The 67,280-nt window shown below is 38.6% G+C and overlaps 3 protein-coding genes across 7 annotated transcripts in view; 1 reads left to right on the top strand and 2 right to left on the bottom strand.

Annotated features, from left to right (window-relative positions):
* Positions 1-1,622, top strand: part of mrps5 (mitochondrial ribosomal protein S5) — a 135,829-nt gene extending 134,207 nt beyond the window's left edge. For all 4 annotated transcript variants that reach the window (XM_061966037.1, XM_061966021.1, XM_061966029.1 and 1 more), the window contains one exon: positions 1,247-1,622. In XM_061966037.1, the coding sequence (XP_061822021.1) occupies positions 1,247-1,471 (225 nt within the window). In that variant the 3' untranslated portion in view covers positions 1,472-1,622. The remainder of the gene's footprint in view (positions 1-1,246) is intronic.
* Positions 1,611-21,598, bottom strand: LOC133610006 (myelin and lymphocyte protein-like). Of its 2 annotated transcripts, XM_061966065.1 has the most exons (5): positions 21,501-21,598; positions 21,286-21,436; positions 14,270-14,437; positions 7,767-7,889; positions 1,611-2,115 (listed from the first exon to the last, which is right to left on the bottom strand). In XM_061966065.1, exons 2-5 carry the CDS (start codon positions 21,376-21,378, stop codon positions 2,041-2,043), a joined length of 459 nt encoding a protein of 152 aa, XP_061822049.1. In that variant the 5' UTR covers positions 21,379-21,436; positions 21,501-21,598; the 3' UTR covers positions 1,611-2,040. The 2 variants fall into 2 exon arrangements, with proteins under 2 accessions (XP_061822049.1, XP_061822057.1); XM_061966073.1 differs by having other exon boundaries at positions 21,328-21,580.
* Positions 21,599-29,358: 7,760 nt separating this feature from the next.
* Positions 29,359-58,413, bottom strand: LOC133609996 (myelin and lymphocyte protein-like). Its single transcript, XM_061966053.1, has 4 exons — positions 58,262-58,413; positions 33,947-34,111; positions 33,572-33,745; positions 29,359-30,432 (listed from the first exon to the last, which is right to left on the bottom strand). The coding sequence occupies exons 1-4, from the start codon at positions 58,346-58,348 to the stop codon at positions 30,358-30,360; spliced, it is 501 nt and encodes a 166-aa protein (XP_061822037.1). The 5' UTR covers positions 58,349-58,413; the 3' UTR covers positions 29,359-30,357.
* Positions 58,414-67,280: the final 8,867 nt, after the last annotated feature.

A 67,280-nucleotide genomic window follows, 5' to 3' on the forward strand; every position in this document is an offset into this window, starting at 1 on the left:
AGCCAGAAGGCAAAGCTCTCAATTTACCGGTCGATCTACGTTCCCATCCTCACCTATGGTCATGAGCTTTGGGTTATGACCGAAAGGACAAGATCACGGGTACAAGCGGCCGAAATGAGTTTCCTCCGCCGGGTGGCAGGGCTCTCCCTTAGAGATAGGGTGAGAAGCTCTGTCATCCGGGGGGAGCTCAAAGTAAAGCCGCTGCTCCTCCACATCGAGAGGAGCCAGATGAGGTGGTTCGGGCATCTGGTTAGGATGCCACCCGATCGCCTCCCTCGGGAGGTGTTTAGGGCACGTCCGACCGGTAGGAGGCCACGGGGAAGACCCAGGACACGTTGGGAAGACTATGTCTCCCGGCTGGCCTGGGAACGCCTCGGGATCCCCCGGGAGGGGCTGGACGAAGTGGCTGGGGAGAGGGAAGTCTGGGCTTCCCTTCTTAGGCTGCTGCCCCCGCGACCCGACCTCGGATAAGCGGAAGAAGATGGATGGATGGATGGATTTTTTTTTTTTTTTTTTATTGAATCAACATAGAAAAAAACACACGATACACTTTCAACTAGTGCATCAACCCAAAAAAAAAAAAACTCCCTCCCCCATTCACACTCATACACACCCACTCACACAAAAGGGATTGTTTCTTTCTGCTACCAATATTCTGGTTCCCACAACATGGACAACACTTCTGCAAGGGACACAGTCCCTGAAGCACACTTGATTGTTTGTGCTGCTGGTCCACTAACATTTTCATTTAATTACTTTTTTTTAATTTTTTTTATGTAATTATTTTTATATTGTTTTACTTTCTTTTTTATCCAAGAAAAGATTTATGTATCTTATCTAAAAAAAAAAGAAGAAAAAAAAGGGACCTTATCTTCACCAGACCTGGTTGTAAATGAAATTAGCTTCGTTTATAGGGTTTTTTTAAAACCAGGTCCAGTCCAGATAATGTCCAAGTCGGGTTCAGCAACACACACCTTCATTCATGTACACTGGAAAAAAATAATAAAATAAAATATAAACATTTAATTATATTTTTTAATGCAGCAAACTAATTTAAAAACATGATTTTTAGCTTTTGGGATGTTGTAGCAATATAAATGTTCTACACATTTCTCATAACTGGTCGTCATCTGTAATGGGAATGATTTGGAAGTAGTTTAACTCCTACAGGATGCAAGAAGGACACCAGCGTAATATTCAATAGACAACAACACAAATTTTTACAACGTCCCGCCCCCCCTTGCAGGAAACCCACCAGAAGCTGGCGGACAAGAAGCAGCTCCACGTGGTGGAGTTCCGCCAGGAGCGCGGCCCGCTGCCTGTAGTGGTGGCCAGCCCCAAATTCGGCGCAAAAACTGAGCCGGAACCCGAGGACGAGATCCTCAACACTCGTCTGAACTGGGACGACGTCCGAGCCTCGCAGGTGTCCAAACGCTCCGTCTGGGCGGGCGTCAAACGCACTATTTGGTAGCGCGATGACAGAGAATGACTTACTTACTGTGGAGAACTTAGAATTTAGTAATTACATTCTGGTCACGTGTTTTGGCGCTGAAATACAATTATGTACATCATGTCCTTTTGCATGTACTCACATGGCTCATTAAATCAAATAATTCATCTTACAGTGAATTTAATGTCTTTACTGATCTTTCACACGCCACTTCATTCATAATTGTCAAAACACTAGTTTTTAAGATTTCTACTTCAGAGAAAACAAAAAATTGACATTTTCAGAGTGACATGGAAGAAGAAAAAAACATTTGCAGTAAATGTCTGGAAAGGTTGAAAAAATATAGATAAAATGCAATGTTGATTGTTATATAATAATTACAATTTTTACTGCACAAAAAAATGGAAAATATGAAATAAGATCTTTTTTTTACTTCAAGGCAAAAATCATAATTTTACTTAACTTTTGAATGATTTTGTTCTCATTGGGCCTAGAAACAAAAACATTCGAATTTGTTTTGAAGATCATAGAAAAGAGTTTAAAATGGCTGACATACAATTGCATATTAAATATGTAACACCAAATGTTTTTCAGAAGTGTTTCCATCTGAGAGAGGACAAGATGGCGTGAATGAAGTACAGGAGTGTGGCCGTGAATGCAAACACCTGAAACACATACAGAGTGACAACATTATACGGCACATATTTACTACTGCACATACTACAGTAATGTACATACCATGTACTACTTACTATACATACTATTATGTACTGCTGATAATACTATGTATTACTTCACATACTTGTTATTGCACATACTACAGTCATGTACTACTTACTGTACATATTTACTGCTAATAATACTATGTACTACTTCACATACTTGTTATTGCACATACTATGTACTACTGCACATACTACAGTCATGTACATGCTACCATGTACTACTTACTGTACATATGTACTGCTGATAATACTATGTACTACTTCACATACTTGTTATTGCACATATTATGTACTACTGCACATACTACAGTCATGTACATACTACTATGTACTACTTACTGTACATATATACTGCTGATAATACTATGTAATACTTCACATACTTGTTATTGTACATACTATGTATACTGCACATACTACAGTCATGTACATAATACCATGTACTACTTACTGTACATACTATTTTGTACTGCTGATAATACTATGTACTACTTCACATACTGCACATACTATGTACTACTGCACATACTACAGTCATGTACTACTTACTGTACATATGTACTGCTGATAATACTATGTACTACTTCACATACTGCACATACTATGTACTACTGCACATACTACAGTCATGTACTACTTACTGTACATATGTACTGCTGATAATACTATGTACTACTTCACATACTTGTTATTGCACATACTATGTACTACTGCACATACTACAGTCATGTACATACTACTATGTACTACTTACTGTACATATGTACTGCTGATAATACTATGTACTACTGCACATACTACAGTCATGTACTACTTACTGTACATATGTACTGCTGATAATACTATGTACTACTTCACATACTTGTTATTGCACATACTATGTACTACTGCACATTCTACAGTCATGTACATGCTACCATGTACTACTTACTGTACATATGTACTGCTGATAATACTATGTACTACTTCACATACTTGTTATTGCACATACTATGTACTACTGCACATACTACAGTCATGTACTACTTACTGTACATATGTACTGCTGATAATACTATGTACTACTTCACATACTTGTTATTGCACATACTATGTACTACTGCATATACTACAGTCATGTACATACTACCATGTACTACTTACTGTACATACTATTTTGTACTGCTGATAATACTATGTACTACTTCACATACTTGTTATTGCACATACTATGTACTACTGCACATACTACTATGTATTACTGCACATACTACAGTCATGTGCATACTACTATGTACTACTGTACATACTATCATGTACTGCAGATAACATGTACTACTCCACATAATAGTTATTGCACATACTACGTACTACAGCACATACTATTTACTACTGCACATACTACAATCATGTACATACTACCATGTACTACTTACTGTACATACTATTTTGTACTGCTGATAATACTATGTACTACTTCACATACTTGTTATTGCACATACTATGTACTACTGCATTTACTACTATGTATTACTGCACATACTACAGTCATGTGCATACTACTATGTACTATACTGTACATCGTATTATGTACTACTTTAATAATAGTTATTGCACATATTATGTACTACAGCACATACTAGTCTGCACATACTATGAACACATTCATAATATACTATGTATACCCAGTGATGGGCAAGCTACGGTACTTGGAAAATGTAGTAAGCTTAGCTTCAAGTGACTTTAGATTAAATGTAGTTAAGCTACAGTACCTGTAGTACCTGTCATTAAAGACCAGGCTGGTAAGGTAGGGAGTATGGACAATTATCGACCCCTAGCCAGCATACTATCTAAAGTGCGATAATATACAGAGTTGAGGATCTTATTCGCATCGCAGACAACCAATTTGGCTTTAAGAACAAACACAGCACTGACTTGTGTATTTATGCTTCAGAAGAAGCAGTATAAAAATACAGAGGGCAGGGCTTTACAATGTTGGGAGGAATTATTGATGCATCTAAAGCAAAACAACCATCACAAAGTCTTCACCAAGCTGAAGCATATGGGTGGTCCGGGTAGCATCATACATATCCTGGCATATTGGTACGACAGGCAGACTATGCAGGTGAAATGGGGGATTAGTTTATCCTCTCCCTTTAGAGTTGGCAATGGGGTACAGCAGGGTGGGCTTCTATCACCTGGCCGGGATATATATTTAATATTTAGGCCACATCATCAATGATAAAATGGAGGTTGATGCTGACATGCTAACTGCAACCCTCTGGGTGAGGTTTAAAGGCCTACTGAAATGCGATTTTCTTATTTAAACGGGGATAGCAGGTCCATTCTATGTGTCATACTTGATCATTTCGCGATATTGCCATATTTTTGCTGAAAGGATTTAGTAGAGAGCATCGACGATAAAGTTCGCAACTTTTGGTCGCTGATAAAAAAAGCCTTGCCTGTACCGGAAGTAGCAGACGAGTAGCGTGACGTCACAGGTTGTGGAGCTCCTCACATCCGCACATTGTTTACAATCATGGCCACCAGCAGCGAGAGCGATTCGGACCGAGAAAGCGACGATTTCCCCATTAATTTGAGCGAGGATGAAAGATTTGTGGATGAGGAAAGTGAGAGTGAAGGACTAGAGGGCAGTGGGAGCGATTCAGATAGGGAAGATGCTGTGAGAGGCGGGTGGGACCTGATATTCACCTGGGAATGACTAAAACAGTAAATAAACACAAGACATATATATACTCTATTAGCCACAACACAACCAGGCTTATATTTAATATGCCACAAATTAATTCCGCATAACAAACACCTCCCTCCTCCCGTCCATATAACCCGCCAATACAACTAAAACACCTGCACAACACACTCAATCCCACAGCCCAAAGTACCGTTCACCTCCCCAAAGTTCATACAGCACATATATTTCCCCAAAGTCCCCAAAGTTACGTACGTGACATGCACATAGCGGCACGCACGTACGGGCAAGCGATCAAATGTTTGGAAGCCGCAGCTGCATGCGTACTCACGGTACCGTGTCTGCGCATCCAACTCAAAGTCCTCCTGGTAAGAGTTTCTGTTGTCCTAGTTCTCCACAGGCCAATGGTAAAGCTTGACTGTCATCTTCCGGGAATGTAAACAATGAAACACCGGCTGTGTTTGTGTTGTTGCTGCAGTCGGCCGCAATACACCGCTTCCCACCTACAGCTTTCTTTGCTGTCTCCATTGTTCATTGAACAAATTGCAAAAGATTCACCAACACAGATGTCCAGAATACTGTGGAATTTTGCGATGAAAACAGATGACTTAATAGCTGGCCACCATGCTGTCCCAAAATGTCCTCCACAATCCGTGACGTCACGCGCTGACGTCATCATACCGAGACGTTTTCAGCAGGATATTTTGCGCGAAATTTCAAAATTGCACTTTAGTAAGCTAACCCGGCCGTATTGGCATGTGTTGCAATGTTAAGATTTCATCATTGATATATAAACTATCAGACTGCGTGGTCGGTAGTAGTGGGTTTCAGTAGGCCTTTAAGAAAGAGAGATTTTGCAAACTCCAGGTTGCCTATAATGACTGTCACAGAATCCTGCTCAGAAAGCCCAGGGGTAGTAGTGTAGAGCTTTTTTGTGGTTTCAGGATAAACACCTTCCACGTCCCGCTGAGGAAACGGATGTTTAAGTCTATATGTAGACTGCAGGGGTCCGAGAATGATCTTATTATACAGATAGCCAATCATAGGTGTGGTTCTGTTAGGTACCAATCCTACATATGAGAACACTGGTATTTGGTTATAGGATGTATAGAAGCATTTTTTTAAATATATTTGTTTTACTGCTTTTATTTATTAGATGCCTTTTACTTCATGTTTTAATATGATGTGATATAATGCCTTTTATACTGTACACTTTGTTTTATGTACTGTATGTGATTGTATGTCTACTTGGACGTTGTCATCTGCAAAGAAGCTTGATTGATATTACCAGAGAACTGTAGCAAGCTACACGGCAAAAGTAGCTTGCTACATCAAAGCTTTTATATATAACCCCCAGTATAACAGGCATTACGCTACAGACCCCCATTTAACAGCATTTCTCAGTATGGGCCCAAATGTACAATATACGTAAATGTTAGTGTAACAGAGTGTACAAATGGACCCATTACTATTAACTATCTGTTATTTAGCCGAGGACACCCTACAACTACTTCTAGAGGTCGCCGCACTTCACTGTATGTGTTTATTTTAGTTTGCCTTTTCTTTGGCCCACCCCTATAATGTTATTCATTCTCTCTACATTTAGTAAAAAAAAAAAAAACGCATCTATCTACCTTATTTTTCGGACTATAAGTCGCAGTTTTTTTCATAGATTGGCCAGGGGTGCGACTTATACTCAGGAGCGACTTATGTGTGAAATTATTAACACATTACCGTAAAATATCAAATTATATTATTTATCTCATTCACGTAAGAGACTAGACGTATAAGATTTCATTGGATTTAGCGATTAGGAGTGACAGATTGTTTGGTAAACGTAAAGCATGTTCTATATGTTATAGTTATTTGAATGACTCTTACCATAACATGTTACGTTAACATACCAGGCACGTTCTCAGTTGGTTATTTATGCCTCATATAACGTACACTTATTCAGCCTGTTGTTCACTATTCGTTATTTATTTTATTTTGCCTGTCAAAATGTCTATTCTTGGTGTTGGGTTTTATCAAATAAATTTCCCAAAAAATGCGACTTATCCTCCAGTGCGACTTATATATGTTTTTTTCCTTCTTTATTATGCATTTTCGGCAGGTGCGACTTATACTCCGAAAAATACGGTATACCAAAAAAAACAATGACTTGTGTGTTTGGGAACAGTTGCTAAAGGTTATGTGCAGTACAACTTTTCATGATCTCAACTCACCTCAATGTGTTTACTGAGTAAACCACTAAAAACTAAGGTTTTGGACGGTGTTTTTTCCAAACTTGGCCGTATTTCTGTCTAAATATGGCCAAGGACGCGCATAATTGTGGGTTTCTTGCACGTCCTCTTCATCACTAAGGAAAAATCTAATCTGCGGGAGAGAATCTCTCGGCCATTGTCAAGTATGTTTCTTTTTTTTTTTTTTTGAATGGTCAGCTTGAAGCGTCCCTCTGTCTCGGACTCGTCGTCATGTGACATGACGTTATGATTTTGCTCCCTGGTTTCGATAACATGCCTTATCTGGCCAGTCCGTAATGTTTCAACCTAACCTTAGCCATCATACGAACACCAACCGATCATCATGGATCTTCTCTGTATGTATGTAAGTTCTCATTTATTCAGGTCAATGTATTTTCTCTGTATTTTTGGCTGATTTTGCAGTTCATTTTCCGTTTTTCTAGCTTGTAGCTTCGATGTAAGCTACCTCGTTACGTGGGTTTAGAAATAGCTAAACTACAGGAAAAGCTACTCGTTCAAAAAGTAGCCAAGCTACTGGAAAATATAGTTAAGCTACTTAGCTTAGCTACATGTAGCGTGTTACTGCCCATCACTGTCTATACTTGTACATATTACTATCTATTACTGTCCAAAGTACTGATATGAATGTGTTTTTTTACCACAGCAGCGATGTCAATCTTGTAGATCCTGAAGGATGCTAACTTCATCAAGAAGGTGATGTAGGCCAGAGACACTGCAGCACTCAGGTAGAACAAGGTGGCCACAGCGTGGTAGACAAAGTCCTCGACACACAATATGACACACGTTAGAATATGACAAACATTACACACAACGATATGCGGTAAACACAATAAGACATATACCACACACAATTAAAATTACAGTATGACAAAACGTTACACGCAAATGACGTACATTACAATATGACACCTACACCCTGACATACACAACATGACAAACATGACACAAAATAAGGTACATTACAATATGACACGTACACAATGACATACATAACTAGACAAACATGACACAAAATAAGGTACATTACAATATGACACGTACACAATGACATACATAACTTGACAATAGGACAAACATGACACAATATAAGGTACGTTATGTTATGACATACATGACTTGATAATGGTAAATGGGTTGTACTTGTATAGCGCTTTTCTACCTTCAAGGTACTCAAAGCGCTTTGACACTACTTCCACATTTACCCATTCACACGCACATTCACACACTGATGGAGGGAGCTGCCATGCAAGGCGCTAACCAGCACCCATCAGGAGCAAGGGTGAAGTGTCTTGCTCAGGACACAACGGACATGACGAGGTTGGTACTAGGTGGGGATTGAACCAGGGACCCTCGGGTCGCGCACGGCCATTCTTCCACTGCGCCACGCCGTAATATGACAAACACGACACAAAATAAGGTACATTACAATATGACACGTACACAATGACATATTTTACACAACTTGACTATGACAAACATGACATAAAAAAATAAGGTACATTACAATATGACACGTACACAATGACACAAAATAAGGTACATTAGTGTTGGGAAAGTAACACGTTACTGTAACGCCGTTATTTTCGGCAGTAACTAGTAGTCTAACGCGTTATTTTTTATATTCAGTAACTCAGTTACCGTTACTACATGATACGTTACTGCGTTATTTTACGTTATTTTTAATGTAGTATCATCTAGAAACAGAAGATCTGAGTGTGTTTTATTGGAGCGCTGCGGTGTCGTCCTTCTGTGTCACAAAGAAAAGAAGAGGCATGCTTTGTGTGGGTGGGGGCAGGGGGAGGGGGCTCCCAGACCGTAGTTGAGGAGCGCAGGGGAGACGTTCCTCCAGGGCCTATGTACTTCGAGGGTAACACCCTTCACTTTACCTGGCAGTGGGTCTTTACAGCTCCGGACTCGAGGGTGAATGACGAGGCCGGCAGTTTGTTGCAACTTTGTGACTTTATTGGTGTCTTGCGTGCAGCCATCCACCAAGTTACTCACTGTTGCCGCTCCCTCACTTCTCTCGCCCACTCACTCACTGACGTCACTCACCTCACATGCTGTCATATCTTAAAGGGCAACACACACACACACACATACGCTACTCTCATAACAACTAACAAGACATCATGGCGGAGCCAGAAGTCGAGTTTCTTAACATGGAGATATTCTCACTACTTTTCGAGCACAAAGGAAAGAACATTTTAGTTAAATGTAAGTTGTGTCTTGGATCAAAGATCCCATCTACTTAAAGTTAAAGTGCCAATGATTGTCACACACACACTAGGTGTGGCGAAATTATTCTCTGCATTTGACCCATCACCCTTGATCACCCCCTGGTAGTTGAGGGGAGCAGTAAGCAGCAGCGGTGACCGTGTCCAGGAATACTGCCCAAAACAGCAGTTCAAATCTGCTGAAACAGCTACAAAAGCAACATGCTTCGACGAAGCTAGTAAAGACAGACACAGACTCAGATGCCACTTCAGCTCCACATAAGGATTTTAACGGAGGGACTCTTTGCCAGGACAACATTGATAGAGCCATTGCAGCGTATGTGCTAGAAGACATGCAGGCTATTTCTACAGTGGAGTCACCCGCTTTCAGGCAGCTAATTAGCATGATACCGGCGTCAAACAGCAAATGGCACGGAAAACATGTTCCAAGTACCTGGACAGTGAGTACAAAAACATGGAAAGCGAGCTAAAGAAAACACTCCGAACTCTGCCTCTGCTCATCATTCATCACTGAAGGTACACACTCTGTCAATTCTTTTATTACTCTTTCATTCTAGACTTCTAGAGTGTTTGATTATCACATCACTCTAAATGTATAGACTATAAAGTTCACAAACATAAAGAGGGATCTAGTGGGCCAGGCCAATCTTTCCTTATCTCTAAACTAAAACTGGGGAAATGTGTAGTGTTCTGGGCTTCAGTACAGTGTTGATCTCCTGAATACATGATTTTATTTCAGAATTCTTTGAGCGAGAAAAAATGCTTGGTTAGGCTTTGTGTATGTCATGTGTGCCTTCCTTGGGTGAAGCCAGGATTACAGCTATGTTGTTATTATGCCGTTTGTTACTTACGTATGTTACGTTGCAGCTATTTAAAATAGTTTTGTCAATTTATTCTGGCCTGAAATAAATTGGCCCTTTGAAACATGTCTTTGTCTTTGTGTGTTGTATGTGTCAGGTTTGTCACTGACAGTTTAGTTATGTTTTGAGTTTTTCCTCTGTCTGTCTTTATTTCCTGTAAGCGCTCTTATTTTGTCTTTATTTCCTGCTTGTATCCCTGAGTGCTTTTTCCCCTCAGCTGTGGCTGATTGGCACCTGGCCACACCTTTTGTTTGTACCCTTTTGTTTGTTTTTGGTTATAGTGTTAAATTAAATCATGTTTTCCTGCTCAATGCCTGCCGCCATCTCTGCATCTTGGGGTTTGTCACCTACACACTCTGACAGTATGTAGACCACATGGCTTAGCAAAGTTCAGTGATGCAAATGCATGTCAAGTTGATCAACAGATTGTATTATTCTCCAGTGCAACAACAGTACTGAAATGAAGGCTAAAAGGGCATTAATGGGAGCCTTAAAAAAAAAAAAGAAGTAACTAAATAGTTAATTTTCACAGTAACGCATTACAATTTGGTGTAATTAACTGAGTTAGTAACTGAGTTACTTTTGAAATAGAGTAATTGTAACTAGTTACTGGTTTTCAGTAACTAACCCAACACTGATTACAATATGACACTGACATACACAACTTGACAATATGACACGTACACAACTTGACAATGTGACAAACATGACACACTAAGGTACATTTCAATATGACACGTACACAATGACATCTTTTACCCAACCTGACAAAATAAGAACTCATTTTCAACAAAGTTCAAAGTGTTCATCATAATTCTTCTTCTTTGTACTTTGTAAACACTTAGTTTGATCAGCCTCTTAAACTGGATCTTATCAGTACATTCTTTGCTATACCCATTCCATAGTTAAATTCCACATACTGACATGCTAAAGGTTTTAAGTGTTGTACGTGCATAAAAATATAAAAGTTAGATTTTCCTCCAAGGTTACATTTCTCCTCTTTTGTTGAGAATTGTTGTACGAATGTAGCAGGTTATAGTTTGCTTTATACATAATTTTAGCTGTTTGCAAATTCACTAGGTCGTTGAATTTCAATATTTTTGATTTAATGAATAAAGCGTTTAAACCAGGGGTGTCAAACTCATTTTAGATCGGGGGCCACATGGAGAAAAATCACGGCACGATAACTTAAAAATAAAGACAACTTAGGATTGTCTTTTTTGTTTGTTTAAAAATAGAACAAGCCCGAATGTACAAATCATAATGTTAGCTTTTTTTTTTACACTTATATATTGCGCTTAAGCATTTATTTGTCATTTTTTATATTTTCTGAATAAATTGTGATAATGTTCATCAGTCAACTCATTGGTGTCTATCAAGATTTTTAAAAAAATCTCAAAATCAAATCACAGGTTATTACCAAAATACACAATTTGTATGTGTAAACATACAAAATTAGCTAAGAAGCTAGCATAAACATTAGCGTGTTGATGTTAGCATGCTAATATAAGAGGCCTTAGTATACTTCCAAGATGACGCGAGTACCAAAAAACATGATTTTTAGGTTAAAACATGCACAATCAGCTAAGAAGCTAGCACAAAACATTGGCATGTTAACGTTAGCATGCTAATATAAGAGACGTCAGTATACTTCCAAGATGACGCCAAGTATCAAAAAACGAATGGCGTACAAAGTGCGGTGACCATTTTCCGCCAGTTATTATGTGACCGGATAAGAAGAAATACCAAAATACACAATTTGTGGATGTAAACATACAAAATTAGCTAAAAAGCTAGTATAAAATATTAGCATTTTAACGTTAGCATGCTGTAGCATGTAGTTTGATCATTTTCCTCGACTGATGTACTAACGTGGTTTATTTTGTACATATGTACAAAGATACAAAGAATTGCTATTGCGACATCCAGTGGACACATTTAGAACAGCGTTTTTTGTTTTTTTTTCATTCAAAAATTTCAGGTACATTTTATACTTGGCAAACTCGTCCCGCGGGCTGGATAAAACCTGTTCGCGGGCCTGATCCGGCCCTCGGGCCGTACGTTTGACACCCCTGCTTTAAACGTTCTCTCCGTGTCCCTTTCACTCTCATCGGTTCTCGTTTCACGTCTCATTCTTGTACAAACCCCGTTACCATATGAGTTGGGAAATTGTGTTAGATGTAAATATAAACGGAATACAATGATTTGCAAATAATTTTCAGCCCATATTCAGTTGAATATGCTACAAAGACAACATATTTGATGTTCAAACTGATAAACTTTTTTTTTTTTTTGCAAATAATCATTAACTTTAGAATTTGATGCCAGCAACACGTGACAAAGAAGTTGGGAAAGGTGGCAATAAATACTGATAAAGTTGAGGAATGCTCATCAAACACTTATTTGGAACATCCCACAGGTGAACAGGCAAATTGGGAACAGGTGGGTGCCATGATTGGGTATAAAAGTAGATTCCATGAAATGCTCAGTCATTCACAAACAAGGATGGGGCGAGGGTCACCACTTTGTCAATTCGTGAGCAAATTGTTGAACAGTTTAAGAAAAACCTTTCTCAACCAGCTATTGCAAGGAATTTAGGGATTTCACCATCTACGGTCCGTAATATCATCAAAGGGTTCAGAGAATCTGGAGAAATCACTGCATGTAAGCAGCTAAGCCCGTGACCATCGATCCCTCAGGCTGTACTGCATCAACAGGCGACATCAGTGTGTAAAGGATATCACCACATGGGCTCAGGAACACTTCAGAAACCCACTGTCAGTAACTACAGTTGGTCGCTACATCTGTAAGTGCAAGTTAAAACTCTCCTATGCAAGGCGAAAACCGTTAATCAACAACACCCAGAAACGCCGTCGGCTTCGCTGGGCCTGAGCTCATCTAAGATGGACTGATACAAAGTGGAAAAGTGTTCTGTGGTCTGACGAGTCCACATTTCAAATTGTTTTTGGAAACTGTGGACGTCGTGTCTTCCGGACCAAAGAGGAAAAGAACCATCCGGATTGTTATAGGCGCAAAGTTGAAAAGCCAGCATCTGTGATGGTATGGGGGTGTATTAGTGCCCAAGACATGGGTAACTTACAAATCTGTGAAGGCACCATTAATGCTGAAAGGTACATACAGGTTTTGGAGCAACATATGTTGCCATCCAAGCAACGTTACCATGGACGCCCCTGCTTATTTCAGCAAGACAATGCCAAGCCAAGTGTTACATCAACGTGGCTTCATAGTAAAAGAGTGCAGGTACTAAACTGGCCTGCCTGTAGTCCAGACCTGTCTCCCATTGAAAATGTGTGGCGCATTATGAAGCCTAAAATACCACAACGGAGACCCCCGGACTGTTGAACAACTTAAGCTGTACATCAAGCAAGAATGGGAAAGAATTCCACCTGAGAAGCTTAAAAAATGTGTCTCCTCAGTTCCCAATCGTTTACTGAGTGTTGTTAAAAGGAAAGGCCATGTAACACAGTGATGAACATGCCCTTTCCCAACTACTTTGTCACGTGTTGCAGCCATGAAATTCTAAGTTAATTATTATTTGCAAAAAAAAAATTAAGTTTATGAGTTTGAACATCAAATATCTTGTCTTTGTAGTGCATTCAATTGAATATGGGTTGAAAAGAATTTGCATATCATTGTATTCCGTTTATATTTACATCTAACACAATTTCCCAACTCATATGGAAACGGGGTTTGTACTTCACTCGCATTCAATTCTCAACTCATAACCCATTTGGTTCATACCAATATCTTTCTCATCACGTCTAATGTTCTTGAGGTTGCGTGGCGTGGCATTGACGATGAGCATTCAGAGAATTCACTACATTTTCCCACTTATGCCCCATTCTCATCCAAAATCGTGTTTTGTCATCTATTCTCATCTCATGCTCGTCCAATTCTCATCTCATGCTAAAAGCTTCCAATATAATTTTCCTCACAGAGCGTCCTCATCCAAATCTCCTCCCATTCGACCGCTATTCTCATGGTGTTTCTTTATCGTCCCATTCTCATCTCCTGTGTGCGTCTTACAGCGGCGGCCCAGCTGGAGCTGCTGTGGTGGCAGCCGGCGATGAAGAGGATCATCCAGAGGAGGGTGGTGGAGAAGCAGAAGAGGGAGACAAACATCACCCAGCCCAGAGGATTGGGAGGCTCCACGCGGGTGGAGGCCACCAGGATCCACACCAGCCCGCCGGTCACCTGCGCCCATGAGAAGTCATGAGGTAACTTGTGTCAGGTTCAAACACTGATGACATCTATTTAACAAACAAGAAGCAAGGAATCATGCAGAGACAGAGTTAAATTTTGCTCAATTGAGGAGAGACGTTTATTTGGGCTGTACTCTAGTTACAGATCCAAACTACACTCTTAAGTTCAGCCCACGTGCTTCCTCTATTTATTTGGGAGGTCCCTGGTTACATCACTGAAGCTGTCGCTGAGGGAAGGGGGTAATCTCGACAGCTCCAATTAGACACAATATATGACTATTAATGAAATGCAAATGTGTTGATACTCGTGATATCGCCCTGTCTCTGCTCTGTCTGCGTCACAGCACTCGATGTTCGGCCTTGGCAGTCAGCAGGCCGATTTTGGAAACAAACACTGATACGAGACTGGCTTTGCACAGATAGAAAAAGTACTACTTCAGCACAATTGATAATAACTATAGCAACGGCCCTTAAGCATAAAAGTTGTGTGATAATATATACCTAATTATTCTAACAACTTTTGAGACCGATCATAACTCGGTACCAGTATTTTGTTGCGTAAACATAACTGGGATGGAGGCTGTATTAGACGTGTCCAACTCAAGGCTGGGGGCCCAGATCTGGCCCGCCACATAATTGAATTTGGCCCTGGAAAAAATGTAAATGAAGTTCTTCATCTTTCTTACTAAATGTATTTGTTCTTTTCATTTTCACAGAATCACCTTTTTTTATCTTTTTTTTTACTTAAATATCTGCTTATGAAACAAATTTATGATGATACATTCATACCATTTTTTTTAGTTAAGATAGAAATAAACATGTTTTATTTGCTTTACTTATGATTTCAATTCAAGTTATCCATCAAATTGTACCCTGTAAAAATGACTATATTTTAGGGTAAAATTGTGACATTTACTGGGGGTTTTAACAGCTTTTTTTGGTCAACTGAGGTCTGTTTTACCATTTACAGTAATACACCGTAATAGCTACAGTTTTTAAAGGTAAAAAACTGGCAGCTCAATTGCCAGAATTTTACCGTATTAAAGCATTTTTCTATTTACAGTGAAAACAATTTTTTTACGTAAATTTTACAGTAAAATTCTGGCAACTGAGCTTGGCCAGATACCAGTATACTTCCAAGATTGCGCCAAGTATTAAAAAACTCACGGTGTACAAAGTGCGGCGACCATTTTCCGCCCGTTATTATGTGACTGGATAAGAGGGAATACCAAAATACACAATTTGTGTGCGTAAACATACAACATTAGCTAAGAAGCTAGCATAAAACATTAGCGTGTTGATGTTAGCATGCTAATATAAGAGGCCTTAGTATACTTCCAAGATGACGCTAGTACCAAAAAACATGATTTTTAGGTTAAAACATGCACAATTAGCTAAGAAGCTAGCACAAAACGTTGGCACGTTAACGTTAGCATGCTAATATAAGAGACGTTATTATATTTCCAAGATGATGCCAAGTATTAAACTCATGGTGTACAAAGTGCGGCGACCATTTTCCGTCCGTTATTATGTGACTGGATAAAAAGGAATACCAAAATACACAATTTGTATGTGTAAACATACAAAATTAGCTAAGAAGCTAGCATAAAACATTAGCGTGTTGATGTTAGCATGCTAATATAAGAGGCCTTAGTATACTTCCAAGATGACGCTAGTACCAAAGAAACATGATTTTTAAGTTAAAACATGCACAATTAGCTAAGAAGCTAGCGCAAAACGTTGGCATGTTAACGTTAGCATGCTAATATAAGAGACGTCATTATATTTCCAAGGTAATGCCAAGTTTTAAAAAAACCAAGGGTGTACAAAGTGTGGCGGCCATTTTACACCCGATATGTGACCAGATATGAAGAAATACACAATTTGTAGATGTAAACATACAAAATTAGCTAAAAAGCTAGTATAAAACAATAGAATTTTAAAGTTAGCATGCTAATATAAGAAACGTTAATATACTTCCAAGATGACACGTTAGCATGTTAGCATTGCTAGTTTTTTACCATAAAAAAAACTGCAGTACTGTGTTCCCATTTGCAGTAATATGCTGTAAATAAATAAATACATTTTACGGTAAAATCATTGCGATTGTGATGACGGTTTTTTTTAGATTATTAGGTTAAAACATACAAAATTAGCTAAGAAGCTAGCACAAACCGTTGGCATGTTAACGTTAGCGTGCTAACATAAGAGACATTAGTATACTTCCAAGATGACGCCAAGTATCAAAAAACCAAGGGTGTACAAAGTGTGGCGGCCATTTTCCACCCGATATTATGTGACCAGATAAGAAGAATTACCAAACTACACAATTTGTAGATGCAAACATACAAAATTAGCTAAAAAGCTAGTATAAAATATTAGCATTTTAACGTTAGCATGCTAATATAAGAGACGTTAATATACTTCCAAGATGACCATTTTCAATTATTTCTTATATACAGTATATATATATATATATATATATATATATATATATATATATATATTTTATATATATATATATATATATATATAAAAATAATCCGTTCATGAATGAGTATATTCGTTCAGCCACCGTGTTCAATGGAGAAGTCTGATCTCCAAAATGTGCAGGCAGCATACCCCTTCCCCTTCGAGCTGTCCTGGATGAACTGAAATTATTTTTCCAATCATTTTGGAACTTGCAAGCGTACTTCTTCTTCTTACTCGTCGTCGCCATGTCTCTTCTTCGTTCTTCTGCTTCGTCTCTGTTATGTTTTTGGACATTACTACTTGCCGTAGTTTTGAAGCAATGCATGATGGGAATCCGGATGTTGTGTGTCAGTGTATTAACGTGCCGTCTGGAATAAACACACGCTGAGAAATAGCTCCGTGCCTGCCTACTTTATGGGTTATAGATAAACCTATGGATAACGGAGACATATATAATAGTCAATGTTCCCTCTTAATTGTTCATGTGTGTGAGCAAATGCAAAAACTCCCTGAGCATTCAGTGGAGCACATGTGAGCAACATCAGACGTGCACACTGTGGCTACACCAGCAGCACACATGTCCCAAACCTGACTAAATAACAAGTTCAATCTCCATCCATCCATCCATTTTCTACCGCTTGTCCCTTTCGGGGTCGCTGAAGCCTATCTCAGCTGCATTCGGGCGGAAGGCGGGGTACACCCTGGACAAGTCGCCACCTCATCGCAGGGCCAACACAGATAGACAGACAACATTCTCTTGTTATTATAATCAAATGACAGCAGTCATTTCCATAAGATCATTTTCTAATATAAGTGTTTAGGCCCACTTACAATGACAATAACAAAAAATATTGTTTTTCATGAACTGTGTACTTGTATTGTTTGTCTGGGTGGAGGTCCTGCTTTGTAAATAATTTGTACCCCTTTCAGACATTGCATTTAGTTCCCATTAAAACATTCACATGTTGCACAATGAGATGTAAGCAGGGGATCATGTGTACATACCTGCAACTTCCTGTTTGTAAAAAAAAATATTTTTATTAGTATTTATTTAATATACTAACAGCATTTCATGATTAATATTTATAAATCAAGATTCCTAATAAATGACACGAGAATAAGCACACATTTGATTGGTAAATCATAGTGTAACGACCTGGAATGACACTTTATGTGTGGTGTTGGAGTTGTCCGACTTTTTGTGTGGCTGTAAACGCATCACTGGCTAAGTGCCATATGTGCATGTGTTGGCGCAAGTGAGAAAGAGCAAGCAGCTGCTGTTGATATAACAAAGTTCCTTTTGGTCTGGTTTGTACTGCAGAAAATGACCACTTTTGCTAGATATCATTTTTGTTACTAATGTTTTGGTGATGTGTTTATGGCCGACAATAAAGAGTTTTGCTCAGTAAAGTGATCGATGGAATTCATGTCCTCAAAGCGTCTCGACAGACGTTACAATATTTGAACAATGATGACGAAAACTGTCCGTGTGTCGAAAATTGTTATGCGCTTATTTTTTTATTTGATTTTGTGCGTGGCATAGATTTGCCGTGCGCAGAGGACGCTTGAGCAGTGCGCAATTGCAGAGGCGCGCACCTTAGAGGGAACGTTGATAATAGTCTCCTTTTCAGGTGAGAGAGGACGCTAAAGGCAGTGCCTTTAAGGCACGCCCCCAATATCGTTGTCCAGGTGGAAATCGGGAGAATGGTTCAGTAGTCTCCCGGGAAAATCGGGAGGGTTGGCAAGTATGGGTATCATTCGTCAGGTAACAAAAAATTTGAGGCTGAGGTGTACACCTGCAAAATTAGCAAGAAAGCTAGCATGCTGATACTAGAATGGTAACAATTGGGCCGTTAGAAAAATTAGCTACTGGGCGCACTCTAGCCATTTTTTCTGGTCCTATTGGAGACTTTTGGAAACTTTAACATGAAAGTACTCCTGGCGAGCGGCGCCGTCTTTCTCGTGACACAAACATTTTGTTTCATTCACAAACACTGCTGGTGTCGATGTAAAGATATTTTTCAGCAGATGAAGACTGATTGATTGATTGAAACTTGTATTAGTAGATTGCACAGTACAGTACATATTCCGTACAATTGACCACTAAATGGTAACACCCGAATACGTTTTTCAACTTCTTTAAGTCGGGGTTCACGTTAATCAATTCATGGTACAAATACAAACCCCGTTTCCATATGAGTTGGGAAATTGTGTTCGATGTAAATATAAACGGAATACAATGATTTGCAAATCCTTTTCAACCCATATTCAATTGAATGCACTACAAAGACAAGATATTTGATGTTCAAACTCATACATTTTTTTTTGCAAATAATAATTAACTTAGAATTTCTTGGCTGCAACATGTGCCAAAGTAGTTGGGAAAGGGCATGTTCACCACTGTGTTACATGGCCTTTCCTTTTAACAACACTCAGTAAACGTTTGGGAACTGAGGAGACACATTTTGTAAGCTTCTCAGGTGGAATTCTTTCCCATTCTTGCTTGATGTACAGCTTAAGTTGTTCAACAGTCCGGGGGTCTCCATTGTGGTATTTTAGGCTTCATAATGCGCCACACATTTTCAATGGGAGACAGGTCTGGACTACAGGCAGGCCAGTCTAGTACCCGCACTCTTTTACTATGAAGCCACGTTGATGTAACACGTGGCTTGGCTTGCTGAAATAAGCAGGGGCGTCCATGGTAACGTTGCTTGGATGGCAACATATGTTGCTCCAAAACCTGTATGTACCTTTCAGCATTAATGGTGCCTTCACAGATTTGTAAGTTGCCCATGTCTTGGGCACTAATACACCTCCTTACCATCACAGATGCTGGCTTTTCAACTTTGCGCCTATAACAATCCGGATGGTTCTTTTCCTCTTTGGTCCGGAGGACACGACGTCCACAGTTTCCAAAAACAATTTGAAATGTGGACTCGTCAAACCACAGAACACTTTTCCACTTTGTATCAGTCCATCTTAGATGAGCTCAGGCCCAGCGAAGCCGACGGCGTTTCTGGGTGTTGTTGATAAACGGTTTTCGCCTTGCATAGGAGAGTTCTAAATTGCACTTACAGATGTAGCGACCAACTGTAGTTACTGACAGTGGGTTTCTGAAGTGTTCCTGAGCCCATGTGGTGATATCCTTTACACACCGATGTCGCTTGTTGATGCAGGACAGCCTGAGGGATCGAAGGTCACAGGCTTAGCTGCTTACGTGCAGTGATTTCTCCAGATTCTCTGAACCCTTTGATGATATTACAGACCGTAGATGGTGAAATCCCTGAATTCCTTGCAATAGCTGGTTGAGAAAGGTTTTTCTTAAACTGTTCAACAATTTGCTCACGCATTTGTTGACAAAGTGGTGACCCTCGCCCCATCCTTGTTTGTGAATGACTGAGCATCTACTTTTATACCCAATCATGGCACCCACCTGTTCCCAATTTGCCTGTTCACCTGTGGGATGTTCCAAATAAGTGTTTGATGAGCATTCCTCAACTTTATCAGTATTTATTGCCACCTTTCCCAACTTCTTTGTCACGTGCTGCTGGCATCAAATTCTAAAGTTAATGATTATTTGCAACAACAAAAAAAATGTTTATCAGTTTGAACATCAAATATGTTGTCTTTGTAGCATATTCAACTGAATATGGGTTGAAAAGGATTTGCAAATCATTGTATTCCGTTTATATTTACATCTAACACAATTTCCCAACTCATATTGAAACGGGGTTTGTATATACTATCAGCATCATACAGTCATCACACAAGTTAATCATCAGAGTATATACATTGAATTATTGACATTGTGCTTGTGTGGTCGTAGGTTCCAACCCCAGGCTTTTTTTTTTTTTTGATTGAGACTTTTATTAGTAGATTGCACAGTACAGTACATATTCCGTACAATTCACCACTAAATGGTAACACCCGAATACGTTTTTCAACTTGTTTAAGTTGGGGTTGACACCAAAAACCACAAGCAATTTGGTCCACAGTAGCGAGCGCGTAATGTCGGGGATGAGGTTGAGTCAAACAATGTGCTGGAAAGGTGAGACGCAGGAACGTGATGCACCCTCCCATATGACGGGATCTTGCCAGACAGCAGTAGTAAATAAGTAAGTAGATCCCTCACAGCACTTCTACCAGAATGCATATTCGCTCATAATTGCATGAAAATATTTATTTTGCAAAGACTCTCAGCTCATTTGCATCCCATTTCTCCCCCAATTGCCAACGGAGAGTTTTGACTATGTCCGACGACAACAAGGGTCACAGTCCAATCTCCGTTTAGCTTTGTTCCGCAAGTAAAGCACATAGCAAGGATCCCGTCATAGGGGACCTGGCGCCCCAAGGCCAGAGGTCACTCACCAGTTCGGGCAAGTAGAACATATCCGGTGCCGTGACACAAACCCCGAGTCCTGTGGGCAGACTTCCCAGGGACTGAGTGGCGGTCGCAGCCATGCCAGCCGGTTCCGCTTCCCGTGTGTACAAGCGAGGTGTCCTGGTCCTGGGGCCGGGACTAACGGAGCAGCAGGAACAGGTGTTGCCGATGAAGGCAAGCAGGGATAACTTTGCGGCCAAACCTGTTCTGTTATTGCTGGCTTTCCCACAACAGCTCCTCAGCGGACACGCCCTCCTCCGGCTCCAGCTTCATGTGAGCTGCTCGTAGGTCGAATCTTTGTGGGCCCCGGGGCCGAACTGAAAGCAGATGGACTCTCCCCATTGTTGATGATGCGTTTCCCTTGTTTGGGTTTTACACACTGGGCAAGAATCACTCCTACTGGCATCAAAGGAACCGCCTCAAACGGGTTTGGGTCCTATTAGTCCAACCTAGGGATGTCCGATAATGGCTTTTTTGCCGATATTCCGATATTGTCCAACTCTTAATTATCGATACCGATATAAACTGATATCGATATATATAGTCGTGGAATTAACACATTATTATGCCTAATTTGGACAACCAGGTATGGTGAATATAAGGTCCTTTTTAAAAACAATTAAAAAAATAAAATAAGATAAATAAATTAAAAACATTTTCTTGAATAAAATAGAAAGTAAAACAATATAAAAACAGTTACATAGAAACTAGTAATTAATGAAAATGAGTAAAATTAACTGTTAAAGGTTAGTACTATTAGTGGACCAGCAGCACGCACAATCATGTGTGCTTACGGACTGTATCCCTTGCAGACTGTATTGATATATATCGATATATAATGTAGGAACCAGAATATTAATAACAGAAAGAAACAACCCTTTTGTGTGAATGAGGGGAGGGTTTTTTTGGGGGTTGGTGCACCAATTGTAAGTGTATCTTGTATTTTTTATGTTGATTTAATTAAAAAAAACAAAAAGCTTACCTTATGAAGACCACACACCACTTTATTTGTCAGTCAAAGCCAATGTCAGCCATGCAAACTTAGAGCGTCTCCGAAAGACATCAAGAGCTTCCGTTTTTTAAAAGGGCAAATCCTAATTGACTGTAAAATCAGGAAACAAAGAATCGCAATGGAGGACAGTTCGTTTGTTTTGATCTTAAAATACACTAGGACCTTGATTTATGAGCTTAATTGGTTATTGAACATTGTCCGTGAAGCAAAGTTTATTTAGTAAAGCAAAGTTCCCCATAAGGAACAATGTAAACATGAATAAATGGTTGTAGCCTCGACTAAAGTCCCTATTATAGGAAAGGATAGACACTTTCATAGACATATATATGTCTATATATACTGTGTATACACACACACACACACACACAATGTAAACATTGTATGTGTATATATATATTAAGGGTGTGGGGAAAAAAATAGATGTTTTTAATGAATCGTGATTCTTATTTGTAACAATTCTTAATCGATTAAATGTATTTTCTTTTTTTAATCTGTCCTGTACAGCCACTTCTTTTAAGTAATATATAAATTATATACAGACATATATACATGTATATGTATGCATATATAATATAAATATATACATATATATCTGTATATATACAGTATATATATATATATGTATATGTATATATATATATGTGTGTGTATATATATATATATATATATGTGTGTGTGTGTATATATATATATATATATATATATATATATATATGTGTGTGTGTATATATATATTATATATAGTATATATATATATATATACAGATATATATATATATACAGATAGACAGATAGATATATATATATATACAGATAGATATATATATATATATATATATATATGTATATATATATATATATATATATATATATATATATATACAGATATGTATATATATATATATATATATATATATATATATATATATATATATATATACAGATATGTATATATATATGGTTAGAGTGTCCGCCCTGAGATGGGTAGGTTGTGAGTTCAAACCCCGGGCGAGTCATACCACAGACTATAAAAATGGGGCCTATTACCTCCCTGCTTGGCACTCAGCATCAAGGGTTGGAATTGGGGGTTAAATCACCAAAATGATTCCTGGGCGCGACCACCGCTTGCTGCTCACTGCTCCACTCACCTCCCAGTGGGTGAGGGTGATGGGTCAAATGCACAGAACAATCTCGCCACACCTAGTGTGTGTGATACAATCATTGGTACTTTTTTTAATATACATATATAAATGTATATGTATACATATGTATATATGTGTATGGATATATACAGGTAAAAGCCAGTAAATTAGAATATTTTGAAAAACTTGATTTATTTCAGTAATTGCATTCAAAAGGTGTAACTTGTACATTATATTTATTCATTGCACACAGACTGATGCATTCAAATGTTTATTTCATTTAATTTTGATGATTTGAAGTGGCAACAAATGAAAATCCAAAATTCCGTGTGTCACAAAATTAGAATATTACTTAAGGCTAATACAAAAAAGGGATTTTTAGAAATGTTGGCCAACTGAAAAGTATGAAAATGAAAAATATGAGCATGTACAATACTTAATACTTGGTTGGAGCTCCTTTTGCCTCAATTACTGCGTTAATGCGGCGTGGCATGGAGTCGATGAGTTTCTGGCACTGCTCAGGTGTTATGAGAGCCCAGGTTGCTCTGATAGTGGCCTTCAACTCTTCTGCGTTTTTGGGTCTGGCATTCTGTATCTTCCTTTTCACAATACCCCACAGATTTTCTATGGGGCTAAGGTCAGGGGAGTTGGCGGGCCAATTTAGAACAGAAATACCATGGTCCGTAAACCAGGCACGGGTAGATTTTGCGCTGTGTGCTGGCGCCAAGTCCTGTTGGAACTTGAAATCTCCATCTCCATAGAGCAGGTCAGCAGCAGGAAGCATGAAGTGCTCTAAAACTTGTTGACCCTGGATCTCAGGAAACAGAGTGGACCGACACCAGCAGTGACATGGCACCCCAAACCATCACCCAACCATGCAAATTTTGCATTTCCTTTGGAAATCGAGGTCCCAGAGTCTGGAGGAAGACAGGAGAGGCACAGGATCCACGTTGCCTGAAGTCTAGTGTAAAGTTTCCACCATCAGTGATGGTTTGGGGTGCCATGTCATCTGCTGGTGTCGGTCCACTCTGTTTCCTGAGATCCAGGGTCAACGCAGCCGTCTACCAGCAAGTTTTAGAGCACTTCATGCTTCCTGCTGCTGACCTGCTCTATGGAGATGGAGATTTCAAGTTCCAACAGGACTTGGCGCCTGCACACAGCGCAAAATCTACCCGTGCCTGGTTTACGGACCATGGTATTTCTGTTCTAAATTGGCCCGCCAACTCCCCTGACCTTAGCCCCATAGAAAATCTGTGGGGTATTGTGAAAAGGAAGATGCAGAATGCCAGACCCAAAAACGCAGAAGAGTTGAAGGCCACTATCAGAGCAACCTGGGCTCTCATAACACCTGAGCAGTGCCAGAAACTCATCGACTCCATGCCACGCCGCATTAACGCAGTAATTGAGGCAAAAGGAGCTCCAACCAAGTATTGAGTATTGTACATGCTCATATTTTTCATTTTCATACTTTTCAGTTGGCCAACATTTCTAAAAATCCCTTTTTTGTATTAGCCTTAAGTAATATTCTAATTTTGTGACACACGGAATTTTGGATTTTCATTTGTTGCCACTTCAAATCATCAAAATTAAATGAAATAAACATTTGAATGCATCAGTCTGTGTGCAATGAATAAATATAATGTACAAGTTACACCTTTTGAATGCAATTACTGAAATAAATCAAGTTTTTCAAAATATTCTAATTTACTGGCTTTTACCTGTATATGTAGGTGTGTGTGTAAATGCATATATATATATATATATATATATATATATATATATATATATATATATATATATATATATATATATATATATATATATATATATATATACACACACACACACACGTACTTTGGTTCTTCAACATTCACACAAAATTTCTACTGATATTGCTTCTTTTTTTTGTTCGTTGAAAAAAATGATATATTTTGTACTGGTTTTGAAGGTGAAAACAACCAAATTGGCACCTGCGTCCTTTGATTTGTCAGAAAAAGGTTGGGAACCCCTGCATTCAGTTTTTTTTTTTTTTAAATAATACATGACATTTGTTTTTAAAATTATCAGCATTTTTATTCATTCATCAGTGGTCTTTTATCGCATAATGTAAAGTATTGAATAGTGGCATTAAAAAAGCCATAAAAGCAGCATGAACTAAATGAATCTGGCTCCGTTCAGAGTGAAAATCAGCAATAACTTGCATTTTTAATGTTATGTTTATTTTGAATTAACAGCATCAACTTGGTGTGAAGGAAATATTCAAACTCATGCATCATGATGATCCCAACTATAACGTTTTACTGAGGTGCCTGAGGTTTAAATCATTCTATTTGTTTACTTCTTTAGGTCACACAACAGGACTGTAAAAACTTGGCCTGAGGGCGCAAATACCAGACAAATGTGTGTTTAGAAAGGAGAAAACATGCCCGCTAAAGCCATGGAACATGTACAGTAGGACCTGTTTTGTCTTCCCATGCACACAAAAGGCCAGGAATACAATACAATAATTAAGGTTCATTTGAGGCTTAAGGAATGCATGCCTATGGAAATATCAAATGTAGATACACCATATTGCCAAAAGTATTTGGCCACCCATCCAAATGATGAGAATCAGGTGTCCTAATCACTTGGCCCGGTCACAGGTGTATAAAATCAAGCACTTAGGCACAGATACTGTTTCTACAAATATTTGTGAAAGGATGGGCCGCTTTCAGTGATTTCCAGCGTGGAACTGTCATAGGATGCCACCTGTGCAACAAATCCAGTCCTGAAATTTCCTCGCTCCTAAATATTCCAAAAGTCAATTGTCGGCCTTATTATAAGAAAATGGAAGAGTTAGGGAACAAAAGCAACTCAGCCACCAAGTGGTAGGAGTGTGAAATTTGGTGGAGGAGGAATTATGGTGTGGGGGTAGTTTTTCAGGAGTTGGGCTTGGCCTCTTGGTTCCAGTGAAAGGAACTTTGAATGATCCAGGACAATTGCATGCTCCCAACCTTGTGGGAACAGTTTGGAGCGGCCCCCTTCCTCTTCCAACATGACTGTGCACCAGTGCACAAAGCAAGGTCCATAAAGACATGGATGACAGAGTCCGGTGTGGATGAACTTGACTGGCCTGCACAGAGTCCTGACCTGAACCCGATAGAACAGTGTTTTTCAACCTTTTTTGAGCCAAGGCACATTTTTTTCATTGAAAAAATGCGGAGGCACACCACCAGCAGAAATCATTAAAAAACAAAACTCAGCGGAAGCCAATATTGACAATAAAAAGTCGCCGTCGCAATTGTTGGATATGACTTTAAAGCATAGCCAAGTATGCATCAATATAGCTCTTGTCTCAAAGTAGGTGTACTGTCACCACCTGTCACATCACGCCCTGACTTATTTTGACTTTTTTGCTGTTTTCCTGTGTGTAGTGTTTTAGTTCTTATCTTACGCTCCTATTTTGGTGGCTTTTTCTCTTTATTTGGTATTTTCCTGTAGCAGTTTCATGTCTTCCTTGACCACTATTCCCCACACCTGCTTTGTTTTAGCAATCAAGAATATTTCAGTTGTTTTTATCCTTCTTTGTGGGGACATTGTTGATTGTCATGTCATGTTCAGATGTACACTGTGGACGCCGTCTCTGCTCCACAGTAAGTCTTTGCTGTCGTCCAGCATTCTGTTTTTGTTTACTTTTTAGCCAGTTCAGTTTTAGTTTCGTTCTGCATAGCCTTCCCTAAGCTTCAATGCCTTTTCTTAGGGGCTCTCACCTTTTGTTTATTTTTGGTTTAAGCATTAGATACCTTTTTACCTGCACACTGCCTCCCGCTGTTTCCGACATCTACAAAGCAATTGCTGCTGCCACCTACTGATATGGAATAGTATATAACCCAAATAGGTGAAATTACATCATCTCCCACGGTATCTCACGGCACACTAGTGTGCCGCGGCACAGTGGTTGACAAACACTGCGATAGAACACCTTTGGGATGAATTAGAACGGGGACTGAGAGCCAGGCCTTCTCGACCAACATCAGGTGTGACCTCACCAATGTGCTTTTGGAAGAATGGTGGAAAATTCCTATAAACACACTCCGCAACCTTGTGGACAGCCTTCCCAGAAGAGTTGAAGCTGTAATAGCTGCAAAAGGTGGACCCACATCATTGTTCATATGTGAGTCAAGGCAGGTGGCCAAATACTTTTGGCAATATAGTGTATTTTGGCAGAGTTCTACCCTTTTTCCACATAATTTGATGCTTGACAGAGTTTGCAACCAAAGTCGTTTGAAAGTCTACTGAATTTATTTCACTCTGTAGATGGCAAATATGTGAGTAAGGCGAAATCATCAAGTACAGTATATACATGCGGACATTTGCAGACGGACGAGAAAAACATTCAACATTGAAACTGATCCTACAAGCAGAAATGAACAAAAAAGCTTTCGTAAACACAAAGAAAGCGTGAATAAAAATGGTGACCACTTATGAGGTTTAAAGAGCTTTTCAGTGCGTAAAAATGTCGCTCGCCTTTGTCTAAATGTCAGCCGGCAACAAAGTAAGCCAGTAATCCTCGCTGAAGATGTTTTTGTCCAAACAGCGGCGTCGCCCTTTACAGTAATCCCTCCTCCATCGCAGTTAATAGGTTCCGGCCCTGATCGTGATAAATTGAGTTATACATCCAATGTTTTCAAAGTTAGCATAAAAAAACTAAAAATGACACACTTTAGTCACCTTTACACTTGTTTAATCCAGTATTGTAATGCTGGCTGAGGCTGAGCCAATCAGCGGCCACGATACTGAGCAGCGCTCTCTGATTGGTTTGGTCTCACCTGGTGGCCAATGCTGCCGTAGTATTGATATTTTTTGTTCACCCTAACCTTTTTATGTTTAATTTAGGCCAAAAAAATGCAGCATATGCCTAAAAATATTTATATGTGATGGTAGAAGCGCGATGAGGCGAGGGACTGTATAAGGAACATTGATTTAAAATAGGGGGCTGAGGGGACAATTTGCCTGGATGGCAAAATTTTAGTAGAACTTAGTGGAAAATCATACAAAAATGGCATGAACCGGTTGTTTTTGTGCATGTGTGACACACTACATGGACGCCGAATTTGTTTAGGTAAGGTTTATTGCGACTTATCTTCATAATTTTAAAAGAAGCCAACGACTTAAGTGTTCGTTTTTAAATCTCACTGAAATTTGACGGCTTTAAAAGGCTGACCGGCACCTTTTAATTTAGGGGTGTCGCAGGAAAAAGTTCTTACTTTTTGTTCCACATTAGAAATGCTGAAAGCAATCCAATACAACAAAACATCTCAACTTTTCTTATGGGTAACAAATCAAATTACTATCTAATCCAGGGCCGAAAGCTAATTTTCTAAGCCCATATATGAGTACAGGCCCTCCTCATTCAATGCGTTTTCTTTATTTTCATGACTATTTACATTGTAGATTTGTCACTGAAGGCATCAAAACGATGAATGAACACATGTGGATTTACTGTATGTACTAACCAAAAAAAGGTGAAATTACTATTATATTTTAGTTTCTTCAAAATAGCCACCCTTTGCTCTGATTACTGCTTTGCACACTCTTGGCATTCTCTCGATGAGCTTCAAGAGGTAGTCACCTGAAATGGTTTTCACTTCACAGGTGTCATAGTTTTGATGCCTTCAGTGACAATCTCCATGAAAATAAAGAAAAACGCATTGAAATGAGAAGTTGTGTCCAAACTTTTGGCCTGTGCTGTATATATATATTTTTTTTATTTTTATTTTTAATATAATGGATATATAATTAATAATTATCATAATTGGTTATTAAGAGTATGTCAAAATTCGACCCCTACCTTGTTTACTTACTCCCGTGACAACCTTCAGGTTTTTTAATCAATCAAAAATATCAAGCAGCTAAAAAGCGTGTGGAGATAGTGTTTTGTATTTTTCCCATCATGCACTAATGGATTTAAATGGGTGTAATTTAGATTTTTTTAAGCTGATTGGACATTTTTTAAATAATATCCACAATTTTCAATGAGCAGGATGTGTTATGTGTGACCATGTTTGTTGAATTTTTCTGCTGGTTGAATTTGTTTTTCATGCACCATGGCTAGGGAAGATTGTTTGGATTGGGTCATATAAGTAAGTTTGGATTTATGTATAATTAATGGCTGTTGACTTGAGTTATTTTTGATGGCCAACAGATGGTGAGAAAATAACAGCTATCAGATTGTTGATTATTTATATATTGCATAAAAAAACACCGCTTATTGAACTTGTGCCGTCTCGCGGGGCAAATTGAAGTTTGGACACCCTCTAATCATATATCTCATTATCAACGAACGAATTGTATTTTTAGTATTTTCTGAAGCCTAAAAAAATGAGCTGTGTGCCAAAACATGTGGGCGTTTCTGTTTGAAATAAAGCTTTCTGTTTCTTTTTGGCGTACAGTAGACCCTCGCCTATTTGCAAATATATTTATTCTCATTTAATTGTAAACTATTTTGTTTTTAAATGTAAATTGTACAGAAAGAGGTCCGATGGCGCTATCTGCAGGGTAGGTAAAAGAGTGCTTCAGCTATAAATCTAGCAGGGGGCGCTGTTTCGCAAGTTAATTCACTCAACATTTTCCAGCAGGCGAATGCTTTGACAAGACGAGGACATTGTATACTTTATGCTTCGAAATTTTTTGTGCGGTTTCTCGCCATTTGTTTGGGATTTTTTTTGCAAACGGCGAGGATTTGTTATTGTAAATGATTAGTTTGTTTGCTGCTCGTTCAGTCATGTGACTACTGTAACATTGTGTCAGTGTAAAAAAACATATATATATATATATATATATATAAAGGAAAGTCGTTAAGTATTGGCGACTGGCCCACTTGGTTTGACTTTTGGCTTCTTGTCTCTGTCAGGGCGGTGTCGTGTCTAAGCCTTCCTCCATCGGATGGCGGAGAAAATAGCGTGCAGGAAGTAGAGAAGCGTGGCCACGTAGGACATCACCTGGAGACACACATGGATCACAGCCCCCGGGCTGGTCAGTACCGAACCAACAGAATGAAAAATGATAGATTATGTAACATAACTGTGGTTCTTAACATAAACGACTAGCTAAGGTAGTTTACGGTCTCAGTGTTTCTTAACCATAGGTCCGGGGCCAAAAAATATCTGTTTCTCAACCGCAGCGGTACTCAGTTGTAATGCACTTTTCCACCACTTGTGGCAGTAATGACAATATCAAATAGACAGAAGAAGTATGGAGCTTAAAGTCATAGAGAAGTTTCTTAAGCGCAAGAATTATGAAGTGAAGCTGTTTTTTTTTGTTTGCACTTGAATTTTATCGACAACATACATATTATATAGCATACTTGCCAACCTTGAGACCTCCAATTTCGAGAGGTGGGGGCGTGGTCGGGGGTGGGGCGGGGCGTGGTTGAGGGCGTGGTTAAGAGGGGAGGAGTATATTGACAGCTAGAATTCACCAAGTCAAGTATTTCATACATATATATATATATAGATATAGATATCTACATCCTGAAAATATGCAAACAAAACTGTGTTTAGATAATTGATACTTCAAACTTGCATAAATAAATATTAAGGAATATAACATAACTAGGCTTCTGAGAGTTTCAAAATGTAATGAATAAAATGCTAAAGTTGTTGATAAACAAGCAATTATTTTAATAATTAAATATGGTCATTTTAAATGAATTATTATGATAATTTAAAATCAATTATTTCAAATATGTTTATTTTAATGTATAATTCTATGGCTGGATGTAATAAGGAGTCAGGAAAAAATACAAATAAAAATACAATTAATTTTGATGTTTTTAGCAAAATATAGTAAACATGTATTTAGTTGTTTTTTTAAAATTAATAAATGTATTTATTTTTAGGTAAGATAAACATAATAAGACAATTTATCTCTTTAGTTCTTGTCACCCTGTGGTCCTCCCGTCATGAAAAAAGGCTGTCCTCACTCAGGTCCGCATGGAGCTAGAGGGGGCGTGGCTTCTAGCTCCGGCTGAAAATCGGGAGATTTTCGGGAGAATATTTGTCCCGGGAGGTTTTCGGGAGAGGCGCTGAATTTCGGGAGTCTCCCGGAAAATTCGGGAGGGTTGGCAAGTATGTTATATAGCAATATAATTAATAATTTAGTTAAAATCCATGTATTTTAACACTGTGTAATTGTATGTAAATCCATACATACAATTCAGTCATTTCTTTTATTTTGATTAGTATTTATTTTTATAATCAGCTTGGCCTAAGCCTTGATAATATTTGTGATTAACACATAACACATGCTTTCATATCATTTAACAAGGTGGATCCTGTTAAACTGTAAGTAGGTTAGATATAATTATTGAATACGAATAAAATCAAGAGTAAGATTACTAATTAAGTGTTGTGAAGTGAAGTGAATTATATAGCGCTTTTTCTCTAGTGACTCAAAGTGCTTTTACATAGTGAAACCCAATATCTAAGTTACATTTAAACCAGTGTGGGTGGCACTGGGAGCAGGTGGTTAAAGTGTCTTGCCCAAGGACACAACGGCAGTGACTAGGATGGCGGAAGCGGGGATCGAACCTGGAACCCTCAAGTTGCTGGCACGGCCACTCTACCAACCGAGCTATACCGCCCCAATTGTGTTAATATTTAAGTGGGGGCCCGTGATCCAAAAAAAAAAAAAAAAAGGTTAAGAACCTATGGTGTAGTTTATACGGTTTTTATTCTAACTGTAAAAAGAATCAGTCGAATTTACAGTTAAAAACTGTCAGCTCAGTCGCCAGAATTTTATCGTAAAAAAAACAAACTGTAGGGCTGTTTTTCAATTCAAAGTAATGCATTGTAAAAACATTGACCGTGTGGATTAGACTGTAAAAGAAAAAGAAAAAAATCACTGAAGTGTTGGCATTTTACTGTAAAAATAACAAAGGTATTGTTTTTCAATGGACATAAATTAAGTGTAAAAAACACAGTAACATTTATAGTAAAAAAAAAATGGAAGCTCAGTCACTAGAAATTTCTTGTAAAAGAAAAAAACAGTGGTAACGTTTTTCCGTTTACAGTAATGCACTGTAAAAACATACACAACAGATATTACTGTAAAAAAATAAAAACTGGCTGCTCAGTCACCAGAATTTTACCGTAAAAATAACACAAATATATTTTTTCCGGTGTAAAAACCACCGTAAATTTTACTTTAAAAAAAAAACACAAATGTTTTTTTTTTCGGTGTAAAAACCACCATAAATTTTACTGTAAAAAAAAAAAAAAACAACTGACAGCTCAGACGCCAAAATTTTCCTGTAAAGAAAAAACAGTGGTGCTGTTTTTCTGTTAAAAGTAATGCGCTAAAAAAATTATTGTAGTTTTTCAGTTAATAGACAAACTGGCAGCTCAGTCCCCAGAATTTTACTGTTCAATTTGCAGTAATTCAGTGTAAAAACCACTGTATATTTTACGATGTATGTACTGTGTATATATACTGTATATATATATATTTATATATATATATATATATAGTTACATGCATATAAATATATTTACATGCATATATGGTGGTTAGAGTATCCGCCCTGAGATCGGTAGGTAGTGAGTTCAAACCCCGGCCGAGTCATACCAAAGACTATAAAAATGGGACCCATTACCTCCCTGCTTGACACTCAGCATCAAGGGTTGGAATTGGGGGATAAATCACCATAAATAATTCCTGGGCGCGGCCACCGCTGCTGCTCACTGCTCCCCTCACCTCCCAGGGGGTGATCAAGGGTGATGGGTCAAATGCAGAAAATAATTTCGCCACACCTAGTGTGTGTGTGTGTGTGTGTGTGTGACTATCATTGGTACTTGTATTTATATATATATATGTATATATATATATATATTATTATTTTTTATTTTTTTTTATTCAAAAAAAAAAATTTATGAATTGAGGCTCAAAAATTATGAATTGATATAGAATCGGAATAAATAAAAAAAACGGGATTGGGATGTGAATCCATTTTTTTGATCAACCCTAGTATCTGTTTGCCGACAAGTGTGTATTCTCGTGTACTATTTAAGAGTACATGTATGTGTGTGTTTAATGCGTACATTTATGTATATTTGTGTGTGTGTGTGTGAGACATCTCACCACAGCGGCGATGTCCAGCCGGTAGATTTTGAGCGCTTCCCCAGTCAGTGCCAGCTGGAGCACGGTGCCCCCGGAGAGAATGGTCACCCCCCACCCTTTGAGCACCGTTATGTAGGCCAGATCCACCGAGGCGCTCAGGTAGAAGACCGCCGCCAAGAAGTGGTAGCCAACATCCTGAGGGAGAGAAACGTTATTCATTAAATGTATTATTATGTTTATTTGTCCGCAAACAAACATGTTTGGAATCAGTCCATTTTCTGCTTTCCCAGGTTTCTCGAATGCAACATGAGTGACAGTGAATGTGCTCTATCTAACTTAGGGGAGGGCTGTGGCGTATCCAACCGGCCAATCAGCATGCTGGTGGGCGTGTCTCACCAAGGCGGGCCAGATGCTGCTCTGATTGGCGCCGCAGAGGAAGAGGAAGAACCAGAGCGTGGTGAAGACGAAGCAGAAGATCGACACGAACATCACCCAGCCCAGAGGGTTGTCCGGGAGGACGCGGGTGGACGCCACCAGGATCCACACCAGACCCCCAAACACCTGCAAGGGGGCGGAGTCACACAGGTCAGGATCACGTATCGAACACTGGACAGGGGCTGCTATTCCCCGAAATTTGAAAGTTGTTTTTTTGACCACGTGGTCCATTTATTAAAAAGTATATCGCACTACACAGCAGTGACAGAAGCCATGTTGTAATCATGAGCAAATTGCTTAGTCAGCATTAATAGCCTGATGAGTGTGTATAGTACTACACTTGTGAACACGCAGAGGTAGATAAAGCCACTATGTGTTGACCACTCACAATACTTGGATTGTAGCTACTGCCATCTTGGGGAGTTAGTGGGAAAAATACTGTTAGAGGTTGCCTACAGCCACAGTGTTTACTGCCAATTTAACTTGGGGCCAATTGGAGACCCAACCAGTTATTAGCTTTTGTAGACCTCCTAATTAGAGTTGTTAACGAAAGCATTTACCATAGATCACATTTTAGAAATACTATGAAAAAAAAAAAGTGGAATAGAAGAGCAAACAGGTGTAATGTAGAGAGACAATTGTGCAATATTGACTAATAACACATAGCTGCCATGCAGGCAGTTTTTTACTTTTAAGCTCCAACCATCCATTCATCCATTTTCTACCGCTTATTCCCTTTGGGGTCGCGGGGGGCGCTGGAGCCTATCTCAGCTACAATCGGACGGAAGGCGGGGTACACCCTGGACAAGTCGCCACCTCATCGCAGTACTTTTAAGCTGTCGTTGCTAAAAAAAATTAAAAAATATTAAAAAAAGAAAAAATTTACGAGTCAAAATCGTTGTTATAAATTATTGACCGTTTCAAGGCTCCAATCACTTCTCATCAAATACTCCACTTTGAAATATTTTTTGGGAAAAATATTGTGTATTTTGTGTTTACCATATGAATAAAACACAATTTTCTTTGACAATAAAAGCATAAAACATAAGATAACATTATAATAAAAATGTATAATCGACTGATAGATCTGAAGTTGATCTAGCAATTTAAGCGTTAAAGGTAATAAATAATATATATTGATATGACTTATTTTTAATAGGGATGTCCGATAATGGCTTTTTGCTGATATCCGATATTCCGATATTGTCCAACTCTTTAATTACCGATACCGATATCAACCGATACCAATATCAACCGATATATGCAGTCGTGGAATTAACACATTATTATGCCTAATTTGGACAACCAGGTATGGTGAAGATAAGGTAAAATTAATAAATTAAGATAAATAAATTAAAAACATTTTCTTGAATAAAAAATAAAGTAAAACAATATAAAAACAGTTACATAGAAACTAGTAATTAATGAAAATGAGTAAAATTAACTGTTAAAGGTTAGTACTATTAGTGGACCAGCAGCACGCACAATCATGTGTGCTTACGGACTGTATCCCTTGCAGACTGTATTGATATATATTGATATATAATGTAGGAACCAGAATATTAATAACAGAAAGAAACAACCCTTTTGTGTGAATGAGTGCAAATGGGGGAGGGAGTTTTTTTGGGTTGGTGCACTAATTGTAAGTGTATCTTGTGTTTTTTATGTTGATTTAATAAAAAAACAAAAACAATACCGATAATAAAAAAAAACGATACCGATAATTTCCGATATTACATTTTAACGCATTTATCGGCCGATAATATCGGACATCTCTAATTTTTAACCATTCTATAAGTGTGGTCGATTTGGATTTGGACCTTAAGTCGTTTTTTTTATATATATAAACTGTCATTGTCCAAAAAATAATTAACCAAAATCAATGTTGTTATGAATTATGGGCTTATTTAAGGCTCCAATTACTTCAGATTAAATATGAATAACAGAATTTTGGGGGGTAAATAGTGCATATTTTGTGTTTTTGTCTTAAAAAACAGGGGTTTTTTGTTTGACAAAAAAGGGCAAAAATATACAAAAACTTTTATGTCAGTGAATAGATCGTAAATTGATCTATTAATCTATAAATATTTAAGCGTTGAAAGTTTAAAAAAAAAAAATATATATATATATATACGACTTGTTTTAAACACTTTATTGACTGAAACTAGAGATGTCCGATAATAGCTTTCTTGCCGATATTCCGATATTGTCCAACTCTTAATTACCAATTCCGATATCAATCGATACCGATATATACAGTCGTGGAATTAACACATTATTATGCCTAATTTTGTTGTGATGCCCCGCTGGATGCATTAAACAATGTAACAAGGTTTTCCCAAAATAAATCAACTCAAGTTATGGAAAAAAAATGCCAACATGGCACTGCCATATTTATTATTGAAGTCACAAAGTGCATAATTTTTTTTTAACATGCCTCAAAACAGCAGCTTGGAATTTGGGACATGCTCTCCCTGAGAGAGCATGAGGAGGTTGAAGGGGGCGGGGTTGAGGTAGGGGGTATCGGGGGGTGTATATTGTAGCGTCCCGCAAGAGTTAGTGCTGCAAGGGGTTCTGGGTATTTGTTCTGTTGTGTTTATGTTGTGTTACGGTGCGGATGTTCTCCCGAAATGTGTTTGTCATTCTTGTTTGGTGTGGGCTCACAGTGTGGCGCATATTTGTAACAGTGTTGAAGTTGTTTATACGGCCACCCTCAGTGTGACCTGTATGGCTGTTGACCAAGTATGGCTTGCATTCACTTGTGTGTGTGAAAAGCCGTAGATATTATGTGATTGGGCTGGGACGCAAAGGAGGTGCCTTAAAGGTTTATTGGCGTTCTGTCCTTCTCCCTACGTCCGTGTACACAGCGGCGTTTTAAAAAGTCATGAATTTTACTTTTTGAAACCGATACCGATAATTTTGAAACCGATACCGATAATTTACGATATTACATTTTAAAGCATTTATCAGCCGATAATATCGGCAGTCCCTAACTGAAACCCTTTTGGGTCCCCGGGACCTTTAACAGTCACCAAAATTGAGGCTAGTGCTATTGGTTACAATAAATATTGTATTAGTTTTCAAAATGAAAACTATCTAACTGGCCCCTGCATGCTGAATTTCAACTTACTGAATCATTTCGGGTCGTATCGTTCTAAAACACAAATTCTGAATCGAATCAAAGTTAAAACGAAACGTCACACCCCGAGTAAATTGGTTTTGAAAATGAAAAATATCAAAATGGCCCCAGCATGCCTTGATTTTTCAGTATGTGGCCCTCAGTGGAAAAAGTTTGGACGCCCCTTACACAAATACATTGCATCCTGAAAGTATTCACTTTTTCCACATTTTGTTATGTTACAGCTTTATTCCAAAATATATTTATTTTTTTGTCCTAAAAATTCTACACAAAATACCCCATAATGACCATGTGAAAAAAAATAAAATAGAATTTGCAAATTTATTAAAAAAACAAACAAAAAAACATGTACATAAGTGGTCAGGGCGGTGACCAAGAACCCGATGGTCACTCTGTCAGAGCTACAGCATTCCTCTGTGGAGAGAGAAGAACCTTCCGGAAGGACAACCATCTCTGCAGCAATCCACCAATCAGGCCTGTATGGTAGAGTGGCCAGACTGAAGCCATTTCTTAGTTTTAAGTTTCCCAAAATGCACCTGAAAGACTCTCAGACCATGAGAATCAAAATTCTCTGGTCTGATGAGACAAAGATTGAACTCATTGGCGTAAAACCAAGCACCGCTCATCAAAAGGTCAAATAGCATCCCTACAGTGAAGCATGAAGGTGGCAGCATCATGCTGTGGAGGATGGTTTTCAGCAGTAGGAACTGTGAGACAATTTAAGATAGAAGGAAATATGAATGCAACAATGTACAGAGACATCCTGGATGAAAACCAATGCTTCCCATCCAACCTGATGGAGCTTGAGAGGTGCTGCAAAGAGGAATGGGCGAAACTGCCCACAGATGAGGCTGTAATTGCCGCCAAATGTGCATCAACAAAGTAATGAGCAAAGGGTCTGAATACTTATGTACATGTGATTTTTCACTTTTTCATTTTAAATACATTTGCAAAATTTAAATTTTCACATTGTCATAATGGGGTATTATGTGTAGAATTGAGGATAAAAAAAATTATGTATTCCATTAAATGTGGAAAAAGTGAAGCGTTGTGAATACTTTCCGTATGCACTATATAAGTAGATAATAGCAGCCATGCTAAGCAACGTGCCTGCGTGGCAGCCATCTTACTGGGGGCTGCTTTCCCATCTAATGTGATGCAATACAATGAAAAAAATCAATCATAACTTGCTTATTTCTTAATGCAGTTTGCTTTGTCAACATTAAATAATGTGCTAGTATTTAAAAAAAAATTTAGTATTAAAAAAAACTTTCAGTATTTAGTAATAAAACACAATATTGGATTTTTTTGTAATTTAATTTTATGATTTGTTGCAAACTAGAGATGTCCGATAATATCGGAGTGCTGATATTATCAGCCGATAAATGCTTTAAAATGTAATATCGGAAATTATCGGTATCTGTTTCAAAAATATTATTATTATTTTTTATTTTTTTGTCCTGTCCAGCTTCTAAGGCAAATTATATAGTTGATGTAGACGCCCATATCGGCTGTTCAGATTGAGCCTAGTTTATAATTTCCTGTTATACAGTATGCCAGGCAGTCTTGCACTAAATGAGGACTATGTTATTGTTTACTTTATTACTCTAGTATACTCTGGACTGAAGCTGTCTGCCTTCATTGTTTTTGTCGCTGTTGTTTTGAGGCATGTTTAAAAAAAATACAAAATAATGCACTTTGTGAAAGTCAAAGTATAGTACTTCCCATAGTTGTAGTGGGTATCAGGATTATCTCAGGGAGAGCATGTCCCAAATTCCAAGCTGCTGTTTTGAGGCATGTTAAAAAAAATAATGCACTTTGTGACTTCAATAATAAATATGGCAGTGCCATGTTGGCACTTTTTTCCATAACTTGAGTTTATTTTGGAAAACCTTGTTACATTGTTTAATGCATCCAGCGGGGCATCACAACAAAATTAGGCATGATAATGTGTTAATTCCACGACTGTATATATCGGTATCGGTTGATATTGGAATCGGTAATTAAGAGTTGGACATTATCGGAATGTTGGATATCGGCAAAAAAGCCATTATCGGACATCTCTATTGCAAACGTATGGCGTATTTTACAAATGTATGCATCACAATGTACCAACATTGTATTTATTACGTTATTGCGATGATTTCTCAAAATTATACAATATATTGTCTTTTAAAGGCCTACTGAAACCCACTACTACCGACCACGCAGTCTGATAGTTTATATATCAATGATGAAATCTTAACATTGCAACACATGCCAATACGGCCGGTTAGCTTACTAAAGTGCAATTTTTAATTTCGCGCAAAATATCCTGCTGAAAACGTCTCGGTATGATGACGTCAGCGCGTGATGTAACGGATTGTAGAGGACATTTTGGGACAGCATGGTGGCCAGCTATTAAGTCGTCTGTTTTCATCGCAAGATTCCACAGTATTCTGGACATCTGTGTTGGGGAATCTTTTGCAATTTGTTCAATGAACAATGGAGACAGCAAAGAAGAAAGCTGTAGGTGGGAAGCGGTGTATTGCGGGCGGCTGCAGCAACACAAACACAGCCGGTGTTTCATTGTTTACATTCCCGGAAGATGACAGTCAAGCTTTACCATTGGCCTGTGGAGAACTGGGACAACAGGAGGACTTTGAGTTGGATATGCAGACGCGGTACCGTGAGTACGCATGCAGCTGCGGCTTCCAAACATTTGATCGCTTGCCCGTACGTGCGTGCCGCGATGTGCATGTCACGTACGTAACTTTGGGGAAATATATGTGCTGTATGAACTTTGGGGAGGTGAACGGTACTTTGGGCTGTGGGATTGAGTGTGTTGTGCAGGTGTTTGAGTTGTATTGGCGGGTTATATGGACGGGAGGGGGGAAGGGGTTTGTTATGCGGGATTAATTTGTGGCATATTAAATATAAGCCTGGTTGTGTTGTGGCTAATAGAGTATATATATGTCTTGTGTTTATTTACTGTTTTAGTCATTCCCAGCTGAATATCAGGTCCCACCCGCCTCTCACAGCATCTTCCCTATCTGAATCGCTCCCACTGCCCTCTAGTCCTTCACTCTCACTTTCCTCATCCACAAATCTTTCATCCTCACTCAAATTAATGGGGAAATCGTCGCTTTCTCGGTCCGAATCTCTCTCGCTGCTGGTGGCCATGATTGTAAACAATGTGCGGATGTGAGGAGCTCCACAACCTGCGACGTCACGCTACTCGTCTTCTACTTCCGGTACAGGCAAGGCTTTTTTATCAGCGACCAAAAGTTGCGAACTTTATCGTCGATGTTCTCTACTAAATCCTTTCAGCAAAAATATGGCAATATCGCGAAATGATCAAGTATGACACATAGAATGGACCTGCTATCCCCGTTTAAATAAGAAAATCGCATTTCAGTAGGCCTTTAACATTAGCCTTTTTTGATAAATAATTACAAAAAATGTAATATATTAAAACAAAAATAATAAAATAAAAAATAGGAACAGAAAGAAAAAAATAATAATGGTAGTACAAAAACCTTCCCATTGTTCAGGCATTCTTCTTGTTGTCTTTGTTTCCATGGCGCTGAAAGGGGCTTGTCATATGTGGTTATATCTAAGGTATCTACGGTTACAGGGACTTAAACTGAGATGATGTCACAAACGTTGTGTGAAATAGGAGTTGTGGCTCTTTAAAACGACAGCATCCCCTTTTGAAATAGAACACACACACGAGGACGCTCTGGTCTGGGTTTGTTTCTTTTTAGTCATCTCCCTCCTCCTTGGACAAACATTGCCCCTGAAAGAGCCTTGGAATGAAGTCAACACAAACACACGGTGTTGTAACACGATATGAAGAATATAGTCCTGAAATGTTGAATTAAAAAAAAAAAAAATAGCTTGATTTCAAACAGAAAGACACCATTGTTGGCACAGTGGATGACACCTGCACAGGTCCTGGTCATGTGACCCCGCATTCATCCAATCAGCTCTCAGGGAACCAAGGCGACAACGCAGCATTCTCACAGCACATCCAACACCTCCAGTTGTATAAGATTTACCGTTCCATATGATTACAATTGCCATTATAGAACATAAAAATAAAGAAATAAGTATGAGTTAGCGAGAACTGGAGGTACATCTGGCCTATTTAGCAACATAAGAAGGTCAAAATGTTAATAAAAGCTTTAAATATGATACAACCACAATAATAGACATATTGTTAAGATAATATTACAGTTAGAGATGTCCGATAATGGCTTTTTTGCCGATATTCCGATATTGTCCAACTCTTAATTACCGATTCCGATATCAACCGATACCGATACATACAGTCGTGGAATTAACACATTATTATGCCTAATTTTGTTGTGATGTAAAAACAATGTAACAAGGTTTTCCAAAATAAATCAACTCAAGTTATGGAAAAAAATGCCAACATGGCACTGCCATATTTATTATTGAAGTCACAAAGTGCATTATTTTTTTTAACATGCCTCAAAACAGCAGCTTGGAATTTGGGACGTGCTCTCCCTGAGAGAGCATGAGGAGGTTGAGGTGGGGGTGAGTGGGTGGGTAGGGGGTAGCGGGGGGGTGTATATTGTAGCGTCCCGGAAGAGTTAGTGCTGCAAGGGCTTCTGGGTATTTGTTCTGTTGTGTTTATGTTGCGTTACGGTGCGGATGTTCTCCCGAAATGTGTTTGTCATTCTTGTTTGGTGTGGGTTCACAGTGTAGCGCATATTTGTAACAGTGTTAAAGTTGTTTATACGGCCACCCTCAGTGTGACCTGTATGGCTGTTGAACCCACACCAAACAAGAATGTTTGGTGTGGGTTGCATTCACTTATGTGTGTGAAAAGCCGTAGATATTATGTGATTGGGCCGGCACACAAATGCAGTGCCTTTAAGACACGCCCCTAATATTGTTGTCTGGGTGGAAATCGGGAGAAATTCGGGAGAATGGTTGCCCCGGGAGATTTTCGGGAGGGGCACTGAAATTCGGGAGTCTCCCGGAAAAATCGGGAGCGTTGGCAAGTCGTACTTCTCCCTACGTCCGTATACGACTCCGTACAGCGGCGTTTTAAAAAGTCATACATTTTTCTTTTTGAAACCGATACCGATAATTTCCGATATTACATTTTAAAGCATTTATCGTACTTTTATAATAAAAGTACTGTAATTAGAGATGTCCGATAATATCGGACATCTCCAATTACAGTACTTTTATTTTGTACAGAGTACCTAATGAAATGGTCAGTATAAGATGTCTTCCTGTGGTCCTTATCAAGTAGCAGATATTTCAATACATAAAAAGTCCCGTATTAGACTACTTTTAACACTGACTGATGGATAGAGCTCAAGACTTTATTTCAAGATGTGTAGCGAAGACTGCTTGTTTTATTTATTTTTTTATTTTATTTTTTTTATACAAAGCGGTGGGTGCATATTCGGTAGAGTCCCGAACCGATATTGATAGTGTATATTGGTACGATATCAGAAAAAAAATCAGATGATATCGTCTTGCATGTAAAATGTCCGATACAAGCCGTCCTGCAGCGCGTTTACTTGTGCAAAGCTGAACAGCCAGTTAACATCTTAATGTACTCCAATACACAAATATGTTTTTTTCTATTGTACAAAAAAAGGTAAACATGGTAGACTATAGACTACTAGGACCGAGCAGCTGCACAACAGCTAAGCACAAAATAGCACTCAAGCTAGACATAATATTAATTGAAAACAGCACATTTATCAAAGAATGAGTATCAAATGGTTATAGTTGCATATTACTTACACATACAAAGTCTCCAAGGCATATTAGAATGTATCCAGTAACAAGTGTGTTTGCATCATTCAAAAGCCTAATTTTGTGAATGCCACAAGGCATTCATAAACTTCATGAATTATTTTTGCCAATAGGTGTCGCCTTTTTCTCGTATTTATAAAAATAAAAAGGTAAACATAGTAGCATATAGGCTACAAGCAGCTACACAACATTTAAGCACACAATAGCACACAAGCTCGACATACTCTATATAATAATTGGAAACAGCACATTACTTACACATACAAAGGCATATTAGGAAGTATCCAGTAACAAATGTGTCCGCATCATTCAACTTACTGTGTTATGAGCTCAATTCCCTTTATGAATTATTTTTTGCCAATAGGTGTCGCCTTTTCTCGTATAAAAAAAAAAAAAAGTAAACATGGTAGGATGTAGGTTACTAGGACCTAGCAACTACGCAACAGCTAAGCACACAACAGCACACAAGCTAGACATGCATAATAATATTGTAAACAGCACATTTTTCAATAAAAACAAGTATCAAATGATTATAGTTGCATATTACTTACACATACAAAGACTCCAAGGCATATTAAAAGGTATCCAGTAACAAACGTGTCCGCATAATTCAACTTACTGCGTCATGAGCTTAATTAACTTAATGTATTATTTTTTGCTAATAGGTGTGGCCTTTTCTCGTATTAAATTTTTTTTTTTTTTTAAGTAAACATGGTAGGATATAGGTTACTACACAACAGCTCATCACACAAACTAGATATGCATACAAATAATTGAAAACAGCACATTTGTCAATAAAAACAAGTATCTAATTATTATAGTTGCATATTACTTACATATACAAAGTATCCAGTAACAAATGTGTCCGCATCATTCAACTTACTGCGTCATTAGCTTAATTAACTTAATTTATTTTTTTTGCTGATAGGTGTCGTCTTTTCTCGTATTTAAAACAAAAAAAGTAAACATGGTAGACTAGACTATTACTGCTACACAACAGCTGGTAACATAATTACACACGAGCTAGACATACATAATGATAATTGGAAACGGCACATTGGTCAACATAAACAAGTATCAAATATTTATAGCCGCATAGTCACTAAGGCAGAAGCGTATTAGAAAGTATCCAGTAGCAAACGTGTCCGCATCGTTCAACGTACTCTGTTGTGAGCTTAATGAATTCTAGTGGTCACGAGGTGTCACCATAAAAAGCAATTGCCACTCCACTCCAACTTAAAGACAGCATAAGTCCATTTCAGACAGTTAATAAATGGGTTAATTTTTTAATACCTGTATCACTTGACCAAACCTTTTATTAAATTCGACACTAAAAGTGTGTATTATTTCTGCTGATATTGTACCGGATCACTATTGGTATCGGCCAGTGCTCAAGGCTGCGATGTGTCCGCATCCTTCAACTTACTCTGTTATGAGCTTAATGAATTAGAGTGGTCACGAGGTGTCAACTATAAAAAGCAATTACCACTCCACTCCAACTTAAAGACAGCATAAGTCCATTCCAGACAGTTAATAAATGGGTTAATTTTTTAATACCTGTATCACTTGACCAAACCTTTTAGTAAATTCAACACTAAAAATGTGTATTATTTCTGCTGATATCGTACCGGATCAGTATCGGTATCGGCCAATGCTCAAGGCTGCGATGTGTCCGCATCATTCAACGTACTCTATGTTATGAGCTTAATGAATTAGAGTGGTCACGAGGTGTCAACCATAAAAAGCAATTACCACTCCACTCCAACTTAAAGACAGCATAAGTCCATTCCAGACAGTTAATAAATGGGTTAGTTTTTTTTTATACTTGTATCACTTGACCAAACCTTTTATTAAATTCGACACTAAAAGTGTGTATTATTTCTGCTGATATCGTATCGGATCGGTATCGGCCAGTGCTCGAGGCTGCGATGTGTCCGCATCATTCAACGTACTCTGTTATGACCTTAATGAATTAAAGTAGTCACGAGGTGTCACCATAAAAAGCAATTGCCACTCCACTCCAACTTAAAGACAGCATACGTCCATTCCAGACAGTTAATAAATGGGTTAGTTTTTTTAATACTTGTATCACTTGACCAAACCTTTTATTAAATTCGACACTAAAAGAGTGTATTATTTCTGCTGATATCGTACCGGATCAGTATCGGTATCGGCCAGTGCTCAAGGCTGCGATGTGTCCGCATCATTCAACGTACTTTGTTATGACCTTAATATATTATAGTGGTCACGAGGTGTCACCATAAAAGGCAATTGCCACTCCACTCCAACTTAAAGACAGCATAAATCCATTCCAGACGGTTAATAAATGGGTTAGTTTTTTTTTATACTTGTATCACTTGACCAAACTTTTTATTAAATTCGACACTAAACGTGTGTATTATTTCTGCTGATATCGTATCGGATCGGTATCGGCCAGTGCTCAAGGCTGCGATGTGTCAGCATCATTCAACGTATTCTGTTATGACCTTAATGAATTCTAGTGGTCACGAGGTGTCACCATCAAAAGCAATTGCCACTCCACTCCAACTTAAAGACAGCATAAGTCCATTCCAGACGGTTAATAAATGGGTTAGTTTTTTTTATACTTGTATCACTTGACCAAACCTTTTATTAAATTCGACACTAAAAGTGTGTATTATTTCTGCTGATATCGTACCGGATCAGTATCGGTATCGGCCAGTGCTCGAGGCTGCGATGTGTCCGCATCCTTCAACGTACTCTGTTATGAGCTTAATATATTATAGTGGTCACGAGGTGTCACCATAAAAAGCAATTGCCACTCCACTCCAACTTAAAGACAGCATAAGTCCATTCCAGACAGTTAATAAATGGATTAGTTTTTTTTTTTATACTTGTCTCACTTGACCAAACCTTTTATTAAATTCGACACTAAAAGTGTGTATTATTTCTGCTGATATCGTATCGTATCGGTATCGGCCAGTGCTCAAGGCTGCGATGTGTCCGCATCATTCAACGTACTCTGTTATGAGCTTAATGAATTCTAGTGGTCACGAGGTGTCACCATAAAAAGCAATTGCCACTCCACTCCAACTTAAAGACAGCATAAGTCCATTCCAGACGGTTAATAAATGGGTTAGTTTTTTTTATACTTGTATCACTTGACCAAACCTTTTATTAAATTCGACACTAAAAGTGTGTATTATTTCTGCTGATATCGTACCGGATCAGTATCGGTATCGGCCAGTGCTCGAGGCTGCGATGTGTCCGCATCCTTCAACGTACTCTGTTATGAGCTTAATATATTATAGTGGTCACGAGGTGTCACCATAAAAAGCAATTGCCACTCCACTCCAACTTAAAGACAGCATAAGTCCATTCCAGACAGTTAATAAATGGATTAGTTTTTTTTTTATACTTGTCTCACTTGACCAAACCTTTTATTAAATTCGACACTAAAAGTGTGTATTATTTCTGCTGATATCGTATCGTATCGGTATCGGCCAGTGCTCAAGGCTGCGATGTGTCCGCATCATTCAACGTACTCTGTTATGACCTTAATGAATTCTAGTGGTCACGAGGTGTCACCATAAAAAGCAATTGCCACTCCACTCCAACTTAAAGACAGCATAAGTCCATTCCAGACGGTTAATAAATGGGTTAGTTTTTTTTATACTTGTATCACTTGACCAAACCTTTTATTAAATTCGACACTAAAAGTGTGTATTATTTCTGCTGATATCGTACCGGATCAGTATCGGTATCGGCCAGTGCTCGAGGCTGCGATGTGTCCGCATCCTTCAACGTACTCTGTTATGAGCTTAATATATTATAGTGGTCACGAGGTGTCACCATAAAAAGCAATTGCCACTCCACTCCAACTTAAAGACAGCATAAGTCCATTCCAGACAGTTAATAAATGGATTAGTTTTTTTTTTATACTTGTCTCACTTGACCAAACCTTTTATTAAATTCGACACTAAAAGTGTGTATTATTTCTGCTGATATCGTATCGTATCGGTATCGGCCAGTGCTCAAGGCTGCGATGTGTCCGCATCATTCAACGTACTCTGTTATGACCTTAATGAATTCTAGTGGTCACGAGGTGTCACCATAAAAAGCAATTGCCACTCCACTCCAACTTAAAGACAGCATAAGTCCATTCCAGACGGTTAATAAATGGGTTAGTTTTTTTTATACTTGTATCACTTGACCAAACCTTTTATTAAATTCGACACTAAAAGTGTGTATTATTTCTGCTGATATCGTACCGGATCAGTATCGGTATCGGCCAGTGCTCGAGGCTGCGATGTGTCCGCATCCTTCAACGTACTCTGTTATGAGCTTAATATATTATAGTGGTCACGAGGTGTCACCATAAAAAGCAATTGCCACTCCACTCCAACTTAAAGACAGCATAAGTCCATTCCAGACAGTTAATAAATGGATTAGTTTTTTTTTTATACTTGTCTCACTTGACCAAACCTTTTATTAAATTCGACACTAAAAGTGTGTATTATTTCTGCTGATATCGTACCGGATCAGTATCGGTATCGGCCAGTGCTCGAGGCTGCGATGTGTCCGCATCCTTCAACGTACTCTGTTATGAGCTTAATATATTATAGTGGTCACGAGGTGTCACCATAAAAAGCAATTGCCACTCCACTCCAACTTAAAGACAGCATAAGTCCATTCCAGACAGTTAATAAATGGATTAGTTTTTTTTTTATACTTGTCTCACTTGACCAAACCTTTTATTAAATTCGACACTAAAAGTGTGTATTATTTCTGCTGATATCGTATCGTATCGGTATCGGCCAGTGCTCATGGCTGCGATGTGTCCGCATCATTCAACGTACTCTGTTATGAGCTTAATATATTAGAGTGGTCACGAGGTGTCACCATAAAAAGCAATTGCCACTCCACTCCAACTTAAAGACAGCATAAGTCCATTCCAGACGGTTAATAAATGGGTTAGTTTTTTTATACTTGTATCACTTGACCAAACCTTTTATTAAATTCGACACTAAAAGTGTGTATTATTTCTGCTGATATCGTACCGGATCAGTATCGGTATCGGCCAGTGCTCGAGGCTGCGATGTGTCCGCATCCTTCAACGTACTCTGTTATGAGCTTAATATATTATAGTGGTCACGAGGTGTCACTATAAAAAGCAATTGCCACTCCACTCCAACTTAAAGACAGCATAAGTTCATTCCAGACGGTTAATAAATGGGTTAGTTTTTTTATACTTGTATCACTTGACCAAACCTTTTATTAAATTCGACACTAAAAGTGTGTATTATTTCTGCTGATATCGTATCGGATCAGTATCGGTATAGGCCAATGCTCAAGGCTGCGATACCCGTATGTTATCGGAAATGAAAACGTTGTATTGGGAAATGATTGCACTCGTTTTTTGGTTTTTTTTTTAATTGATCATCCACCAAGTTTGATAAAGGCAACCATTCTTGTTGCTTAACAGGAAGAGGTTTTGCACCAGCATCCACCTTTTGTTTACAACAATGTCCTGACGTCTCGCCCCCAAAGATGGTCGCATACCGCAGGAAGTGCGGCCGCTAACGAGATGTTCTGCCAGCAAGAAGGTAAGCGAGCAGCCTTGTTAATTACATGCAATACTCCAATGTATTAATTGCCATACAGGAACAGGAAGTACATTCCCCCAACAGTGGAATTGAACGAGGGTTAATAATAAAGAGTTAATGAGTAACTGTAACAGTGTGCCGCTTGATCGGCTCCAGCCCAGGAATGCACTCAAATGAAAAAGCAAATAGAGCTGTCGGCTGTGCAAACACGTCGCCACTTCAAAAAGCTTCTTGTCGAGTTCTGTTCGGGTTTTCTTTGCGGGTCAGCGAGCCACAGAGCACGCCCAGGTTCTCAAAGATAAAAAAAAACGCTCTATTTGACTTCCCGACATCTGATTTTGGCGACGACCATTTTGCTCGGTATCACTGGAAGATCGCACGTTGTAAAAACTAAATAAATGTATTTAGTGATGAACAGGTATGGGTGCTTTTTACATTTGAGTCGATACACTGCAAAAAGTCAGTGTTCAAAAAGAAGAAGAAAAAATACAAAAATGAGGGGTATTTTACTTGAACTAAGCAAAATGATCTGCCAATAGAACAAGAAAATGTGTCTTGTCAAGACTTTCCAAAACAAGTAAAATTAGCTAACCTCAATGAACCCAAAAATACCTTAAAATAAGTATATTCTCACTAATAACAAGTGCACTTTTCTTGGTAGAAAAAAAACAACCTTTTTGCTCATAATGTTGAAAAATATTCTTAAAGGGGAACATTATCACAATTTCAGAATTGTTAAAACCATTAAAAATCAGTTCCCAGCGGCTTATTATATTTTTCGAAGTTTTTTTCAAAATTTTACCCATCACGCAATATCACTAAAAAAAGCTTCAAAGTGCCTGATTTTAACCACCAGTCCATTTTCCTGTGACGTCACATAGTGATGCCAACACAAACAAACATGGCGGAAAGAACAGCAAGGTATAGCGACATTAGCTCGGATTCAGACTCGGATTTCAGCGGCTTAAGCGATTCAACAGATTACGCATGTATTGAAACGGATGGTTGTAGTGTGGAGGCAGGTAGCGAAAACGAAATTGAAGAAGAAACTGAAGCTATTGAGCCATATCGGTTTGAACCGTATGCAAGCGAAACCGACGAAAACGACACGACAGCCAGCGACACGGGAGAAAGCGAGGACGAATTCGGCGATCGCCTTCTAACCAACGATTGGTATGTGTTTGTTTGGCATTAAAGGAAACTAACAAATATGAACTAGGTTTACAGCATATGAAATACATTTGGCAACAACATGCACTTTGACAGTGCAGACAGCCCAATTTTCATCAATTAATATATTCTGTAGACATACCCTCATGTCAGCAGGCCAGGGAAGCTAGGGTCGATATTCTTCTCTTGATCATCTTCGGGACGATGTGAGCCAAGACATCCAGGGGGGTTTAGCTCGCTCGTCTGCGGGAACAAACTGCCGCCATTGCTTGCCGTGCTACCGAGGTCCTTTGTGCCTGAATTGCTCACACATTCCGGCAGATTCAATGGGGGTCTGGCGGCAGATTTCTTTGACTTTATCGTTGGAAATGCATCTGCTTTGAGTGTCGCAGGATATCCACACATTCTTGCCATCTCTGTCGTAGCATAGCTTTCGTCGGTAAAGTGTGCGGAACAAACGTCCAATTTCTTGCCACTTTCGCATCTTTGGGCCACTGGTGCAACTTGAATCCATCCCTGTTCGTGTTGTTACACCCTCCGACAACACACCGACGAGGCATGATGTCTCCAAGGTACGGAAAACAGTCGAAAAAACGGAAAATAACAGAGCTGATTTGACTTGGTGTTTGAGAAAATGGCGGATTGCTTCCCGATGCGACGTCACGTTGTGACGTCATCGCTCCAAGAGCGAATAATAGAAAGGCGTTTAATTCGCCAAAATTCGCCCATTTAGAGTTCGGAAATCGGTTAAAAAATATATGGTCTTTTTTCTGCAACATCAAGGTATATATTGACGCTTACATAGGTCTGGTGATAATGTTCCCCTTTAAATTAGGTAAATGCTAGTGCCATTATCTTGACATAATGATATGTGCTCTGCATTACATTTCTTAAAACCAGCAAACTTATACTAAAAACTAATTTATTGTTCTTAATGGAAAGGCAACACGGCAAGCGCTTGTTACTCTCGGGGTCTCCTATTATATTGTCTAAAAATGCAGTTTTCCATCGACAACATGACATCATCGCGCCAAGTGCGTGCTCTTTCAGTCAATTAGTGCGCATATATACAGCCCGGCCCCCGGCCAAAAAATGTTTAATTGTCATTTTGAAGAATTTATCTGAATGTGCATGAACTATTTCTGTTCAAAATTGTTAGAAATGTCACATGTTAAATGATTAAATATTAACTGTACTGTGCCAACTGTACTACTATATGAGTACGTATTTTCTATTGTTTCATTGAAAATAAAACAGCAAAGTCCATTTGGCTGTCATCTGTTTTAATTATGAGACACTATTGTGTCAAAAAAAACATGATTTTTTTTTTTCATGCTTGAAATAAGAAATTATTACTTTAAAAAAGCAGTTGTATACTTGTGAGTGTTGATGACACAGCTTTGCAACTCTTGATATTCTAGTTTCAAGCATGTTTTACTCAATATAGGTCATCAAATCTCAGCAACAAGCTGTAATATCTTACTGAGATCATTTAGGACCAACACCCTTAAAACAAGTAAAACACTCTAACAAAAAATCTGCTTAGTGAGAAGAATTATCTTAACAGACAGAAAATAAGCAAATATCACCCTTATTTGAGATATTTTATCTTACTTAGATTTCAGTTTTTGCAGTGTACAGTACCAATTATTGGTAGCTGGGACTCGATACCAGTCCTCGCCAGTTCCAATATTTGGTACTTTTGTGCGTGTTCATGTGGTAAATAATGTTATTTTTTCTATTTAACAGTGAGATTCGTTCAGTTCAGGTCATTCATTACCATGAATTGATTAACGTGGACCCCGACTTAAACAAGTTAAAAAACTTATTGGGGTGTTACCATTGACTGGTCAATTGTACGGAATATGTGCTGTACTGTGCAATCTACTAATACAAGTTTCAATCAATCAATCAATTTTATTTCGGACGTGCGAACTAGAGATGTTCGATAATATTCGCCGATAAATGCTTTAAAATGTAATATCGGAAATTATCGATATCGGTTTCAACCTCCCGATTTTCCCGGGAGACTCCCGAATTTCAGTACCCCTCCCGAAAATCTCGCGGGGCAACCATTCTCCCGATTTCCACCCGGACAACAATATTGGGGCCGTGCCTTTAGCATCCTCTACAACCTGTCGTCACGTCCGCTTTTCCTCCACACAAACAGCGTGCCGGCACAGTTACATAATATATGCAGCTTTTACTCAAACATCAGTGAATGCAAAGCATACTTGGTCAACAGCCATACAGGTCACACTGAGGGTGGGCGTATAAACAACTTTAACACTGTTACAAATATGCGCCACACTGTGAACCCACACCAAACAAGAATGACAAACACATTTCGGGAGAACATCCGCACCGTAACACAACATAAACACAACAGAACAAATACCCAGAAGCCCTTGCAGCACTAAGTCTTCAGGAACGCTACAATATACACCTCCCGAATTCGGAGGTCTCAAGGTTGGCAAGTATGCTCTAGTACAGTGGTCCCCAACCTTTTTGTAGCTGCGGACCGGTCAACGCTTGAAAATGTGTCCCACTGACCGAGGGAGGGGGGCTATGTTTTTGTTGTTTTTTTCTTTTTTTTGGCATAAAGAAATACAATCATAAAAAATAAAATAAATTATTTTTTATTTTATTTTTTATTTTTTATTTCTTGTGCGGCCCGGTACCAATCGATCCACGGACCGGTACCGTGGGGACCACTGCTCTAGTAAACTCTGGACTGAAGCTGTGTGCCTTCATTGTTTTTGTAGCTGTTGTTTTGAGGCATGTTTAAAAAAAAAAAAGAAAAATAATGCACTTTGTGAAAGTATAGTATAGTATTTCCCATAGTTGTAGTGGGTATTTGGATTATTTTAGGGAGAGCATGTCCCAAATTCCAAGCTGCTGTTTTGAGGCATGTTAAAAAAAAATAATGCACTTTGTGACTTCAATAATAAATATGGCAGTGCCATGTTGGCACTTTTTTCCATAACTGGAGTTGAAGTTGTTCTCTTATTTTGGAAAACCTTGTTTTTGATTGATTGATTGAAACTTGTATTAATAGATTGCACAGTACATATTCCGTAAAATGTAGTATCACAAACCGTGATTTTTCAGTTTAATCACACAAAATGAGCAAAAAAGATAGCATAAAATGTTAACGTGCTAACGTACTCAAAAAATGTGAGTACGTTAGCACGCTAACTGTTAGCATACTTGCATGCCAGCGCCGAGTATCACAAACGGTGATTTTTCAGTTTAATCATACAAAATGAGCAAAAAAAGGTAGCATAAAATGTTAATGTACTCAAAAAATGTGAGTACGTTAGCACACTAACTGTTAGCATACTTGCATGACAGCGCCGAGTATCACAAACCGTGATTTTTCAGTTTAATCATACAAAATGAGCAAAGAAGATAGCATAAAATGTTAACGTGCTAACGTACTCAAAAAATGGGAGTACGTTAGCACGTTAACTGTTAGCATACTTGCATGACAGCGCCGAGTATCACAAACCATGATTTTTCAGTTTAATCATACAAAATGAGCAAAAAAAGGTAGCATAAAATGTAAACGTACTCAAAAAATGTGAGTACGTTAGCACGCTAACTGTTAGCATACTTGCATGACAGCGCAGAGTATCACAAAGCATGATTTTCAGGTTTAAACATACAAAAAAAAAGCTCGGATAAAACGTTTTCACAAGTATGCTAACAGCTAACGTGCACATGATTCCTGGTAGGGCCGGATGTTTTGATACTGGACCGATGGGGGTAGCGGGGGGGGTGTATATTGTAACGTCCCTGAAGAGTTAGTGCTGCAAGGGGTTCTGGGTATTTGTTCTGTTGTGTTTATGTTGTGTTACGGTGCGGATGTTCTCCCGAAATGTGTTTGTCATTAATGTTTGGTGTGGGTTCACAGTGTGGCGCATATTTGTAACAGTGTTAAAGTTGTTTATATGGCCACCCTCAGTGTGACCTGTATGGCTGTTGACCATTTTTTTAATGTCTTGCATTCACTTGTGTGTGTGAAATGCCGTAGATATTATGTGATTGGGCCGGCTCGCAAAGGCAGTGCCTTTAAGGTTTATTGGCGCTCTGTACTTCTCCCTACGTCCGTGTACACAGCGGCGTTTTAAAAAGTCATACATTTTACTTTTTGAAACCGATACCGATAATTTCCGATATTACATTTTAAAGCATTTATCGGCCGATAATATCGGCAGTCCGATATTATCGGACATCCCTAATAATAAGTAGATAGTTTTTTGGTGTAGAATCTTATATGTGTGGATGCCCAAGCAAAAACTCTTCCAGGTATCAAATCCTGTACCCCGTTTGTCGTTTCCATTTATCAATCCTGTGCTAACTCAACAAACCAAACGAACTCGTAACTATCGCAGAGGGTTGAGTTCCTCCCTGCCTTGTAGGCATCACTTTCTATTTATGGAAAAATTCAATCTGTGCAATGCGTGAACAATTTCAACAAACCAATTTCCAGGAGCAGTCTGGGCATTGAGGGGAGAGAAAAGAAAGGTATTGAAATATGATACTGTTTAATTGTACTTAAATCGGTACCCGGTAGTGCCAATACAATTTGATGGATACTGATAAAAGTACCAAATAATAAAGTATATCTCTCTGTTTGCGCTATAAGGCCACCTACTCAGTGGCCTAGTGGTTAGAGTGTCCGCCCTGAGATCGGTAGGTCGTGAGTTCAAACCCCGGCCGAGTCATACCAAAGACTATAAAAACGAGAGCTATTACCTCCCTGCTTGGCACTCAGCATCAAGGGTTGGAATTGGGGGTTAAATCACCAAAAATAATTCCCGGGTGCGGCCACCACTGCTGGAATTTTTCCACAAATGTAAATATCTTTGAAGGGGTCATATTATGATTTGTTTCTACACTTAAAACACTTCCTTGTGGTCTACATAACATGTAAAAGTGCGTCTTTGGTCAAAATGTTGCATAGATTGTTTTACGGGTGGTTGTCAAGCCCCTTTTTGACCGTCTCTTCTATTTACGTGTCTCCCCTTCGACTGCGTCTTCTCCACGTCATCCATGTTGTAGTTTTTTTAGCGTGTACATATGGAATCCACTGGCTATGCCTCGTTGGGTACGTCATGGTCATCCACTGCCACACATGCTTTGATCTTTTTACCACACTTAAAACCGCTTGTGTCGTTTTGATCAAATGCATTCAGTTTAGTTCACCTGGAAGTGCCGCGTTGTCGACTGCAGTGTTTGCAAAGAGCTTAAGTGTGTTGTTTTATGTGCATGACTTCACTGTGCACTGGCAAAACCATCATGGCAAAATTACTAGGGGTGCACACAAAAAATCGATTCACTTTCGAATCGCGATTCTTATTCTGAAGCAATTTTAAATGTATTTTTTATTTTTTTTAATGAATACAAATGTTGTTTTTTTTAATTAACAGTTTTTTTAACAAGACGTTTTAGGCAATTTTCGAAAATAAATGTTTCTTTTTTTTTAATTATTTTTAATTTGAATCCATTTTTAAAAAATGCTTTAGGTCATCTTTGTATATATTTTTTTATTATTGTTTTAATAAATTTTTAATAATACCTTGTTTAAGCCGTCTACATCAATAAAAAAATGTATTTTTTTATTTTTACTTTTTTAATAAGAATCAAATTTCAAAAATACATTCATAGGCAATCTTTACAAATAAAAATGTTTATTTTATTTTATTATTTTTTTAATAAAAATCAATCTTTAAAATGACGTTTTTCGGCCATCGTTATAAATATTTTTTTTTTTATAAGAATAGATTTTTAAAACAATGTTTTAGGTCATCTATAGGAATAAAAAACTGTTGTTTTTATTATGTTTTTAATCTATTTTTAAAAAATGCCTTTTTAAGCCATGTTCATAATTTTTTATTTTGAATTTGAATCAATCTTTGAAAAATATTTTAGGTCATCTTTATACAGTAAATAAAAATGTTTATTGTATTTATTTTTTTAATAACAATCATATTCCAAAAATACATTTGTAGGCAATCTTTCCAAATAAAAATGTTTATTTCATTTTATTTTTCTAATAAAAATCAATCTTTAAAAGACGTTTTTAGGCCATTGTCATAAATACATTTTTTATTATAATACATTTTTAAAACAATGTTTTAGGCCATCTTTATAAATAAAATAAAAAAGTTGTTTATTATTATCTATTTTTATAAAATGCTTTTTTAAGCCATCTTCATAAATAAAAATGTTTATTTTCTTATTATTTTTATTTTGAATTAATGTTTGAAAATGTTTGTCATCATTATAAGTAACGTTTATTTTTAAATTGTTTTAATACATTTCTAAAGACCCTGTTTAAGTCATCTTCATAAATTAAAATGTGTTTTTTCTATTTAAATTTTTAAAATAAAAATACAATTTCAAAAATACATTCATAGGCCATTTTTACAAATAATGTTTATTTCATATTATTATTTTTCTAATAAGACTAAATCTTTAAAAATATTTTTTTTATAAGAATACATTTTTAAAACAATGTTTTAGGCCTTATTTATAAATAAATATTTTTATTTTTTATCCATCATCCATCCATTTTCTACAGCTTGTCCCATTTTTTTTATAAATACCTTTTTAAGCCATCTTCATAAATAACAATGTTTTTTTTTTTTTTTTATTAGATTCAAATTTGAAAAGTACGTTTATAGGCCATCTTTTAAAATGTAAATGTTTTTTGTTCTTTTCTTTAATAAAAATAAAAACAAGAATAATTTTTTAAAAGGACAATTTAGGCCATCTTCAGAAATAAAAATGTTTATTTAAAAAAAAAAAAAAAAAAAAGAAACTTTTAGGCTACCGGTATATTGACAAATAATTTTATTTTTTTTAATTATTTTTTAGATTATTTATTTTATAAGAATAAATCTTTAAAAAATGTTTCAAGCCAGAGGGAGCTATTCTAACCTGTAACCTGTTTTGAAAATCTCTCATCATAATTATCATACCAAATAATACATTTTCAGAGTTTGAATCGAATCGTGTTGAATAATTGAGAAGCGATTCTGAATCAAATCGTCACCCCAGAAATCGAATCGAACCTTAGGTGCCCAAAGATTCCCAGCCCTCCAAAATGCTGCATTAAAGTCTGCTATGTGAACAACTAGCACGAAGAGAAAAGGATGAAACGTGCCAGGTCTTAAGATGTCTGCAGTGCACGTCTTTACATTTAAAGTGAGCTTATTTGCCTTGTGCCCGTCAAAGACCACCTCTTATGCAAACATGGCTCTACAACTTAGTCCTCGCTGGACACTTCTTCCCAAACCAGAGCAGCAGGTTATTCCACGGAAGGCTCTTTTGGTAAAAGGAGCCGAGAAGATGTCCGGTTTCGATCCACGCCTCCTCCCCCTCTCGCTGTCAACCAAAGATTGCGTTTATTGGATACAAAATAGAGCCGGATTGCGGCAAAATCAAAGAAAACCTGATAAACCTTGGATTCGATGTTTCCTCCTGTGGTCTCCAATTAGGACAAAACGCAATAAAATGTCATCACATGGTAGCAATTAGCAGCTGCGATGCCAACTGCTGTCACCATGACCTCCCCATTGATACAGAAATGGATAAATAGACGACGTAATATTTGAATTGTAAAAATGTTTGTACAGTAATTTCGCTCGGGGCGGTTAAGACGAGTTTGCGTTTGTTCAGGCAAATGTGGGGTTTGTCTTAGTGGGAAAATGACGAATGTGCAAACGCTCAACGAGTTTGCACATTTATTAACCCAATACTTTTTTTAAAAACTTGATATTATTCATATTTCTTTGGCTGTTTCTGAATGGTGTTGTTTTCTTGCTGTTGCTATGGCGATGGACTCAACAGTCCTGAATTGGTTGCCTAGCGCTAACGCTAACACTTATCTTGAATATTTTAAACATTATTTTAAAAAATTACATGCGGAGTATATAAAAAATGTCAGACTATTTAATAAATATTTTCATATTAAAAATAATTTAAGAATGTAAAAATATATATTGCGTCGCAGTATGACACAGTAAAATAATTTTGAAAAATGTCAAAATAATAGAAACATTTATTTTAAATATTTAAAAAATAATAATGAATACAAATAATGTCATAATGATAGTAAATTAATTTTTAATTCAAAGATGACTGAAAAAATATTTTGTAATTATTTAAAAATTATTACAACTTTTCCATCCATGGCAGACACTTTTATAGTCTAACAGTACAGTATTTAGAGTTTAAATAAAAATGAAAAAAATTAAACGTTTTCATTATAGGCAAATTACGAAACAAAAAATAATTACAACTTAGTTTAAATTTACTTTAAAAGTAGAAAATATTTAAAAGAGTTTGGACAAAATTATTTCTTCCTTATACATAACAGTAAATATACATATATATATATATATATATATATATATATATAAATATATATATATATATATAAATTTGCTAATATTTTTTTTTAGCATATCTATGATTAAAATAATTTAAAATAGAATGATATATACAGTATATAATAGAAATATGTATCGCTCTATTATTAGAGAAAAAGCAGATAGATCTTTAGTGATTCATCTTAGAGGAACTCACAAACTCTGGGATGAAGAACAAGTCAGGAATGGAAGTGAAGATCCTGAAGCCTGTGGGCAGAACATCACCCGACGTGGTGGAAGCCATAGTCCCAAACTGTGTGTGTGTGTGTGTGTGTGTGTGTGTATACGTGTCTTTGTTTTATGTGTGAGTTCCAACAAAGTGACATGCACTTGCTGTTTAATCTGCTTTTTAAAGGCCGCCTCCTGCACCTCCCTCTACCTGTTTGCCTCCACTCCACCTACCCATCCCTACCAGCACTCTGTGTGCGTGCATGTGTGTGTGTGTGTGTGTGTGTGTGTGTGTGTGTGTGTGTGTGTGTGTGTGTGTGTGTGTGTGTGTGTGTGTGTGTGTGTGTGTGTGAATGTAGTGTGTCTATAAAAGGCAAAAAGGTTGTTTACATACACACAAAAAAGTGATTGTGAGGCAAATTTGACAGAGTCAGTGTGGGACATGAAAGTTGCGGCAAGTTGTTTAGCCGCACTTAGGAAATAAAAGCACGGACGACTCTGCCAAAATAAAAGCATGCACGCTTTCCAGTGATATACCTAATCAGAAGCATCCATTGCTTTGTATCACTTATTGTTTACGACGATGGGGAGGATTTATGAATACAATCAAACAAATGCATTAATTAATTTGTAAATAATGAGTATATATTTTAAAAAAATAAACAGACATTGTATAAAATAATTATAAATTAATTAAATACATATTTACTTGGCGGTTTTCTAAATACTCAAAACGCTTTACGTGAAGAAAAACAGGAGATTTTATTGCTACTAATAAGTAATATATTATTCCAAAATAATTGTTATTAATCATAAAGTTATACTAATAAATCATATTTTGGTCATTTGGAAATAATACCAACTAATAGAATATTAATGATTCTAAAATGACACTAATATTTTAATAGCTATGAAGTAATGTCAGAAATCTGTTAATAATTATAAATAATATATTATTTATAAAGTAATATATATTATTAGTTCCAAAATAATATAAATGTGTAAGTATATTAATCATTAAATTATTTTTTATTAATATTTTGATCATTTAAAAAAAACAACTAGTATGATTGTGATAATTGGCAGTATAATGTATTACAAAAAAATTATATACGGATATTTAGAAAGTAATACTTCTATTAGATTAATAATTATAAATTACCATTAAATTATATATATATATGAAATATTAAAAAATAATACTATTAAATTATATATTAATTATTAAATACAAATAATAAATTATATATTAATTATTAAATACAAATAATACATTATATTTCCATATTTATAATATAATAATAATACATATGGTACTAAAAATCAAATTTTAAAATAATATATCAATATTTTATTTCACACAGAATATATTTGATCAAACATTAAAATAAGTGGACAAAAATATTGTTACATGCAATCGACTGTTCTGTGAAGACTTTTGATAAGATTTCAAAGTCTGTCCGTGGGAGTTTTTTGTCCACTTACGAGGTCTGAGGCCACAGTGGGGTCTTGGCAGAATGTAATGACCATGCATGGTTATGATAGCGTGAAGAAAAGAGCTCATATTGCAGTAGTTTCATCATCCTGCAGCCTCGGAGAACATCAATTTACTTTGGAGCGCTTTTGTCAAGGCTGCTCCAACATGGACCAACTGTGAAGCGCAAACATTCAATAGAGTTTTGTTAGCAAAAGGATTTCCATTCACACCGCGCTCACTCACTTAGTCGGGGAGTTAGTGAGACTCCTTTTTGTGTTGGTTTCCAAACGCAGCCGGGTGGTTTCCATGGCGACGGATTAAAGTGGCCGCCCTAAACAAAAGCTATTGTCGTACGCAGAGACGGACACTCTGTCACAAGATCGTCGTCATGTTTGCTGTTACTCTTTTTTTTTGGACGCAATCTTTCAAGTTTGGCAAAAAGTTGTTTTGTTTTTGTTGGAGATTTCAAAATATCCAAGGAATGAATGAAAGACAACCTAAAAGGAATAATGTTGGACAGTGGAGCTTGTTTATGTTGACGAAAATAAGAAGTTGTCGATGTTAAAAGTTCTCGCCTTTAGCGATTGACACCATAAGTTGTTGTCAAAATAAAAAAAAGTTGTCAACATAAGCGGTTATTGGCATAAGTGGTTGCCGACGTAAGCGGTTATTGGCATAAGTGGTTGCCGACGTATGCAGTTATTGGCATAAGTGGTTGCCGACATAAGCGGTTATTGGCATAAGTGGTTGCCGACGTATGCAGTTATTGGCATAAGTGGTTGTCGACATAAGCGGTTATTGGCATAAGTGGTTGCCGACGTATGCAGTTATTGGCATAAGTGGTTGTCGACATAAGCGGTTATTGGCATAAGTGGTTGCCGACGTATGCAGTTATTGGCATAAGTGGTTGCCGACATAAGCGGTTATTGGCATAAGTGGTTGCCGACGTATGCAGTTATTGGCATAAGTGGTTGCCGACATAAGCGGTTATTGGCATAAGTGGTTGCCGACGTATGCAGTTATTGGCATAAGTGGTTGCCGACGTATGCGGTTATTGGCATAAGTGGTTGCCAACGTATGCAGTTATTGGCATAAGTGGTTGCCGACGTATGCAGTTATTGGCATAAGTGGTTGCCGACGTATGCAGTTATTGGCATAAGTGGTTGCCGACGTATGCAGTTATTGGCATAAGTGGTTGCCGACGTATGCAGTTATTGGCATAAGTGGTTGTCGACATAAGCGGTTATTGGCATAAGTGGTTGCCGACGTATGCAGTTATTGGCATAAGTGGTTGTCGACATAAGCGGTTATTGGCATAAGTGGTTGCCGACGTATGCAGTTATTGGCATAAGTGGTTGCCGACATAAGCGGTTATTGGCATAAGTGGTTGCCGACGTATGCAGTTATTGGCATAAGTGGTTGCCGACATAAGCGGTTATTGGCATAAGTGGTTGCCGACGTATGCAGTTATTGGCATAAGTGGTTGCCGACGTATGCGGTTATTGGCATAAGTGGTTGCCAACGTATGCAGTTATTGGCATAAGTGGTTGCCGACGTATGCAGTTATTGGCATAAGTGGTTGCCGACGTATGCAGTTATTGGCATAAGTGGTTGCCGACGTATGCAGTTATTGGCATAAGTGGTTGCCGACGTATGCAGTTATTGGCATAAGTGGTTGCCGACGTATGCGGTTATTGGCATAAGTGGTTGCCAACGTATGCAGTTATTGGCATAAGTGGTTGCCGACGTATGCAGTTATTGGCATAAGTGGTTGCCGACGTATGCAGTTATTGGCATAAGTGGTTGCCGACGTATGCAGTTATTGGCATAAGTGGTTGCCGACGTATGCAGTTATTGGCATAAGTGGTTGTCGACATAAGCGGTTATTGGCATAAGTGGTTGCCGACGTATGCAGTTATTGGCATAAGTGGTTGTCGACATAAGCGGTTATTGGCATAAGTGGTTGCCGACGTATGCAGTTATTGGCATAAGTGGTTGCCGACATAAGCGGTTATTGGCATAAGTGGTTGCCGACGTATGCAGTTATTGGCATAAGTGGTTGCCGACATAAGCGGTTATTGGCATAAGTGGTTGCCGACGTATGCAGTTATTGGCATAAGTGGTTGCCGACGTATGCGGTTATTGGCATAAGTGGTTGCCAACGTATGCAGTTATTGGCATAAGTGGTTGCCGACGTATGCAGTTATTGGCATAAGTGGTTGCCGACGTATGCAGTTATTGGCATAAGTGGTTGCCGACGTATGCAGTTATTGGCATAAGTGGTTGCCGACGTATGCAGTTATTGGCATAAGTGGTTGCCGACGTATGCAGTTATTGGCATAAGTGGTTGCCGACGTAAGCGGTTATTGGCATAAGTGGTTGCCGACGTATGCGGTTATTGGCATAAGTGGTTGCCGACGTATGCGGTTATTGGCATAAGTGGTTGCCGACGTATGCGGTTATTGGCATAAGTGGTTGCCGACGTATGCAGTTATTGGCATAAGTGGTTGGCGACGTATGCAGTAATTGGCATAAGTGGTTGCCGACGTATGCAGTTATTGGCATAAGTGGTTGCCGACGTATGCAGTTATTGGCATAAGTGGTTGCCGACGTATGCAGTTATTGGCATAAGTGGTTGCCGACGTATGCAGTTATTGGCATAAGTGGTTGCCGACGTATGCAGTTATTGGCATAAGTGGTTGCCGACGTATGCAGTTATTGGCATAAGTGGTTGTCGACATAAGCGGTTATTGGCATAAGTGGTTGCCGACGTATGCAGTTATTGGCATAAGTGGTTGTCGACATAAGCGGTTATTGGCATAAGTGGTTGCCGACGTATGCAGTTATTGGCATAAGTGGTTGCCGACATAAGCGGTTATTGGCATAAGTGGTTGCCGACGTATGCAGTTATTGGCATAAGTGGTTGCCGACATAAGCGGTTATTGGCATAAGTGGTTGCCGACGTATGCAGTTATTGGCATAAGTGGTTGCCGACGTATGCGGTTATTGGCATAAGTGGTTGCCAACGTATGCAGTTATTGGCATAAGTGGTTGCCGACGTATGCAGTTATTGGCATAAGTGGTTGCCGACGTATGCAGTTATTGGCATAAGTGGTTGCCGACGTATGCAGTTATTGGCATAAGTGGTTGCCGACGTATGCAGTTATTGGCATAAGTGGTTGCCGACGTAAGCGGTTATTGGCATAAGTGGTTGCCGACGTATGCGGTTATTGGCATAAGTGGTTGCCGACGTATGCGGTTATTGGCATAAGTGGTTGCCGACGTATGCGGTTATTGGCATAAGTGGTTGCCGACGTATGCAGTTATTGGCATAAGTGGTTGGCGACGTATGCAGTAATTGGCATAAGTGGTTGCCGACGTATGCAGTTATTGGCATAAGTGGTTGCCGACGTATGCAGTTATTGGCATAAGTGGTTGCCGACGTATGCAGTTATTGGCATAAGTGGTTGCCGACGTATGCAGTTATTGGCATAAGTGGTTGCCGACGTATGCAGTTATTGGCATAAGTGGTTGCCGACGTATGCAGTTATTGGCATAAGTGGTTGTCGACATAAGCGGTTATTGGCATAAGTGGTTGCCGACGTATGCAGTTATTGGCATAAGTGGTTGTCGACATAAGCGGTTATTGGCATAAGTGGTTGCCGACGTATGCAGTTATTGGCATAAGTGGTTGCCGACATAAGCGGTTATTGGCATAAGTGGTTGCCGACGTATGCAGTTATTGGCATAAGTGGTTGCCGACATAAGCGGTTATTGGCATAAGTGGTTGCCGACGTATGCAGTTATTGGCATAAGTGGTTGCCGACGTATGCGGTTATTGGCATAAGTGGTTGCCAACGTATGCAGTTATTGGCATAAGTGGTTGCCGACGTATGCAGTTATTGGCATAAGTGGTTGCCGACGTATGCAGTTATTGGCATAAGTGGTTGCCGACGTATGCAGTTATTGGCATAAGTGGTTGCCGACGTATGCAGTTATTGGCATAAGTGGTTGCCGACGTAAGCGGTTATTGGCATAAGTGGTTGCCGACGTATGCGGTTATTGGCATAAGTGGTTGCCGACGTATGCGGTTATTGGCATAAGTGGTTGCCGACGTATGCGGTTATTGGCATAAGTGGTTGCCGACGTATGCAGTTATTGGCATAAGTGGTTGGCGACGTATGCAGTAATTGGCATAAGTGGTTGCCGACGTATGCAGTTATTGGCATAAGTGGTTGCCGACGTATGCAGTTATTGGCATAAGTGGTTGCCGACGTATGCAGTTATTGGCATAAGTGGTTGCCGACGTATGCAGTTATTGGCATAAGTGGTTGCCGACGTATGCAGTTATTGGCATAAGTGGTTGTCGACATAAGCGGTTATTGGCATAAGTGGTTGCCGACGTATGCAGTTATTGGCATAAGTGGTTGTCGACATAAGCGGTTATTGGCATAAGTGGTTGCCGACGTATGCAGTTATTGGCATAAGTGGTTGCCGACATAAGCGGTTATTGGCATAAGTGGTTGCCGACGTATGCAGTTATTGGCATAAGTGGTTGCCGACATAAGCGGTTATTGGCATAAGTGGTTGCCGACGTATGCGGTTATTGGCATAAGTGGTTGCCAACGTATGCAGTTATTGGCATAAGTGGTTGCCGACGTATGCAGTTATTGGCATAAGTGGTTGCCGACGTATGCAGTTATTGGCATAAGTGGTTGCCGACGTATGCAGTTATTGGCATAAGTGGTTGCCGACGTATGCAGTTATTGGCATAAGTGGTTGCCGACGTAAGCGGTTATTGGCATAAGTGGTTGCCGACGTATGCGGTTATTGGCATAAGTGGTTGCCGACGTATGCGGTTATTGGCATAAGTGGTTGCCGACGTATGCGGTTATTGGCATAAGTGGTTGCCGACGTATGCAGTTATTGGCATAAGTGGTTGGCGACGTATGCAGTAATTGGCATAAGTGGTTGCCGACGTATGCAGTTATTGGCATAAGTGGTTGCCGACGTATGCAGTTATTGGCATAAGTGGTTGCCGACGTATGCAGTTATTGGCATAAGTGGTTGTCGACATAAGCGGTTATTGGCATAAGTGGTTGCCGACGTATGCAGTTATTGGCATAAGTGGTTGCCGACATAAGCGGTTATTGGCATAAGTGGTTGCCGACGTATGCAGTTATTGGCATAAGTGGTTGCCGACATAAGCGGTTATTGGCATAAGTGGTTGCCGACGTATGCAGTTATTGGCATAAGTGGTTGCCGACGTATGCGGTTATTGGCATAAGTGGTTGCCAACGTATGCAGTTATTGGCATAAGTGGTTGCCGACGTATGCAGTTATTGGCATAAGTGGTTGCCGACGTATGCAGTTATTGGCATAAGTGGTTGCCGACGTATGCAGTTATTGGCATAAGTGGTTGCCGACGTATGCAGTTATTGGCATAAGTGGTTGCCGACGTAAGCGGTTATTGGCATAAGTGGTTGCCGACGTATGCGGTTATTGGCATAAGTGGTTGCCGACGTATGCGGTTATTGGCATAAGTGGTTGCCGACGTATGCGGTTATTGGCATAAGTGGTTGCCGACGTATGCAGTTATTGGCATAAGTGGTTGGCGACGTATGCAGTAATTGGCATAAGTGGTTGCCGACGTATGCAGTTATTGGCATAAGTGGTTGCCGACGTATGCAGTTATTGGCATAAGTGGTTGGCGACGTATGCAGTAATTGGCATAAGTGGTTGCCGACGTATGCAGTTATTGGCATAAGTGGTTGCCGACGTATGCGGTTATTGGCATAAGTGGTTGCCAACGTATGCAGTTATTGGCATAAGTGGTTGCCGACGTATGCAGTTATTGGCATAAGTGGTTGCCGACGTATGCAGTTATTGGCATAAGTGGTTGCCGACGTATGCAGTTATTGGCATAAGTGGTTGCCGACGTATGCAGTTATTGGCATAAGTGGTTGCCGACGTAAGCGGTTATTGGCATAAGTGGTTGCCGACGTATGCGGTTATTGGCATAAGTGGTTGCCGACGTATGCGGTTATTGGCATAAGTGGTTGCCGACGTATGCAGTAATTGGCATAAGTGGTTGCCGACGTATGCAGTTATTGGCATAAGTGGTTGCCGACGTATGCAGTTATTGGCATAAGTGGTTGCCGACGTATGCAGTTATTGGCATAAGTGGTTGCCGACCTTTGCGGTTATTGGCATACGTGGTTGCCGACATAAGCGGTTACTGGCATAAGTTGTTGCCGACGTATGCAGTTGTCAAAAATAAGAAGTTGACGACGTTAAATGTTGTCGCCATTAGCAATTGACACCATAAGCGGTTGACGCGATAAGCAGTTGTCGACATAAGCGGTTGTCAGTGAATCCAGTTTATGACACAAATGGCTGTCGACATAAGCGGATGTTGGTATAACTGGTTGACGCCATAATTTGTCGCAATCGTCTATCGATATAAGCGGTTGTCAGCATAAGCATTTTTTGACAAATGCAGTTGATGACACAAGTGGTTGAACCCATAAGGAGTTATCACCATAATGCATATAAGGCACACTTGATCGACAGCGATACAAGTCACACTGAGGGTGCCCATATAAACAACTTTAACATTGTTAGAAATATGCGCCACACTGTGAACCCACACCAAACAAGAATGACAAACACATTTCGGGAGAACGTCCGCACCGTAACACAACATAAACACAACAGAACAAATATCTAGAATCCTTTGCAGCACTAACTCTTCCAGGACGCTACAAGGTGTGTGTTTGTGGGGGGGTTGGAGGTGCGGGGGTGTATATTGTAGCGTCCCGGTGTTGTGCTGGGTAATGCACCCCCGGCGTAGAATGCACCCCCTCACGGGAGTGTTATATCAACTAAAGCCCACACTTAGTTTCCACGTGCAAGATTGAATCTATTTGAAAAAGTTATTTAATAATAAGCCAAAAGTGCAAAAACAATAATGTTCGTGTTGGAGGAGTTGTGAATGAATGAAATATGAAATCCGTGCTGCAGTCTGCAGGTTTATTTAATGTTGTGGCCCAGCAGCGACTGCAGCACGGATTTCATATTTCATTCATTCACAACTCCTCCAACACGAACATTATTGTTTTTGCACTTTTGGCTTATTATTAAATAGCTTTTTCAAATAGATTCAATCTTGCACGTGGAAACTTTAAGTGTGGGCTTTAGTTGATATAACTCTCCCGTCAGGGGGTGCATTCTACGCCGGGGGTGCATTATCCGGCACAACACCTGAAGAGTTAGTAATGCAAAGGGTTCTGGGTATTTGTGCTGTTGTGTTTATGTTGTGTTACTGTGCGGCTGTTCTCCCAAAATGTGTTTGACATTCTTGTTTGGTGTGGATTCACAGTGTGGCGTATATTTCTAACAATGTTAAAGTTGCTTAAACGGCCACTCTCAGTGTAACCAGTGTAACCTGTATTGCTGTTGATGAAGTATGCGTTGCATTTACGTGTGTGTACGTACAGGAGCCGCTCATATCTTGTGACTGGGCGGGCAC

Source organism: Nerophis lumbriciformis, linkage group LG02 (assembly GCF_033978685.3).
Source record: "Nerophis lumbriciformis linkage group LG02, RoL_Nlum_v2.1, whole genome shotgun sequence".
Lineage (NCBI taxonomy): Eukaryota > Metazoa > Chordata > Actinopteri > Syngnathiformes > Syngnathidae > Nerophis > Nerophis lumbriciformis.

Excerpts from the sequence above, each read along its gene's own strand:
- LOC133610006 (XM_061966065.1), bottom strand. The coding sequence starts at position 21,378 with ATGGCTGCGACCGCCACTCAGTCCCTGGGAAGTCTGCCCACAGGACTC. Across the intron at positions 14,438-21,285 it reads TGTTCTACTTGCCCGAACTG|GTGACCGGCGGGCTGGTGTG; the intron begins GTGAGTGACCTC and ends TCATGGGCGCAG. Across the intron at positions 2,116-7,766 it reads AGATTGACATCGCTGCTGTG|GTGTTTGCATTCACGGCCAC; the intron begins GTAAAAAAACAC and ends TATGTGTTTCAG.
- LOC133609996 (XM_061966053.1), bottom strand. The coding sequence starts at position 58,348 with ATGGCTTCCACCACGTCGGGTGATGTTCTGCCCACAGGCTTCAGGATC. Across the intron at positions 34,112-58,261 it reads TGTTCTTCATCCCAGAGTTT|GTGTTTGGGGGTCTGGTGTG; the intron begins GTGAGTTCCTCT and ends GCCCCCTTGCAG. Across the intron at positions 33,746-33,946 it reads GCAGCATCTGGCCCGCCTTG|GATGTTGGCTACCACTTCTT; the intron begins GTGAGACACGCC and ends TCTCTCCCTCAG.